Source organism: Heteronotia binoei, chromosome 17 (genome assembly GCF_032191835.1).
Source record: "Heteronotia binoei isolate CCM8104 ecotype False Entrance Well chromosome 17, APGP_CSIRO_Hbin_v1, whole genome shotgun sequence".
Taxonomy (NCBI): domain Eukaryota; kingdom Metazoa; phylum Chordata; class Lepidosauria; order Squamata; family Gekkonidae; genus Heteronotia; species Heteronotia binoei.
Window position 1 is genome coordinate 42,031,281 of NC_083239.1, and position 71,307 is coordinate 42,102,587.

A 71,307-nucleotide genomic window follows, 5' to 3' on the forward strand; every position below is an offset into this window, starting at 1 on the left:
GATCAGGACCGGCTCTGCCATTAGGCAAACTAGGTTATCTCCTAGGGCGCTGGCCTTCTGGGGTGCCATATTGTGACTTGGTGACATTGTCAGTGCATGGGTGGGGGTGGCAGAAATTAGCCGTGCCTAGGGTGCAAGAAAGTCTAGACGTGAATGATGGTCTATCTTTACCCAGCATGATTGGTTATGTGAAAACATAGTAATATAGAATTCATATCTTTGCTCTTTTGTATGTTTGCTGAGGCATCTGAATAATAACCCAAGGTAGTCATAGGTTGTCTAAGCCTGGAAGCTAAGCAGGGTCAGCTTGGTTAGTACTTGGATGGGAGACCACTCAGGGTTTCCAGGGTTGCTATGCCGAGGCAGGCAACGGCAAACCACCTCTGTTTGTCTCTTGCTCTGATGTGGACGGCCCAGGCTTGATCTTCTCTGATCTAGGAAGCTAAGAAGGGTCTCCCTGATTAGTACTTAGATGGGAGACCACCAAAGAAGTTCAGGGTTGCTAAAGAGAGGCAGGCAACAGCAAACCACCCATGAACATCTCTTGCTTTGAAAGCCCTATAGTCTTGGCTGGGGTTACTTACCATCATGAGTGGGTTGCAACGTGATGGTAGACAATTATCACGAGGGCATTGCTTACTGGGATACAAATCGATCCAGGTGGGCAGTTGTGTTGGTTTGAAGCAAGAGAACAAAGTAGGCATCACGAGCAAAAGAAATGCCCTCATTTTGGCCCAGGCTTACTAGCAATAGGATAATTAACAGACAATCTCACATTCTGACATGTTTTATTGGTTTCCCGTGCTAATGCTACCCGGGTCAAAGGTTTTCTCAGTTTGCTATTTTTGCTATTCTGCCATTGGGTTTTAACTTTGTACCACCTTGCATTCTAAACCCCACCAGCTATAAGTAGCTCTGCTCACTGTACCTCATTCCTCGTCTGAAGAAGTGCGCACACACACGAAAGTTTACATTCTGAATAAAACTTTGGGATACAAATGTCAGCTAAAAGCAAGGTGAATGTCTGGGGGTTTTCTTCTGGGCTGTTTTACGCACCTAGGATTATTTGAATCACTGCATCAGTTTAAGCTCCTAGAAGTCATCAATTTAGATACAGTTTTATTTTTCATTGACAAACAAACAAAAAGCAAAAGAGCAAAGATATAAATTCTATATTACTACAATTTCACATAAGAAATCATGTTGGGTCAAAACAGACCATCATTCATACTCATCTATATTGTCTATTCTGTTGTATCATAACTAACTGCATTTTTCTGTCAACGTTATCTTACTTTTTTACAGAGTATTACAAAGATATTACTTTATTACAAAGTTATCAATGAAGAATTTTTTTTTAGGAGGGGGCGGACATGCTGATCCAAAGCAATATCCAAAAACAAAAGTCATTAATATCAGCGCTTTTTTTGTAGAAAAAGCCCAGCAGGGACTTATTTGCATATTAGGCCACACCTCCTGAGGGCACCATTGTTTCACGCAGGGCTTTTTTTGTAGACAAGGCCTACAGGAACTCATTTGCATATTAGGCCACACACCTCGATGCCAAGCCAGCCAGAAGTGCGTTCCTGCTAAAAAAAAAAAAAGCCGTGTCGTATTTTTCATGAGGATTTGGGTTTATTATTGTAATATTAAGTAACGATCAGTGAAAAAGATATCAGCCCTAAAAATGGTATTCTGCAGATGTTAAGTTTGTTTCAGAACAGGTGGAACTTCTAGCAAAGAACAACTCAGTTATTTTGGACATCAGCTTGAAGTTTTTATTTTCCCATTCTGGTCTCCTCTTAGGGGCTTTTGCCTTGCAGTGCCATAACTACACCTCCATCCAACCTGTTTCCAGAGACCAGATCAGCAGTAAATTCTTTGTGGCCCCCAGCGTCTTCAGCACCTGCTCCGCCAGCCAAAATGCTTGTGTAGAGGCCCATCTGATGCTCAGCACAGGTAAGCAAGCAGGGCTCTGATCAGTGGGCTCAGGAAAGCTGCCAAATGAGTAAAGCTCAAATCCCAGGGTGCAAGAACTGCTTCGGAGGAAAATTCCCTGTCATCCCAGAGGCAACCTTGAGGAAAAATTGGGGTTAAGAAAACCCCTTTGAAAATAGCTGTCCCTAGTGAAGAAGAAGAAGGAGAAGGAGGAGGAAAAGAAGGAGGAGGAGGAGGAGAAGAAGGAGGAGGAGAAGGAGGAAGAGGAGGAGAAGAAGAATCCAACTGATCTAACTGATCTTGAATTTGACTGAACTGAGTGTGGGTGCATGTGGGAAAAGGGAGGCAAATATGGAGAAGGAGGAAGAAGAGAGTGGATTTATACTCTGCCCCTCACTACTCAAAGAAGTCTCAGGCTGTGATCACATACACTAAATAATGCACTTTCAATCCTCTTTCAATGCACTTTCCAACTGGATTTTGCCAATTCACACAGTGAAATCCAATTGCCAAGTGGATTGAAAGTGCATTGTTTCATGTGTGTGATCACAGCCTCAGAGTGGCTTACAATCTCTTTTCCCTTCCCTTCCCCACATCAGGCACCCTGTGAGGGAGGTGGGGCTGAGAGCTCTGAGAGAAAATAGCCTGATCTCATCAGATCTCAGAAGGTAAGAAGGGTCACCTGTGGTTAGTACTGGGATGGGAGACCACCAAGAAAGTCCAGTATCCCTAAGCAGAAGCCGGAAACAGCACTTTCCACCCCAGTAAGAGCTGGAAAAGAGGAAGAGCCAATACGGGATGGATTGACTCACTAAAGGAAGCAACAGCCCTCTGTTTGCAATACCTGAGTGAGGCAGTTAACTATAGGAGGTCATTAATTCATAGGGTCACCATAAGCTGGAAGCAACTTAAGGACACTTCAACACACACAAATAATAAGAGACCAAGATTCAAGTCCAGAAGCGCCTTCAAGACCAACAAGATTTTCAGAGTATAAAGTTTTGAGAGTCAAAGCTTCCTTTGTGAGATACAAAGCCCTTATATCCCAGTCAGAAGGCGGGAGTTGTGTTGTAGACAGGACCGGGGTGGAATTCTAGCAGGATCTCCTTTGCATATTAGGCCACACCTCCCTGATGTAGCCAATCCTCCGAGAGCTTACAAGGCTCTGTTTTGTAAGCTCCTGGAGGATTGGCTACATCAGGGGTGTGTGGCCTAATATGCAAAGGGGTTCCTGCTAGAATTCCACCCCTGGACAGGACTCAGGATGTGAAGGTATACCTCAAAATGTCATCAGCTTAGGGCAGGGGTGTCGAACTCATGAGGGCCAAATTTGACATAAATGAGACCTTGTCAGGCCAGGCCATGTGTGTGTGTACCTACTTAGGTCGCAAAAATATAAACTTTATAAAGGACACAGACAAACACAACTACAGATTTTTTAAAAAAAAAACAACAACCTTAAAACATGCTTAAAACATTAGCACTCAGTAAAGACACTTTCTTTGTATTTCTTCCATGGGATCCATGGCAGAGGAAGCTCTGGCTCTTTCCTACCTTGCCCAGGGGACCAGGAGGGGGAGGAGCCTCAGCCAATAGAAAGAAAGAGAGGCTTTGCTCTGTAGCTCTTGTGCGATCGAGGAAGCCTGACAAAGCAAGCTGTGATGCAGAAGGAAGCAAGTGAGAGGGAAAAGGAAGCAGATGACAGCCAGTTGCTCGGGGGCCTTATAGGAGCCTTCTGGGGGCCTGATTTGGCCCTCAGGCCACATGTTTGACACCCCTGGCTTAGGGAGAGGAAATCACCACCTGTAGTAAAATGTCACTAGTAAGATTGTCAGTGTAAGGTCTTTGGAACCCCTTGCTGCTGCTTTCCTTTATTCTCAATATAATTCCATTGACTTATTCCTGATTTTTTTTGCTTTAGAAAAAAAGCTCAATGTTAGTTACTCATAGAGGCTGTGCCAGCGAGGAACTTAAGAACGAGACACGATCCTCTACCTCTGGCAATCAACACCTCACCGTTCACTCCAGCGTGCACTATTGCCATGGCGACTTTTGCAACGGGGAGCCAAAGGACCTTAATGCCTTCAAAATGCCCGAACAGGAAAAAGGTGAGACAACCACCAAAGAAGGAAGTATAAAATACATTATTTTTTCCAGGGGTGGAATTCTAGCAGGAGCTCCTTAGCATATTAGGCCACACACCCCTGATGTAGCCAATCCTCCAAGAGCTTACAAGGCTCTTTTTTGTAAGCTCTTGGAGGATTGGCTACATTAGGGGGGTGCGGCCTAATATGTAAAGGAGCTCTTGCTAGATTTCCACCCCCTGATTTTTTTCTTGAGGAACAGATGGGCAGTTTTTTAGCCTGGAGAGGAAGCGGTTGAGAGGTGATATGATCACCATCTTCAAGTACTTGAAGGGCTGTCATATAGAGGATGGTGCAGAATTGTTTTCTGTGGCCCCAGAAGCTCGGACCAGAACCAATGAGTTGAAATTACATCAAAAAAGAGTTTGCAGTTCAAAATTAGGAAGAACTTCCTGACCGTTAGACTGGTTCCTCAGTGGAACAGGCTTCCTTGAAAGGTGGTGGGCTCTCCTTCCTTGGAGGTTTTTAAACAGAGGCTAGATCAGACAGCAATAAAGAGCCTGTGAATTTAGGGAGAGATATTTGTGAGTTTCTTGCATTGTGCAGGAGGTTGAACTAGATGACCCTGGAGGACCCTTCCAACTCTAAGATTCTATGAATGTACAGGAAACTTTTCCTCCCTTTCCCATAACACTAAAACTCAGGGATGCTCGTCAAAGTTAATTGGCAGTCGAAGTACTTCTTCACACAGTGCCTAATTAATCTGTGGAACTCACCACCACAGGATATAGTGACAGCTAATTTTTTGGATGGCTTTAAAAGGAGATTAGACAAATTCATGGAGGATGAATCTGTTAATGGGTAGTGATTATCACAGTGGCACCCTGACCTCGATGACTCCGGTTAGTCTGATGATCTCATCAGATCCCATCAGATCTTGGTTGGCCCTGGTCAGGGCCTTTTTTGTGGCAAGAACTCCTTTGCATATTAGGCCACACCCACCCCTGATATAGCCAATCCTCCAAGAGCTTACAGCAGGCCCTGTAAGAAGAGCCCTGTAAGCTCTTGGAGGATTAGCTACATCGGAGGGGGAGGGGGGTGTAGCTTAATATAAAAAGGAGTTCCTGCTACAAAAAAAGCCCTGGCCTGGTTAAGACTTGGATGAGAGACCACCAAGGAAGTCCAGAGTTGTTACGCAGAGGCAGGCAATGGTCAACCTCCTCTGTGCATCTCTTGCCTCCAGTGCCGGATTAAACCCTATGGAGGCCACTAGGCAGTCAACATTTCAGGGGCCCCCTCACAAGTTATCTCAGAGTCGAAGCGCCCAGCCAGCCACCTGTGGCCCCCACTGCAGCCTGCAGGCACCTTCTCAAAAGCCCCTTTGACAAAGTTGTGGGGGAGAGGCAGAGAGAGGCAAACTTGGTGACAATGCCAGCAGCAGCAAAGAGCGGCTCAGTTGCTGGCTGCACATGCAGGCTCTGAGGGCTGCAAGCAGGGAAAAAATTGGAGGGAAAGCTGGCCCGGGGCCCCTAAAGGTGTGGGGGCCCATAGGCCAGTGCCTACTTGGCATAGGGGCAGCACTTCAAGCCATGGAAGAGGAAATGTTGCAATCCCTGTTGAATTTCTGCCTACCCTGCAGCTGTTCAAAACAGAGGAGCGCTGCAAGGGGTGTGGGAAGGGAGACAGTTTTGTGAAGGAGAAGCACCCGCTGTAATTCAGCACCTACCTTGTGAAGCGAGAAACATTCATTTTTTAAAAATCTATATTTTAGCCTCTGAAGCAAGCAGCTCCAACCAGTGCTATTCTGGCTTCACACTGGACTCCGATCAAGACATCCTAGACAGAGTGATGTGCGGAAAGGACTACTCCCAGTGCTACCATGGCAACGGCACCATAACAGTAGGTGAGGCCTGATTCCACACTCAAATGACAGGGCCCCCAAACCAGCCTTTTACCTCAAGAAAACTTTTTCTCTGTCCCAAGACTATTGGGGATGCCAAATCCGCTGGTGAGGGCTGCGATCCTCCAGTTTTGGGTTCCACTCTCTGCCACTGGTCAACTGGCCAGTGTGGGGAAAATTACACCCCCCCCCAAAAAAAAAAACAGGCAAGAAGCTGGAAATAAATGTGCCACCTGGAAGTGACATATACATATCTGTGACATTCTGGTTTTGGAGGAAAACTCTATGGTTGAAGCTAATTCTACCATAGAGGTTTCGCCCACAAACCAGAGTGTTGCCCCCAACATCCCCAATGTGCCTACGTCACTTCCAGGTGGCGTAGGGACATCACACGTATTTCTGGCTTCTTCCCTCCCTGCCCTCAGTAAGTTCACACAATAAACAATGCACTTTCAATTCACTTTCAGTGCACTTTCCAAGTGGATTTTACTCGGTGGACTGACAAAATCTAGTCGGAAAATGCATTGAAAGTGGATTGAAAGTGCATTGTTTAGTGTATGCGATCACAGACTTATTCCACACAGGGTGGTCCAATGGACCTGGCAACCCTAAGATGTATGTGTCACCTGCTCTCCGTTGGGGGGTGAGGCAGTACTGAAGGAGGATGGAGTTTGGGGAGAGAACTCAGCAAGGATGCTAGGGTTGCCAACTCGAGCTGGGGAATTCCTGGAGATTTCAAGGTGGTAACTGGGGAGGGCCGAGTTTGAGAAGAGGAGGCAAGGCCTTTTTGTAGCAGAAACTCCTGTGCATATTAGGCCACACAACCCCTGATTAGGCTTCCCAATCCCCAGGTCCCAGAGGGGGATCCCCCGGTTTTACAGGCTTCCCCCCTCCCCCAGCCAGCTGGCCGGCGGGGGAAGCCCCACCCCCACAGCCATCATGCACCTCCATGAACGATTCCCATAGGGAATGATGGAGAATTGATCTGTGGGTATCAGGGGCTCTGAGGGGGCTGTTTTTTGAGCTAGAGGCGCCAAATTTTCAGAATAGCATCTAGTGCCTCTCCCCAAAATACCCCCTAACCTTCAAAAGGATTGGACCAGGGGGTCCAATTCTATGAGCCCCAAAAGAAGGTGCCCCTATCCTTCATTATTTTCTACGGAAGGAAGACATTTTAAAAGGTGTGCTGTCCCTTTAAATGTGATGGCCAGAACTCCCTTTGGAGTTCAATTATGCTTGCCACACCCTTGCTCCTGGCTCCGCCCCCAATATCTCCTGGCTCCGCCCCCAAAGTCTCCTGGCTCCACCCCCAAAGTCCCCAGATATTTCTTGAATTGGACTTGGCAACCCTACCCCTGATGTAGCCAATCCTCCGAGAGCTTACAGGGCTCTTTGTAAAGAGCCTCCTGTAAGCTCCAGGAGGATTGGCTACATCAGGGGTATGTGATCTAATAGGCAAAGGAGTTCCTGCTACAAGAAAAGCCCTGAGAAGAGGGAATTGAGCAGGAGTGTAATTGCAAAGAGTCCACCCTCTGAAGCTGCCATTTCTTCCAGGGGAACTGATCTCTGTTTTCTGGAGATCAGTTATAATTCCAGTACAACTCCAGGCCCCACCTATGTATCACCCACTCTCCAAAGCAGCCATTTGCTCCTGGGGAACCAGGCACTGTAGTCTGTAATCCTGGCCCAACGTGGAGGTTAGTATCAGTTTTGTCCCACTGATGCTATAAATTGCCTCGCCCGCTGTCATGTGGCGTCAGGGCCTCAGTCACCCAGAATGCCTTTCCCTTCATGTCACACACTCTTTGTGGTCTGTCCCTTGGTCAACCCAGCAGTGTTATTCCTTCTGGCGTTGCTCTCCATTTTGGGGAAACTGGGCCTGCCTCTCTGCTAGGGTTCCCATTCGCCCGCCAACCGCGGGTTTGCCCGATTCTGGGGCCTCCAACCACCGTCACAGAATTGGCCAGTGTTGCGGGGGGGGGGGGGGAGAGAACCTCACACCCTGAAGAGCACTGGCACGTCATGACATGCCCAACTTGATGACATCGCCTGGAAGTGGTGTCATTGCACCAGGTACATTGAGGGGAGGCTCGAGCATTTTGGGGAAAAACTCTATGATAACTAGGGTTGCCAATCCCCATGTGGGGGCAGGGGATCCCCTGGTTTGAAGGCCCTCCCCCCACTTTAGGGTCATCAGAAAGTGGGAGGGGAGGGAACTGTCTGCTGGTCGCTCTATTATTCCCTATGGAGTGCTGGGCACTCTGTTATTCCCTAAGGAGACCGATTCCCATTGGGTATAATGAAAAATTGACCTTCGGGTATCAGGGACATGGGGGAGAGCTGTTTTTTAAGGTAGAGGCCTCTCCTAAAAAAAAAAAAAATCCCATGTTTCAAAAAGATTGGACCAGGAGGTCCAATTCTATGAGCCTGCAAAGAAGATGCCCCTATCCTTCATCATTTCCAATGGAGGGAAGTCACGCAGTTCCTTTAAACGTGATGGCCAGTGCTCCCTTTGGAGTTCCATTATGCTTGTCACAACCTTGCTCCTGGCTCCACCCCCAATGTCTCCTGGCTCCACCCCAATGTCTTTTGTAGGGTTGCCAAGTCTCAACTATTCCCCAGCGGGGGAATTTGGGGGGCGTTCCGGGAGGGGGCAGGGCTACCCTCAACACAATGATGTCATGTAGAATGATGTCATCATGCTGAGAATGCAGCGCTGCACACTGCACACTGATTCCCCAAACATTTAAAGGAACCTTCCCTTTAAATGGTTGGGAGGGAAACAAGCGTTGGTGCTGCAGACCTTCCAAGCCCCGATCAAGGCTTGGAAAGGCAGAAGCAAGCGGTTTCTGCCTCTCTGAGAGAGTGGTCGCCAGGCTCGGCTACCCTTCCAAACCCTGATTGAGGCTTGGAAAGGCAGAAGATAGCGGCTCTCGTTGTCTCTCAGAGAGCGAGCGCTGGGCTCAGCTGCCCTTCCAAGCCCCAATCGAGGCTTGGAAAGGCAGGAGCAAGTGGCTCTGCTCCCTCCGTTCTGAGAGAGCGGATGCCTGGCGCTGTTGCCCTTCCAATCCCCCATCGAGGCGTGGAAAGGCAGAAGGTAGCAGCCCGGCTCTCCCTGAGGGGGTGGGCGCTGGGCTCGGCTGGCCTTCAAAGCCCCAATCGAGGCTTGGAAAGGCGGGAGCAAGCGGCTCCCGCACTCTGAGAGAGCAGGTGCCCGGCACTACTGCCCTTCCAAATCCTGATCGAGGTGTGGAAAGGCAGGAGGTCGCGCCCGGCTCAGGTGCCAATCGAGGCTTGGAAAGGCAGGAGCAAGTAGCTCCAGCTCTCTCCCAGAGAGCCCACGCTGAGTGCGCTTGCTTCTCAAGCGGCAAATTTTCGCCTCGGGGTAGGTGCAGTCTGTGCCCATGGGGCCACTGGGGGCGTGGCTTCCTCCGGCGGGCAGCTGGCTTGGGGCGGGAAGAAGCCCTCCAAACCGGGGAAACCCCCGCTCAGAACGGGAGGTTGGCAGCCCTAGTCTCCTGGCTCCACCCCCAAAGTCCCTAGATATTTCTTGAATTGGACTTGGCAACCCTAATGATAACCTCCACTGGCAGCTAGGTAAGGCCTGACAGCCCTAGTCTCTGCCCAGCCTGACCTTTGACTCCCCTTAGGACACCTCATGGTGGATTTCTTCATCAAGACCTGCCAAGAGCCATCCTGCGACGTTCCTGAGAGCCAGTCTTTTGGTCCCATAAAGCTGAAGCTGTGGGGCTCCTGCTGCCACGGCATCTTCTGCAACGGGGAAATGGTTGCCGCTCAGGAATCCGGCACAGCAGCTGCCCCTCGGGATCAGACTCAAAGCATAAGAGCATCCACCCAATACACAACCCAGCTGCAGGAGGAAGACGCCACCATTCAACCTACAGATTTCCCCAAACACGTGGTGAATGGCACTGAAGGCACTTTGGCGGTGTCGGAAGAGGTCAGTGTCACACTTGACCCCGAATGGGATATCGACACAAGAACGACGCCCCTCCAGGATCCGTATTACGATGAGAATGAGGAGGAATTTGAGGGCGATAGCCAACCGGCAGTTGGTGTGAATAACACACTAAATCCACGAGCGGCCAATCTGGGCCCCCCAAAGCCCGGCCTTTCATTTTACTCCTTGCTGGTAGCCCTGGGGATCACGATCCTCGGGATATTGTGATCCATAATGTGGTTGGGGGGCACCTTGAACTCCTTGAGCATTCAGAGCAGAAAGGCAGAAGAACCTGGTCTCCAAAGCTTTATCTGCGTCCTTGGTATTCCTTGGTAGCCCGGCTTTAAACAGATGCAGCGTTTAATAAAGAGGTTCCAGCTCTGCATAGAGTTACAGCAACAGCTGCATTTTCACTTGGCTTTCTTTTTTTCATCCTTCCAGTCTGCTGTACATTTAAGAATGGGTTGATATGTGGTTTGTCCAGCACAGTCTAGAAGACTGATCTGGATCAAAGCATGGTATTTACTGCAACAAAGGGTGTTTTGACATTCAGTTTGATACAGTTTTAGAGTCTTCAAATCGCCTGCCACCGTTCCGCTTTAATTATTTTCCTTTCACATTTGTGGATTTGCTCTGCTCATTTTGCATAGTCAGACTTCTATTTCCCGCTGAAAGCATTTCAATTTGGGGAGGGGGGTCTCTGATCAGAGGGCAGCCGGAATACCAGTGCTTAGTTAAATGTATGCGATTGCTTGGAAATTGTGTCAACACTGCAAAAACAATACAAATTTAAATTACAAGATGAGGCAAGCAATGATATGTAAAAATTTCAAGCGCTGTCAGTTCTCATGAAAATTACCATTGGCAAGGAGTCTTTTAAAACGCATGAAAACTTCTACAATACAAGTTTGAAACACTTGCCGAGAAATGACCGGATCAAAACTAGTTTGGAGAAAAACGTTGTAGCAGCAGCGCCGGAACCCATCTCACCTAAACAAATGTAGATGCTTCGGGCAGCAACGATGCAAAACAGTTGTGAGAACGTTAGGTAGTATAAAAGGTGAGTTTCCAATGCGGTGATAGGGAGTCACAAATTGTCTGTGTAAAAACACCCAAAATGTTGCAATTGTCACTCTTTCTATCCTCTGAACCAGGAGTGGCCAAACTGTGACTTGGGAGCCACATGTGGCTAATTAACACATGTTGTGTGGCTCTTGAAGCCCCCAGAACCCCATCGACCAGCTTGGAGAAGGAATTTTTCTCTTTAAATCACTTCTCCAAGCCAAGCAAGCCAGCAGCTTGGAAAATGCATTTTTCTTCCCACCTCTTTTTCCATCTTCCTTCCTTCCTTCCTTCCTTCCTTCCTTCCTTCCTTCCTTCCTTCCTTCCTTCCTTCCTTCCTTCCTTCCTTCCTTCCTTCCTTCCTTCCTTCCTCCCTCCCTCCCTCCCTCCCTCCCTCCCTCGCAGTTCTCGAAAACATCTGATGCTTATTCTGTGTGGCTCTTACATTAAGCAAGTTTGGCCACCCCTGCTCTAAATCTTTTGCTGTGCATTTTTTGGTCACCACAGCGTTCAGGTTTTTATGTGACTGTATCATTTCTTTGCCCCCAGCTTCTGATATGTACCAAGTGCAAACAAAAAACCAGGGGTCATTTCATAGAAAAAGAAGTGCCAGAGCTCATTAGCACATTTGCATAACTCATTTACATATGCCACCCACCCCTGACACCACCAGAAGGTGTACTAAATTATATCAGCTCAGTATCTACCTTAAAATGCTTCTTGAATTCTAATTGTCATAAGAAAACCTTACTCCCATCATAATTTTTAAATGACTTTCTCCTACGTGGCCACGACGGCATGATAAAGATTTCCATCTGTCTGCTTTATATGTTTTGGTTATTTCCCTATTTTTTTTGCGGGGGAAAATATTAGAAAGTTTGTCAAATCTTAGAGTTCTACAACCCAAAAGTCCCACAGAAACTAGGAAGATAGCAAAATATGAAACGTGGAATAATTGAACAATGGTGCCCAGAAGAAAGTTGTGGGTTTTTTTGCGGGGGGGGGGGGGTGTGGGGTGTTAAGACAGGAAGGACACAATAAAATGTAGAGATTCCAGAGCTCTGTTCCTGTGAGATCCTGCCCAAAATGAGGCCTGGTTTTAACTCAAAAGTTGCTTCATCCAGAGTCAAATCACGGGTCTATCTAGTTCATTCTTGCCCTCACAAACTGTAGACCTCCAGACTGCTTTAGGTAGATCAGAGCCTTTCATATATCACCAGCAGTAAATCTCCTTTCATATCACCTCCTATCCACACCTTTTAACTGGAGATGCCGGGGATCCATCTGCATGCAAAGCAGATACTCTTCCACAGAGCCACGGCCCCACCCAGTTATCCCGGCACTGGGCATTCGTGGTTCAGTGGGAGAACCTCTGATTTGTATGCAGAAAGTCTCCGGTTCAATCCCTAGGTGGATCTCCAGTTAATAGGACTTGGTAGGAAATGGTGAGAACTCAGCCTGAGATCCTGGTGAGCCACTACCAGTCAGAGATTGACCTTAATGGGCCAAAAACCTGATTCAGTAATAGGTGGCGATCACACCCACTAAATAATACAGTTTTGATCCCCTTCCAACGCACTGGATTTTGTCAGTTAACACAGTAAAAATCCAGTTGGGAAGTGCATTGGAAGTGGAATGAAAGTGCATGATTTAAGATGTGTGTTCGAAGCCTATAAGAAAGCTTCATGTATGTTAACTTGGATGGATAAGTAGGCGTTTTGCTAGGTATACCTTTTGCTTTTGTTGGCTACTAAAGTATCTATTCGATGCTACCTCCCTAGTTTTATCTGCAGCATGAGTTTTTTTAAAAAATTACTATTGATGCTTTTATTGTTTTAATGTTATTCCTGCTGCTTTCATTGATTGAGGGAGGGGGTAGATTTACTTTTAGTGATTGTGTGTTTTGTTCACCTTGTATATCACCCTGGGAGCCTTACGGCTGTGAAAAGGTGCGAGGATCATTTTAATAAATCAATACGTGGATAAATGCTCCTGTGTCTCGTAGGTTTGCATATCACATCCTCTCTCTTTATCCTAACGCTTCCTGCATTTCCCAACAACACAACTGCTTTCCCATACGGTTTTGGGTTGCGTATGACACATTGGTGATGCATCGTCCAAAAGAGCTGACTCCCCCAAGAGCTGACTTCCTTCTTAGATCGCCTTCAAACATCACACCTGGCAACCACAAAAACACAACACAAACACCCGCACGGGCTGAATACAAAGCAGCTGGGGATATTCAGGCCTCCCTGTTTATACAGTCAGTGCAGTCACAGATTCCCATCTTATCACTCAGTATAGTTCACTGAGCAAAGCATTACCTGAAGTTTGAACACTCAAAAAAGGTTAGGATTTTTTTGGGGGGGTTAAGCTGCAGTACTGCAGCCTGAGCTCTGCGTGTGACCTGTGTTTGATCCTGGCAGAAGCTGTGTTCGGGTAGCTGGCTCAAGGTTGACTCAGCCTTCCGTCCTTCTGAGGTCAGTAAAATGAGCCAGCTTGCTGGGGTGGTGGGGGGGGAGAGTGTCGATGACTGGAGAAGGCAACTGCAAACCACCCTGTAAAAAAGTCTGCCAAGAAAACATTATGAGGTGACGTCGCCCCGTGGGTCAGTAACGACGTCACCCCAGGTTTGCACACCTTTACCTTTAGAACAAGGCAGGAGTCCAGTAGCGCCTTTAAGACCAACAAAGTTTTATTCAGCATGTAAGCTTTCATGTGCCAGAACACAAAAGCTTACATTCTGAATAAAACTTTGTTGGTCTTAAGGATGCTACTGGACTCCTGCTTTGTTCTACTGCTTCAGACCAACACGGCTGCCGACCTCGACCTTTACCTTTAGATCAGTATCAGAATAGGATGTAATGACAAGATAGAACCACTAGGGGGCCAGGGTTACTGAAGGACAGTCTTCTCCAATGAATGCACTCCTAGACCAGATAAGGTTGCCAGCCTCCAGATGGGGCCTGGAGAGTTCCCACTTTTACATCTGCTCTCCAGCTGGCAGAGATCAGCTCCCCCTGGAGAAAATGGCTGCTTTGGAGGGTGGACTCTTTGGCACTGTACTATGCTGAGGCCCCTCTCCCACATCCAACCCCCAAAGTCTCCAGGTATTTTCCAACACAGACCTGACAACCCTAGACCAGGATCTGGCTGACTTGAGTTCAGATCCTCACTCCATAATAATAATAATAATAATAATATTTTATTTTTATATCCCGCCCTCCCCGCCAGGCGGGCTCAGGGCGGCTAACAGACATGGGAGACCCATGATTCACATAAAACAACATAATGGACATGGGAGTCCCAAGATTCGCATAAAACAACATAACAATTTAAATATCAATTACAAATAAGTTAGTTAAAATAGATAAAACATATAAAATAGGTGCTAAGTGCTGTAATCATGATGTACACAAGATGGCTGGGTGTCTGCTCATTAGTTAATCAGGTTCTATCGCGAAAGCCAACTGAAAGAGAAATGTTTTGCAAGCCCTGCGGAATTGGTTCAGGTCCCGCAGGGCTCGCACCATCATGAAACTTGTTGGGTGACCTTGGTCCAGTCAAGTGCTGTTTCGCCTTAGGCTACCTGGCAGGGTTGTTGTGAAGATGAAAGTCCTCAATGCCATTGCCAGCACTTTAAAAACACATCCCCTTCTCCATCCCACTATATTCTCCAATATATTTGTCTCCCATTGCCGAGTGCCTGTTTTAAGCACTCCACTAGGGTCGCCAACCTCCAGGTGAGGCCTGGAGACCTCCCAGAATTGCAGCTCAATATCATTCCAGACCAACAAGAGTTTAATGTCGAAGCTTTCAAGAGTCCAAGCGCCCTTCATCAGACACAAGTAGACATGGAGGTCTCTGTTCTAGTTGCAAGGTGGGAGGGACGTTGTGAATTCAAATGTTCAGCACAATGGACCCCCCAGGGTTGAACAGGGACGTAGGATTCCTTATCTTGTGACAGGTGCTAATTTTCTGCCCGCAAGCATTTCCTCTCTGCTCTTATCAAGCTGATTACCATACGCATGGTACCTTGGCATCCTTTACGTGCATTGTTTACAACATCCTTTCCACCTTCTGACTGGCATGAACAGACCCAGAGATCTCCGTTTCTACCTGTGTCCGATGAAGGGAGCTTTGATTCCGGAAAGCTTGCACGCAGGGCTTTTTTTGTAGCAGGAGCTCGTTTGCATATTAGGCCACACACCCCTGATATAGCCAATCCTCAAAGAGCTTACAGTAGGCGCTGTACTATGAGCCCTGTAAGCTCTTGGAGGATTGGCTACATCATGGGGTGTGGCCTAATATGCAAAGGAGTTCCTGCTACAAAAAGAAGCCCTGCTTGCAAGACAAACTCTTGTTGGTCACTAAGGTGCAATTGGGTTTGAATCTAATTGCTTTATTGTGGACCACCCCCTGAAACAGGATCACAACTGATCTCCAGATGGCAGAGTTTAGTTCCCTCGAAGCAAATGGCGGCTTTGGAGGGCAGACTGACTCACTGCGGTCCCTCTCCAAGCCCCATCCTCCATAGGTTCCACCCCCAAATCTCTAGGAATTTTCCAACCGTGGACCAGCTACCCTACAAGTCTCTACCCCCAGGAACAGAGGTCTTTGATGTCCTGAGACTCAGGGAGAGAGAAGACAGGTGTCGTTCTGCCCCATCATCTCCCTCTAGCCCCGGGGTGGCCAAACTATGACTTGGGAGCCACATGTGTCTCTTTCACAGATATTGTGTGGTTCTTGAAGCCCCCACCGCCCTGTCAGCTGGCCTGGAGAAGGCATTTCTCTCTTTAAATTACTTCTCCAAACCAAGCCCCCACTACCCCACTGGCCAACTTGGAGAAGGCATTTGTCCCTTTAAATCACTTAAGCCCCCACTACCCCACTGGCCAACTTGGAGAAGGCATTTGTCCCTTTAAATCACTTCTCCAAGCTAAGACAGCCCAGTGGCTTGGAGAATACATTTTAAGTTAATGTTGCTTTCTTTCCACTCTCTCTCTCCTTCCTTCCTTCCTTCTCAAATATCTGATGTTTATTCTATGTGGCTCTTACGTTAGGCAAGTTTGGCCACCCCTGATCTAGCCTTTTTAACAGCCAAACTACCACCACCATCACTACACCCATTCTTTCCTATTTGGTAAACCTTCTGTGTTTGATGTTTTTAAAACTAGTTTTTTCTGGGCACTGTCTGCTTCCCCTCCCTGATTTTTGGAGGGGTGTTCAGTCCTACCATGTTGGTATCTTTTCAAACGGCCCCTCCTGTTGTGCCTTTAACAACAGCCGGATGCCCAGACGTTTCTGAGGGAAGCTTTTTCATGGCACAGAAAACAATCTTCTTGCCTCCTGCCAGCCAAGCAGGAGGAAAATACCCAGCAGCTAAATCTGGCTGTGAAGCCAGCCAAGTTCCTCAAGGGGAAACAGGGTTGCCAATTTCCAAGTGGTGGCTACAGATAAGAAACAGAGATTAGGTGACAGAGACCAGGTGCCTTGGAGGAAACAACAGCTTAGGAAAGGGGATTCTATAGCATTATACCCCACTGAAGTTTCTTCCCTCGCCAAATCCCACCCTCCTCAGGCTCCGCCCCCAGGGTTTTTTTGTAGCAGGAACTCCTTTGAATATTAGGCCACACACCCCTGATGTAGCCAATCCTCCAAGAGTTTACAGGGCTCTTTGTACAGGGCCTACTGTAAGCTCGTAGAGGATTGGCTACATCAGGTGGGTGTGACCTAATATGCAAAGGAGTTCCTGCTACAAAAAAAGCCCTGGCCACCCCCAAAATTTCCAGGTAATTCCTAATCTGGAGATGACAACCCTAATGGTAGGCCAAGTAGGTAGCCTGCTCCTCCACAACCACCACCTCCTCTTGAGAACAGAAACAAGCTTTTGAGTTACATAAAACTCTTCCTCAGGAAGTGTGGTGGATGAACAGGAGTTATTCTCCTGGAACGCTGTGCTACTGTTTACCCGGATTTGGGAGACTGGTTTTGCCCAGCCTCATCCTCGCATCGTCCCAGCTCTAAAACAGAGCTGAAGCAGTGATTTTTGATTAGATGAAAACAGGCCCGGCCGGTTAAGGTTTCCACTTGCAGCGGTGACTCCCAGCGGCCCATTTCACTTGCAGTGGAGTTGATTTCCCACGCTGGCCATTTTGCTAAGCTTGGTTGGCAATAAGCGTTGTCCTAGGGCAGCTTGCCAAAACCCAGCACAAACCACCACACTACACACACACACCCCTCATCGTTCTGGGAGAAGAAGACACACTCAAGGTTTTTGCTGACAGAGCACACAGTTGTTCTAAGGATGATCATTCTTGATGTGAGCTCAAGAGAGTCCTCAGGTCTTCTTACCATGCTGGCATACTGAACTGGATTCAAAGTTCTTCCTTTATGGCAGGGGTGGCCAAACTTGCTTAACCTAAGAGCCACATAGAATAAAGTCAGATGTTTGAAAGCCACAAGACATGAATGTCAGATGTTTGAGAGCCACAAGACAAAGAAGGAAGGAAGGAAGGAAGGAAGGAAGGAAGGAAGGAAGGAAGGAAGGAAGGAAGGAAGGAAGGAAGGAAGGAAGGAAGGAAGGAAGGAAGGAAGGAAGGAAGGAAGGAAGGAAGGAAGTAGATGGGGAAGGAGTAGGGTTGCCAAGTCCAATTCAGGAAATATCTGGGGACTTTGGGGGTAGAGCCAGGAGACTTTGGGCATGGAGCCAGGAGACATTGGGGGCAGAGCCAGGAACAAGGGTGTGACAAGCATAATTGAACTCCAAGGGAGTTCTGGCTATCACATTTAAAGGGACCTCTGCTCCATATTTTTATCTAACCCCCTCTTGAAGGTGGCTATGCTTGTGGCTGCCACCACCTCCTGTGGCAGTGAATTCCACATGTTAATCACCCTTTGGGTGATGGTTTTGACCCTTTCCACCTAGAATGTCCACCCTACATGTTTAGACTGCACGAGTTAGTACAATAGAGCAGTTAAGAGTCTTTGGAGGAGAACAAGAAGTCTGAGGTACAAATTCCTACTCAGCCATTGGATATTCTTCAACATGTTACTTTCTCTCAGCCTAGCCTACCACAAATGGGTGTTGCGAGGATAAAATGGGGGAGGGGGGGACAATATAAAAATGAAGAAAGTGAATACTGCTCTCAGCTCCTTGAAAGAGGGGGAGAATAAACATTTATAGTGATAGTCTGAAAGGAGAGTTTACTTCAGCTCTGTTATTGTCCAAATGCTTTTTTTTTCTCCCCTCACCCCACATGATTCCTCCTAAACTAATTAGCTGATCTGGAAAAATAAGTAAATAATATTTTTATTTAGGCATTTATATCTCACTTTTCTGTCCAGTGGGAACCCCAAGTGGCATTCCATATCATTCCCTCCATCATTTTGTCTGCACAATTACAACTAGGGTTGCCAGTCTCCAGGTGGTGCCTGGAGATCTCCCTCTTTTACAACTGAACTCCAGCTGGCAGAGATCAGCTCCCCTGGAGAAAACGGAGCAAAAAAATCTGTGAAAAATAACTAATACACGTAATAGTCAAATTTAAATGAAATTAATATACAAAAGTTCATTAATTCACAACAGCATGTCTAAAAGACCACAACAATTTCTTATGTATCTTCACTGGGTGCACAAGCGTTAACAAGTAATTTAACAAAGTCAAGGTGCTGGTGTAATCATAAAGTTCTCAATAAATCCATGTGCAGAGGTCCTGTAAGGGTCTTAATTTCATTTAAATTTGACTATTACATGTATTCGTTATTTTTCACAGATTTTTTCGCTCCATTGTCTATTTTCCGTGATTCTCTTTCTATTTGGCCCCTGGAGAAAATGGCTGCTCTGAAGGGTGGACTGTACGGCATTGTAGCCTGCTGAGGCCCCTCCCCTCATCAAACCCCGCCCTCTCCCAGCTTCACCCTCCAGGTATTTTCCAACCCAGACCTGGCAACCCTAATTACAACCCCATGAGGTAGGCTGGCTTGAGACAATGAAAGCTGATGAGGCACAGTGAGGATTCTAACCTGGCTCCCTGCTGGATATGAATTAATACTTTTGACTGTTTTGTTTTTTAGTTCTTTTTAATTTTGAGAGCCACCTGAGACAGGTGCCTGGAGAGGAGCATAAAATTTTTCTAATTAAACAATAAATCCTGGCCTGACAACTCTAATCACGGCACCACCCTGTCTTTAACTCTACCTGTTTGGTAAGGTCTAAGCTACCAGCCTTCTGTTTATCTTTTTTTCTTCCCCTCTTCAAAAATTGGTTTCCGGGCAAGGAGGTGACTCAATTCATAACAGGTCTTGGTGGCAGGCTTCTAGAAGGCCTTGCCAGTTACGCAGCAGCTTCCCGAACCAAAACAACCCCTTGGGTTAGTCTGGGATAGAAGGAGTGCACAGAGCGAAGGCTGGCTCTATTGTTTTTCATGGCTGCGTAGATGAGGTTATTCCAGAAAATTCTGTCTCTTCTCAAAGGCATGTGTAGAAGGTTCTAGAGCAACGGTGCACAGGATGATGGGTAGGGTTGTCAGTTCTGGTTTTGGAAATATCTGGAGATTTTGGGAGTGGAGAAGGCTGGGTTTTGGGGAGGGGGTGGGATTTCAATGAGGTAGAATGGTATAGAGTCCACCTTCCAAAATGGCCATTTTCTCCAGGGGAACTGATCTCTGTCACCTGGAGATGAGGTGTAATCCCAGGATATCTCCAGCCACCTCTTGGAGGCCTTTAACAGCTGTGGAGAAAAAGAGTCACCTCAGTAAATGCAGATTTGTCTTACACCCCAAACCAAAAGGATTTGTTAGGCAAGCTTGCTTCAGCTCTTTGCAATGCTAATTGAGAGAAAATGGTTTTTCCATTGTTTTTGCTTTCAAGGAGGGCATTAAAGGAAGATACCTTTGAGGGGAACAGCTGTCTGAAACACATCAGAGCCAAAGAAATCTTCCAGAGTGCCTGAGGGTTTTGCCGCCTTCTTCTTCTTTTGGTAACCTGTCTTTCTTGAAATTATGGGACTGCCAACTGGAAATATTCTGGGACTAGGATTACCAGGTCTGACTCAGGAAATATCTGGGGACTTTGGGGCTGGAGTCAGGAGACTTTGGGGGTGGAGCCAGGATCAAGAGTGTCACAAGTACAAATGAACTCCAATCACATTTCAAGAGACCACACTCCTTTAAAATGCCTTTCCTCCATTGGAAATAATGGATGGGGTTATCTTCTTTTGGGGCTCACAGAATTGGACCCCCTGGGCCAATTTTTTAGAAACTTGGTTTCTCAATGCACAGCAGCCAAGAAGGTCTGAGCGCCTGCTCCGGCTGCAACGCCACTGAGGATGTTCTCCGCAGCTGAGAACGAAATGTCTGGAAGGAAAACTTTCTCCAGTAGAACACGGCACTTGATCCCGAAAGAGTCTACAAACCCTAATTGGTTGTTGTTGTTATTGAGGAGAGGCACCAGATGCTATGCTGAAAATTTGGTGCCTCTATCTCAAAAAACAGCCCTCTCGGAGCCCCAGATACAAACATATCAATTCTGTAGGAATGTCACACGACTCAGGGTCGATGTTCATCGCACCAGTCTGTCCAGCCTGCTCCCTTTGACAGTGGTGGTCATCTTACTTTATACATTCTGCTTTACATAATCATTTACTAGAGGCATACAGAGCAAGGAAACAGATGTTTACCTTAGCTGTCTACCCCAAATGTGTATTCCAGGGAGGAGGTGAAAGGGCAGAACATTCCAAGGCCCTCAGCATTCTTGCATAGGGCAAAGTACATAAAGGCTTACACCTGCCTTCTAAGTCTATAGATGAAGTCAGGACAAGGTTGGCCAGGCCATTGCCCTGCCTTCACAATTCTCCACTATACCCTATGGGGAATGGGGAACAGTCTCCAAAGGGTATAATAGAGTGCCCAGCTGACATTCAAACCCCACCTTGGGATTTGGGGAGGGACGGTGGCTCAGTGATAGAGCATCTGCTTGGGAAGCAGAAGGTCCCAGGTTCAATCCAGGCATCTCCACTAAAAAAGGGTCCAGGCAAACAGGTGTAAAAAACCTCAGCTTGAGACCCTGGAGAGCCGCTGCCAGTCTGAGAAGACAATACTGACTTTGATGGACCAAGGGTCTGATTCAGTATAAGGCAGCTTCATATGTTCATATGTTCACCTCCTCTCCCTAATGACCCTGAAGCAGGGGGAGGGCCTCCAAACTAGGGGATCCCCTGCTCCCACTGGGGATTGGCAACCCATCTGAGCCTGCTTCGGTGGGGAGGGCGGGATATAAATCAAATTAAATAAATAAACTAACTGGGACTACGGTTGATTTTCAGATGACAGACCTGTTTGGGAAAGCGGATTCTGTGTTAGTAGAACCTTCTGAGGCCCCTTCCCAAACCCCACCCTCTCCAAGGTCTGCTCCTAAAATCTCCAAGAACTTCCCACCCAAGAGAGGGCAACCCTAATCGCTGGTAGGTCAAGAAAACAGACTAGGAGGACCTCTGCCCATCTCATCACTGATCTGACCACCACATAAGCAGGTGGCGAACCTCATGCTTGCGCTAGAGTTACAACTCCCAGATGGGGCCTGGAGATCTCCCAGAATAACAACAGTTCTTCCAGGAACAGAGATCAGTTCCCTTGGAGGAAATGATCATTTCAGAAGGTGGATTGTACCCCATTGAAGTCCTTCCCCTCCCCCAAACCCTGCCCTCCTCAGGCTCCACTCCCAAAACTTCCAGTTATTTCCCAACCTAGAGCTGACAACCATACCCATCATCCTGTGCACCGCTGCTCTGGAACATTCCATGCATGCCTTTGGGAAGAGGTAGGATTTCCCCAGAGGAAATGGTCATTTCAGAAGGTGGACTTTCTTTTCCCTAACTCCACCATCTCCAGGTCTTGCCTAGATTTCCCCCAAGCCAAAGCAGGCAGCCTTGTGCCTGCCGCTCTGGTGTAGCCTAAAACACTGGCCATCTGTGGGGTTGCCAACTCTACTTTGGGATATTCCTGGAGATTATAGGGTGGCTCCTGGGAGGGGAGAAGGCTCATCAGGGTATAATAGTATAGAGTCCAAAGCTGCCATTTCATCCAGGGGAACTGATGTCTAGAAATCAGTTGTAATCCCAAGACATCTCCAGACGACACTTGGAGGTTGGCAACCTATCTGTTAATCTCAGTGTGGAATGGGATATCACTGCAGGTCCTCAACTGGCTTTGGTTCTCTGTCTCACAAAAGTGGGTTCAGGCTCAAGACTGGCTGGGCAACCAGTTCAGTTGCTTTGGCGTTGCCCAGAAAACTGGTGTGCAGCTGGGTATGGATTCACAAGCCCAGACATGACGACCAGCAGAGGTTTCTTCCTCCACTTACTCAGAATTCAGGCCTCTTCCCCAGACTCCGGCAACCTCTTCCCTGCCTGAGTGAAAGCAACTCAAGAGCCCTGTTCTAAACAAAGTGATAGAATCCCAGCATGTATTTGAGGTACAGGGACTGTGTGGGATTTATTTTGCCATGTTTCCTGGTATAAAAAATCTCCCGGTGTGCTTAAAAAACAACAACAAAGCCCTAATACATCAGGGAGAAAGTTTTAGTATGGACTTTTCTTTGTTATTGAGCACAGGGAGTAAGGGAATACTAAAAGAAATTACCCCATTTGCTTGCAGTCTGCTATAAAAACATAAGAGAAGCCATGTTGGATCGGACCAATGGCCCATCCAGTCCAACACTCTGTGGCACACAGTGACCAAAAAACCCAGGTGCCATCAGGAGGTCCATCAGTGGGGCCAGGACACTAGAAGCCCTCCCGCTGTTGTTCCCCCACACACCAAGAATACAGAGCATCACAGCCCCACACAGAGAGTTCCAACAATACGCTGTGGCTAATAGCGACTGATGCACCTCTGCTCCATGTTTATTCAATCCCTTCTTGAAGCTGGCTATGCTTGTAGCCACCACCACCTCCTGTGGCAGCGAATTCCACAAGTTAATCGCCCTTTGGGTGAAGGACTTCCTTTTATCCATTCTAGCCTGACTGCTTAGCAATTTCATTGAGTGCCCACGAGTTCTTGTATTGTGAGAAAGGGAGAAAAGTAGCTCATTCTCTACCTTCTCCATCCCATGCATAATCTTGGAAACCTCTATCATGTCACCATTCAGTTGACGTTTCTCCAAGCTAAAGAGCCCCAAACGTTTTAACCTTTCTTCATAGGAAAAGCGTTCCAACCCTTAAATCTTTCTAGTTGCCCTTTTCTGGACTTTTCCCAACGCTATTATATCTTTTTTGAGGTGCGGTGACCAGAATTTATAGTAGTAGGGTTCAAAACTCTACCACTGCAATCCACAATTTTATAATAGACAGAAAGCCTGGTGAGGGTTGGATTCATCTGGGGTCTGATTTCATGGGCTGTGGAATGACAAAAGCTTCAATCCATGGCACCTTCCATTAAAAAGACTCAACAATAGGTGATGTGAAAGAGTTCTGTCCAAGATCGTGGGCAATTGCTGCCAGTCTGGACAGACAATGTAGACTTCAATGGACCCAGGGTCTGATTCATTGTGGGTGATTACAGACCGGCAGTTTGGGTCGACTCAGAGACGCCTCTGAAATCAATCCAAAAAATCCTTCCACTCACAAACATCTGCCGCCCATCCTCATCCCGTCCTCACCCCGTCCTCCACAGTGCGACTGAAAAAGCTACCACTTCCAAAATGGTAGCAAATTTTTGAGCCGCACGCCAATCGCCTCTTTGGCGTCTGGAAGAGGATGGGTGCAAGCGAGGCACCTTGGCAGTGTGAAACCGCCAAGCTGGCCCAAAGTCGCATCCGTTTTTTAAAATTGAAACTGTTCAGTATGCATAAGTGCATGTGTGCATATGTGCACGCACATGCACACATATGCGCACACGTGCACACTTGTATGCATGTGCCTACTGAAAATGTATGGAGAGGGAATGGTGCAAAACGGCCATCTGAATATGCCCATGTTGCCCCATGGATGGGATGGGGATGGCTTGTGGGGGAGTGTATGGAGGCTTCAGGAAGGCTCTTTTTGAACCGTCCCAATTTGGGACGCATCCCAGCTGCCCCAAAATACCTTTCTGTTATCAGCCTATGTCGGGTTGTCAGGTCTTACCTGGCTTTTTTTTACCCGAATGCTAAAGTGCCCTGCGCACGACGTGTCCGGTGAAATGACATCACTTCCTGGTGATGTCATCACACCGGGCATGTCAGGTGTCAACAGAGCTTTTCAGGGATGTGGATCCCCCCCCACTGGCTGGCTCCATGCTGGTGAGTTGAAGGCCCCCAAACTGGGGGAAACCCGACCCCAGTGGGGGGCTGCAAATCCTAGCAATAAGGCAGCTTTTCAGTGGTTGTTGGCTTCTACTAGGGCACAAACAAAGAAACACTAGTGCTTTGGGCTGTCATGGTTTTTTTAACAACAAGAATGGGGCAGGGCTTTTTTTTATAGCAGGAACTTCTTTGCATATTAGGCCCCACCCCCCTGATGTAGCCAATCCTCCAAGAGCTTACAGTAGGCCCTGTAAGAAGAGCCCTGTAAGCTCTTGGAGGATTGGCCACATCAGGGGCGTGTGGACCAATATGCAAAGGAGTTCCTGCTACCAAAAAAGCCCTGGAATGGGGTATTTTCTTTTTGCTTTTTTAACAGATTCACAAAGTCAGCTAACAAACCCAAGAGCCCCATCCCTGCATTTCAGTGCACAAAAGGTCTGCCCACCTGTGCAATTTCTGCCTCTTGTATAATTGCTGAAGATACTGGAAGGGTGGCCCGATGCAAATGAGGATTAGCCTCGGGCTGAGGGAATGCTGCCTAGTGCAGTTTTGGCATGCCAGGGTGTGAGAAAAGAATGACACCGATTAAAATTCTTGTTGTGCCAGAGCCTCCCACTCCTTGAGTTTAAAATGGGCAAAATTAGGGGTGGGATTCTAGCAGGAGCTCCTTTGCATATTAGGCCACACATATGAACATATGAAGCTGCCTTATACTGAATCAGACCCTTGGTCCATCAAAGTCAGTATTGTCTTCTCAGACTGGCAGCGGCTCTCCAGGGTCTCAAGCTGAGGTTTTTTCACGCCTGTTTGCCTGGACTCTTTTTTGGAGATGCCGGGGATTGAACCTGGGACCTTCTGCTTCCCAAGCAGATGCTCTGCCACTGAGCCACCGTCCCACCCCTGATGCAGCCAATCCTCCAAGAGCTTACAAAAAAAGAGCCTTGTCAGCTCTTGGAGGATTGGCTACATCAGGGGGTGTGGCCTAATATGCAAAGGAGCTCCTGCTAGAATTCCACCCCTGGGCATAATGCACAGTAAGGCGAATAGACAGAAGATACCTAAGAACAGGTCTCATTTTGGGCAGGAGCTCACAAGAGCAGAGCTCTGGGACCTCTAAATTAGGGGTGTCAAACTCATTTGTTATGAGGGCCGGATCTGACATAAATGAGATCTTGTTGGGCCGGGCCATGTGTGCACCTATTTAAGATTAGGTAGTAGAGATGTAAACTTTTTAAAGGACACGGACAAACAGGACTAAAGATTTTTTTAAAAAAACTTAAAATACAAAATGCTTAAAACATTAGCATTTGTTGGTCTTAAAGGTGCTTTATTTGTATTTCTCCAGAGATCCAGGGAACTTGGCAAAGGAAGCTCTGGCTCTTTCCTTCCCCCCACAGGGGAGCCTCAACCAATGGAGAAAACTGAGGTTTTGCTCTTTAGCTCCTGTGCGATTGAGCAAGCCTTGCAAAGCAAGTTGAGATGCAGAAGGAAGGAAGAGAGAGAGAGGAAGGAAGCAGACAAGAGACAGTTGCTCAGGGGCCTGATAGGAGCCCTCCGGGGGCCTGATTCGTCACCCAGGCCACATGTTTGACACCCCTGCTCTAAATGTTATTGTGTTCTTTCTTTCTTATGCCCCCCCCCCCAATACTTGCTACTGGGCTCCATTGTTCAAACCCCCAGTGAGAATTTTGCTGAACTCTTGGATTTGACAAACTTTCTAATATTTCTCCCCACAAAAATGGGTAAATAACCAAAACATATCAAGCAGACAAATAAAAATCTTCCTCATGCCATTGTGGCCACACAGGCGAAAGTAATTTTAATAGGATGATGGGAGTAAGGTTTCGTTATGACAATTATAATTCATGAAGCATTTTAAAGGTAGATGCTGGGATGATATAATTTAGTACGCCTTCCAGTGATGTCAAGGGGTGTGTGGCACATGCAAATGAGTTGTGCTAATGAGCTCTGGCACCTCTCTTTCTACAAAATGAGCCCTAAGAACATGAGAAAAGCCTGAAGCAGGTGAAAGACCCATCAGTTTCTTACAGAGGCTAGCCTCTACGGAGCTCATAAATACAGCCCGCTCTTGGTGTTGGTGGTCAAAGGTACACTGCCTCTGAATATGGAGGATCTATTTCAGTATCACCAGGGCTATTTTTGAGCAGGAACGCACAGGAACTCAGTTCCGGCTGGCTTGGTGTCAGTGGGTGTGGCCTAATATGTAAATGAATTCCTGCTGGGCTTTTGCTACCAAAAAAAAGCCCTAAGCATCACAGATAATGGGGGAAAGGGAAGAACAATTTGTCTGAGGTCCTTGGATGAGCAGCGAAATAAAGAAAATGTGCTGCTGACTGCATTGTTTAGACTACGGATGCTTGAACATCCACCGAGTTTGCTCACAGCCTGTTTGCCAGCCGCAAACAGGAAGATGACTTTTCGACGGACTGTTTGTTCGCGGCTGTTTGGGTGGTTGCTTTGCATGTTCCTTTCCAGGGCTTTTTTTTTTTGGTAGAAAAAGCCCAGTAGGAACTCATTTGCATATTAGGCCACACCCCCTGGCACCAAGCCAGCCGGAACTGCATTCCTACTAAAAAAGAAAAAAAAAACCCTGTTCCTTTCTCAAGATGAATACAGTGCAGCTGACTTTGTTGTATGTGAATGTTTGCACACAGTTTGGTGGAATTTGACTTCCCCCTTTGTGGAGCTCTTGCTCAGCTTGACAAACGATTGTTGAATCAGACGGTTTAAATCTACTACATTTTTTTATTATTAAAAAAACCAGTATTTTTTTTTAAAATAATCCTGCTGTACAACATTTGTCTAAGTTGCAACGTTGACAGGCTGCCGTTCTGTTTGGATTGGTAGTGGTTTTTGCAAAAACAGCAAGCAGATCTTTTCAGCGAAAGATTCAGTCATTTGGTTCCGAACCGAACAGACCACAGCTCATCCCCAGTAGACTCTAAGAAGTTTTTGAATTCAGTAGAGGCACAGAACTGGTCTGCTTAAAATCTTACACTTAAGTGGCTTTTAGCTAATTTGCTGTCAAAAGAATGGCTCGCTCAACATTAAAATTAAACATAAAATAAGTATAGAGAGTAGAAGAGCAACTGACGGTCTAAAATAACAGCTTGCTTCATAAAAATATTGTAGAGAGCTATAAAGGCTAGAAACTCCAGAAAGCTTGTGCATCTGGTTAAAAGAATAAGTTTGGGCTGGTTTAAGCTCCAGATAGAAGTATATGCACTCAAGTGTACTTTGGTTTATTCCAGGATGAGAGAACTTGACGTAGAAGATGGTGCAGAAGCGCATTTATACTGGGTTGTTACAAAAGACTGGTAACCCTGGAAGAATTTTAGGAAGGATTACTCCTGAGGAAGTCCATTGACAAAATGAGCCTACATCCGGGTGCTCATAGGACTCTTCTTGTAATACTGAAAAGTTAGAATGGATCTCTGCTATAATATGAAGTATAAAAAGATCATTTACAAAGGTTTTAAAATGGTTTTATTAAATATTGTTAGCCAGCACATCACAGTAGTTTCTTTCATTACCCATCTCCAGTAACTGGCAGTGCATGTCTGATTGATGCAGTCAAACAAGTCGAACGAACTGTCGAACACATTTCCGGATAAAGCTGAACATTCTCTTCTATTTACCTTGAGACCGAGGCATGTGTAGAAATTCACCTGAATTGAATCCAAGCTGCAGGAACACACATTACATTGGAGACTTTCGTACATCCCCAGACAATCCCGGAGAACGAGCATGCAATTAATGCCCATAAATTAGCAGGCTTTTTGCCCTGCAAGGACATAATCCAGTCTACAGGGATTGATTTGGCTCCACAGGCAGAATAACTCTATGTATGTTTAATGAGGTTTACTCCCAGTTACGGGACACAAGACCGAGTCCTCCAACACACCCACAAACAATCCAAGGCACCTGTAGCTTCCCCCTGTAACAATAACTTATTGTTCTTATCAACTAAAAATCTTCCTCTCCCCCTGTAACAATAACTCCCCCTCCACATACAACCACATGTGCCCACACCTGCTCTTCTCTGCCGTTTGCAGAGTGTTGTATTCGAATTACATCAGCTCATGTTTAGGCAACAGGGATGCAAATTTCTCCCTGAGTTCCCACAACTGAGTTGCGTAGCTGTCAGGAATACAAATGCCTGAGGAGGAGCGGGTGAAACTGCCATGAACTTGCTTCCTGAATTTCGGCAACTGTCCAAAATCATAGGGGGGAAAACCCTCGATGCGTGGAGAGCAGTATCGCTTGCCACGACCCCCCCCCCCCCTTCTTGAGCTCAGAAAGAATTGCGGGAATTAGGTTGCCAAATTCCAGGTGGAGTCTAGATAGGGTTCTCAATCCCCCATGGCCACTGGCAGGGAATTAGGGATTAGGGTTGCCAGATCCAGGTTAGGAAACTCTAGGGAATTTGGGGGTGGAGCCTGGAGAGGACAGGGACCTCAGTGGGTTACAATCAGGGCTTTTTTTGTAGCAGGAACTCCTTTGCATATTAGGCCACACACTCCTGATGCAGCCAATCCTCCAAGAGCTTACAGGGCTCTTCGTACAGGGCCTTCTGTAAGCTCCAGGAGCATGCAATTAATGCCCATAAAGAAGCAGTCTTTTTGCCCTGCAAGGACAGAATCCAGTCTACAGGAATTGATTTGGCTCCAGAGGCAGAATAATCCCATGTATCTTTAATGAGGTTTACTCTCAGGTAAGAGAACACAGGACTGAGTCCTCCGACACACCCCTACAATACCGTACAATAACATCAGTCCACTGTCCAGAGCATCCATTTCTGCAGGGGAGCTGCTCTCTGAAGTCTGGAGATAAAATGTAATTCCATGGGATCCCCAGGCCCCACCTGGAGGCTGGCATCCCTAGGTCTGGAGTTCTTGCAGACAGAAAAGTCAGAACTGATCTCCATCGATTGGTTCCCCTGGAGAAAATGGCAGCTTTGGAGGTTGGACTCTATGGCATCACATCCCTGCTGAGTTTCCTCCGTTCCCCAGGCCCCGCCCCCAAAACTCCCGGAATGTCTCAACCTGGAGTTGGCAACCCAAGGAATCCTGCTTGTCATGAATGCCTCCAATCAGGGGTGGCCAAACTTGCTGAACATAAGAGCCATAAAAGTCAGATGCTCGAGAGCCACAAGACTTGAACAAATATTACACACGTCTTATTAAAACTCTTAATACTTTTATTTATTTATTTATTTATTTATTTATTTATTTATTTATTTATTTATTTATTTATCTGGGATTTATATCCCGCCCTTCCCACCGAGTGGCTCAGGGCGGCTTACAACATATATAAAACTAACATAAAAGTATAAAATTACACTTTAAATTAACATTTCACAATATATAATTAAAATCAAACATTTGTTATTTTAATACTTTATTTGCACAGAAAGATAAAATATGTTTGTATGCACCTTACAACACAACCTTATTTTTTAAAAAAGCTGGGAATAACAGTCTTCATAAAATCAGCATAGGGGAAGGTTAGAGAATTGTTTTTTGGCACCAGTGGGAGAAGAAAACACTGTATAAATCACTGACCACAGTTTGCATCATTATGCATCTCTCTGACTTGACATCAAAGTTAGCAAATAAAACTGCTACAAGAGCTATGAAACTAAGGGGAAACTCTGCACTACCCTCTTTAATTCCATCTCTCCATCCAGTGGCTCCCTCAGTTCTTGCATGCTCTTTCCCCACACTTGATCTCCAGGTGATCTCAAGAGCAGTTCTCTCAGAGCTCTCTCAGCCCCACCTACCTTGAGAGTTGTCTGCTGTGGGGAGGGGAAGGGAAAGGAGATCGTAAACTGCTCTGAGACTCTAAGTGAAGGGCAGGGTATGAATCCGATCTCCTCCTCCTCTTCTTCCTCTCTTCTTTTTTCTTCTTCTTCCTCTTCTTCCTTTCTTCTTCTTCCTTTCTTTTTCTTACTCTTCTTTTTTCTTCCTCTTCCTCCTTTCATCATCTTCTTCCTTTCTTCTTCCTCTTCTTTCTTTCATTATCTTCTCCCTTTCTTCTTCTTCCTCCTCTTCTTCCTTCTTTCTCTTCTTCCTTTCATTTTCTTCTTCCTCTTCCTCCTCCTTTTCCTCTTCTTTTCTCTCCTTTCTCTTCTTCCTTCCTTCCTCCTCCTCCTCTTCTTCTTCCCTGCCCACCATTCCCCCTTAGTTCTACTGTCCAGCTTGGCATGTGGCAGAAGCGTTTAGCCAGCTGTGCAAGTGGGTGTTTGGAGGCTCTCTGCCCTTGCATCCAGGACCATTCATGTTCCATCTTGCTGGGTCTACCTCTTGTGACCTTCCCAGCGCGTAGGTGGAAGCCAGTGAATCAGGATGATGGGTGCTGAAGCGGTGCGGATGAAGCTGTTGAGTCACAGACGGTCTCTTTCTCTTCTGAAGTGATATCATACCCTGTTTGGACAGCAACAGGGGTGGGAATCTATTGGCAACGAGGGACCCACTCCATCAGCTGAGTCACCTGCGGCAGAGGAAATGCAAACAATGCCCAGGCAGCGTTGCTGGCTTTTCGGTGGGTTTCCGTGATTATACTTTTAACACTAGCAAGCATTAGCAGGCAGTAATGCTTTGCCATTTAGACAAAAAAATTCTCCTCGCTGATTCCAGCCGACGAAGCACCAAGCTGCCTGCGATGAAATTAGAGCCATGAATAGATTTCCTCTTCCTTTGTTTGTTTGTTTTATTTTGGGTGGCAGCTGTGCAAGACTCTGGTTTGAATCAGGGCCATCCAAGGAGTCGATTCTTTTCTTTGTGTTGGTCTCATGATACAATTGTCTCCCAGGACTATTTACCCCGAGGGGAATCGGGTTGGATCCTTCAAATGTGTACTGCGAACAGTGGTACTCTTCTCTGGTTCTAGAACCTTCCTCTTCAAACAAGATGCTTTCTGGCAGCTGAATGAGGTTCTTCCTTCTCCAAAGGAAGCTCTGTACACCATGGCAAGACTTACCCAAGCAGGAAACAACCCCTGTACCTTGTAGCTGTATGTTTTCCGTCATGGGTCAAATCATAATTTCAAAGGGAAACATTTAGATAGGAAAAACTATGTTGGCAGGGACTTCAAACCCCTGCACCCAAATTGGGGCCCCTTGAAACAAACAAAAAAAATGGCAGGAGGAACCCATTCCTTTTGTCCTTATGTCTAGTCCACCTCTAAGCAACTTTTAATGTGTTGGTCAGGAGGTATTTTCTAGGTCAGTTGGCAATCCTAAGAGAAGAACTGCACACCAGTTGTACTTCTATGACTTCTTTCTAAGGGATCTGCTGTATCGGACAGAGCAGCTGTGCTATAGAGAGAGCCACATCTCTATCTATCTATCTATCTATCTATCTATCTATCTATCTATCTATCTATCTATCTATCTATCTATCTATCTATCTATCTATCTGTCTGTCTGTCTGTCTGTCTGTCTGTCTGTCTGTCTGTCTGTCTGTCCATTCACATAATAATAATAATAATAATAATAATAATAATAATAATAATAATAATAATAATAATAATAATAATAATAATAATAATAAAAATTTATTTATATCCCGCCCTCCCCGCCTAGGCAGGCTCAGGGCGGCTAACAACATAGCCATACAATAGTTATACAAAACTTTAAAATCAGCATTAGTCTTAAAAACCATTCTAATTTACGTTTAACAATAATTTAACAATAACAATAACAATGGTATTTCTGGTGCTATTCTGTCAGTTAACGTAATGGCAAAAATCACTTAGGCGGAAGTCACTTAGGCGAACCCATCAGTCCAGCAATCCTTCAATCAGCAGTCCACAAAGGTCATCCTGAAAAGGGTGGTCTTGCAGGCCCTGCGGAATTGGTCGAGGCTCCGCAGGGCCCGCACCTCTTCCAGGAGCTGGTTCCATAGGTGTGGAGCTGCAATAGAGAAGGCCCGTGTGCGGGTGTTCTGCAATTTCGCCTCTTTTGGCCCGGGGATAGTCAGCTTGTTCTTCCCTGCTGACCTCAGTGCTCTCTGGGGCTCGTATGGGGAAAGACCTATCATTTATCTATCATAATCTATCATCCATCCATCTAGTACAGAGGTGTCATTTGTTATGAAAGCTGGATCTGACATCAATGTCACTTTGTCAGGTCAGGCCACATGTGCCATGAAATGCTATTCCAGGTACCAGAAATATAAACTTTATAAAGGACACAAAAGGTCAGGGTATAGAGGAAACCTTTCCTATCTGGAAAGCAGGGCCGGATTAACAATTAGGCCAACTAGGTACTTGCCTATGGGCCCCCACACCTTAAGAGGCCCCGGGCTGACTCCCCCCCAGTTTCCCCCCTGCTTGCAGCCCTCCCAGCCTGCACACGCGGCCAGCAACTGAGCTGCTCTTTGCCCGACTTGCCTGGTGCGGCTGCTGCTGGCGTCATTGCCAAGTTTGCCCCTCTTTGCCTCTCCCCCTCAGTTTTGTCAAAGGGGCTTTTGAGAAGGGGCCTGCAGGCTGCAGTGGGGGCCACGGGTGGCAGGGCAGGCGCTCTGACTCAGAGATAATATGCCAGCCCCCCCCCCCCCCAAGATTTTGACTGTCTAGGGGCCAAAGGATTTAATCTGGCACTGTTGGGAAGGGAAGGGCTACTTTCAGAATCCACCCGTAGCTCCTCTTCACCACCCCCAGTGACTTTCTTAAATGGGTCAGTAAATAAAATGACAAATGATCTTTCATCCCCAGTCAGCACAATTCAGGAGGAAATGCACCCCCACCCCATGGATTATTCAGGGCTCTGGTCTCAGGCCTGTTTTCCAAGGCTGATCCCTGGGAGGTATAAAAAAAATGCCTGAGCCTTGCAAATTTATGATGCAAAGCAGCTCTCCCTAGAGTTTTACTACGGTTTAGGGGATGACAATGGAAATTTGGTCTCAGGAAGAAAGCCTTTCCTTTCAAGCCAAGTGGCACGAATCACCCTGCCAGGGTGGAGCTGAAACCACTTTGTGCCCGAATGGCAGAGCCACTCAGCGCCAACACATTGCGCAGTACTTCGTGCAACTTTTCCGCCCGCTTTGTTTTTCAAATTGAAAAGGGCCCAACTGGACATTACGATGCATGGATGGGAAGGACTCCATTATTCATTCCTTAATCCGTTCCCTGCTGCTTAATATCACTCTCCCTCTGACCTGGATAACCAGGCCTTGAATTCAGCAGGAGCTCACAGGAGCACAGAACCTTTCTGACGCCCCCCCTCCCCCCACCTTGTCCACTAAATAGTAGGTGCAGCTGCATAACAATCCCTGGATGAGCTCCACCACCTATTTTCCTACCAAACGACCCCTGTGGATAACACAGGCTAGCTCAAGCTCAAAGAATCTTGGAGGCTAAGCAAGATTGGCCCTGGTTCGTATTTGGGGGGGGGGGGGACCTCCAAGGAATACGAAGGGTGTGATGCGGAGGCAAGCAATGGCAAACCACCTCTGGACATCTCTTGCTTTGGAAATTCTATGCGGCCACCATAATTGCGCTGTGACTTGACAGCATTTTCTACAATCAGTTTCACTGTCAAAAATCTGTCCACCGGGTTCTTTTGTCTCCTTACAAAGGATACAAGCCATGGGGCTCTGTCAGGGCTGGATTAACAATTAGGCCAAGTAAGCACTGGCCTGTGGGACCCCATAGGGGGTCCCAGGCCAGCTTTCTCCTGGGTTTCCCCCCTGCTTGCAGCCCTCTCAGCCTGCACGCGCAGCCAGCAACTGAGCCGCTCTTTGCCCGACTTGCCTGGTGCGGCTGCTGCTGGCGTTGTTGCCAAGTTTGCCTCTCTCTGCCTCTCCCCCGCACCTTTGTCCAAGGGCCTTTTGAGATTTCAACTGCCTAGGGGGCCTCCACAGGGATGAATCTGTCACTGGGCCCTGTTCCATGTTCACTGCAGGGTGTAAAACGTCCTTGCGGGCAGATGAGTCCAGTGGTAAAAAGTGGCTCACAAAAAAAGATTTAAGCAGTCAGTCTCCCTCCCTTTCTGCTTCTGATGTTTTCATTTAGGGAAAAATTAAAAGGGGTTCAACTTGGAGAATTCTGGGGGAGAGGGAGGTTTGATTTTATTATTGTTCTTTGATTTTCCTTGAGGAGAAACTGCCTACTTGCTTTCACTGTTTATTTATGTAATTCATTTATACTTCCCCTCTATCACCCAAAGCAGCTTACATCGTTCTTTTCTCCTCCGTTTTATACTCACAGCAACCCTGTGAGGCCGGTAAGGCTGAGAGAATGTGAGTGGCCCAAGCTCACTCAGCAAACCCATGGCAGAAGTGAGGATTTGAACCCAGGTCCTCCAGAAACTAGGCCTGTTGCTGCTGTGCAATCTCAAACAAAACTGACAAGGCTTTGCAGTGGTCCAGCACAACACAGTAATTCCCAAATAAAAACTGAAGCAAGAGGGGGGGCCCGCAATCTCCGATCTATTGGCCTGCTTTGTGGGCACCACCTTATCGGGGCACCCCTATAGTAAACCTTTGAGAAATCTGCAGCTTCCAGGCCCCACTTGCTTCCCAGACTCGCCCGTAATTATCTTCCCCCACCCTTGAAGCTTTGATGAACGGCGTCGGTGTATGTGTGTGTGGGGAGGCATATCCCCAACTGGCTATTCTAGTTCCTGAGAGAGGTACCGCCCCAAATAACGAGCCTCGAATTGCTGAAGAAGGGAAGTGAGGGACTCAGTGAGGTAGAAGAAATATGGAGAAAAAAACTTCTTCTGGGCTGGCTTCCAAGTGCTGAGCTACAAAGCTTATGGAGGTGTGGCCCACAGAAGAGGCCGTGATACCCCGCCCCAGCTGCCTACTCATATTTAGTCTCTTAGCTTCATCTTCCAGACACTGACAGCAGCCGGACGCATCAAGGGACGGTGGAAAGGAGCCAAAGTACAACATGGGGTTCCACTTTCTGTTCCAAGCTTGTGTCCTTCTGGGGGCACTCATGTTCTCCTCAAAAGGTAAGAGGTGGGAGGGCCGCGCACTCTTGACGCCAGAGGGCAATCGTTGATGCATGAGAATAGTGATTCCTCAGTCACCTACAAGTACCTAACTGGGCTCTTAGAAGGGCCTATGGAATCTGGATCAGCTGTGATGCTGAATATGTTTTGGAGCAGAGCCCCTGTTGGTGACAAAGTCATCTTCAGTGGTTTTGGATTTCGGGAAAGAGACTCGTTATCCTCTATAGAAAAGGAAAATTGGGGCTGGCTTAAAAATAACCAGTCCATCCAGCTCGAAGAGCAGAATTACTGTAATTTCCATATTATGGAAAACTGAGTTGAAGTGTGGGGGTTGGAATGTATGTTGCCAGTGTATATATGTGTGTATTTAAATATGTGTAAATTATAGCCAGTGGACAAAGGAGCATGTGATCCTGTGCCTTTCAATATGGTATTCTCCCTTCTCCCCCCTCCCCTCCATCCCCCCTTTCTAATTAGAAGTGAGGGACCCCACCTTCCAAAATTAATGGTTGGCTGATCGAATTGGACCAGTAAAACCTGGTTCGAATCTCCACCCAAGATTGCGGCCTTGAGCAGTTCACGATTTTTCTGTTTAGCTTACCTCACAGAGTCATTGTGAAGATAAAATGGGGGTACACACATATTCATGACCTGGAGCTTCTTAAAAGAAGACTAAAAACTCAAGTGCGGTAATTAAAAAAAAAATTAAAAACACTGACTCAGGCTGCAATATGGAAGCTATTTATTGAGATTTCTTTCCCAACCTATGGTCAAGGGCTCAAGGCTGGTAACAAATAGATGTTAATTTCACTTTATCTTCACCAATGGTCTTGGGAAAGCGAACAGCTATAGTTGCATATAGACACTTAACATAGGGTTGCCAATCCCCAGGTGGGGGCAGGGGATCACCCGGTTCGGAAGCCCTCCCCCAGAAAGCGGTCATCAGAAAGCGGGGGGAGGGGAGGGAACTGTCTGCTGGGAACTCTATTGCTCCCTATAGAGATTTATTCCCATAGAAAATAATGGAAAATTGATCCGCGGGTATCTGGGGCTCTGGGAGGGGGGCTGTTTTTTGTGGTAGAGGCACCAAATTTTCAGTATAGCATCTAGTGCCTATCCCCAAAATACCCTCCAAGTTTCAAAAAGATTGGACCAGGGGGTCCAATTCTATGAGCCCCAAAAGAAGGTGCCCCTATCCTTCATTATTTCCTATGGAAGGAAGGCATTGAAAAGATGTGCCATCCCTTTAAATGTGACGGCGAGAACTCCCTTTGGAGTGCAATGATGCTTGTCACAGCCTTGATCTTGGCTCCACTCCTAATGTCTCCTGGCTCCACCCCCAAAGTCTCCTGGCTCCACCCCCAACGTCCCCAGATATTTCTTGAATTGGACTTGGCAACCCTAACTTAACATGGATTTAACATGGCGGACACGCAACTGTCTGGGGAGGTAAACCTCAGAAGCATCCGCCCATCTGTTCAAGAGAATTTTACCACAAAACCACACTTGAGAAAATGGGTGTGAGGCCAAGTTTTCCCAACTGAATGGGATATATAGATAACTGACTGCCAACAAAGGTACAGCATCCAAGTGTCAACCCTCTTGGTCAAAGCTTATCCAGTTGTTGTTGTTGTTTTCTTCTGGTCTACTCAACTGAGTGCCAAAATTGGGTCACCTCTGGCCCAACAGAAGAACAGGCTCCAGAATTCAAATCTTCACTATGGCCTCTCTAACTGAACCAGCTGCCCTTCTATCAAAAGCTTAGAGGCAAATTAAACTTCTAAGGGCATGCCATACATTACTCGTGAACTCGTCAAGAAGACTTAAGAGCTGTTTGTTTGGGTAACGAAAATTCGAGATATTTTTATATAGAGAAGAGTGGGTGTTTTCGCCTCTTCTCTCTGGCTGTTTCTATCACAACTCAACTTGCGTCGCTTGTGCAATTTCCCCCTGGATGGAGTGTGAGACAATGGAAAAATAGCAGGCAAGGAAGGCTTAGCATCACAACAAAACGATCCTATTTTTCTTCAAGAACTGACCAGCAGGGGTTTTCTGTGCTCACTGCCGCATGCTGTTTTACTCATAAGAACAGGGCTCTTTTTTGTAGCAGAAACTCCATTGCATATTAGGCCACACACCCTTAATGTAGCCAGTTCTCCTGGAGCTTACAGTAGGCCCTGTACTAAGAGCCCTGTAAGCTCTTGGAGGATTGGCTACATCAGAGGTGTATGGCCTAATAGGCAAAGGAGTTCCTGCTACAAAAAAGCCCTGCGTAAGAACAATACTTCAAAGAAAAGGATATTGTTTAGAATCCCTCCTATATCCATCTGAATGAGAATTTGAAATAGGATGACTTATTTATCAGACTTATATCCCGCCCTCCCCTGATGGGCTCAGGGCGGCTAACAACAGTTAAAAAACATTAACAATTAACAAACATAGAATATTAAAAAATAAAATATGTAATAAAACATTTTAATGAATATTAACAATCATCAGTCCATTCGTTAAAAGTCCAAGATGGCAAGTTTCTTAAGTCCTGTTCTAGGGTTCCCAACCCCCCCCCCCCCCCGCCCTGCTGGGGGACCCCTGGATTAGGAGCCTTTCCCCCCGATCTCCAAGAACGTGAAAGCGGGAAGGGTGTGGGGGGGAAACGACAAGGCTTCCCAACCCTCCCGCCCTGGCGGGGGACCCCAGGATTTCCACCCTCTTCCCCCACTTCCCAAAAAAACGGAAGCGGGGGGAGGGGTGGAAATGGCGCCGGGGAGCATGGCCGGCTGCTGCATCCCAGAGCCGGCGAGGCCGCCGCGTCGCTGCTGCCCCCTCTCCTCCCACCGCAGCTGCTCCTCCGAGATGAGCCCATGCTGAGCCCATCTCAGAGGAGCAGCCAAGAGGCGGCAGCAGCGCAGGGGAGGGCGAGGCAGGCCAGGAGCATGGCGAGCCGCGAATCCGGGCCCTTCTAGGACCCGGACTCGCGGCTCGCCACGTCCCTGGCCCGCCTCCACCCCCCCTCATCTGAGCCCATCTTGGAGGAGCAGCCACGGCGAGCGGAGAAGAGGCCGCCGTGCCACTGCCGCCTCGCCCGCTCCGCTTCTGGGGTGGAAGCGGAGGGGGGGTGGAGGCGGGCTGGGGACGTGGAGGCGGGCGAGCAGAGAAGAGGTGTCAGCTGCACGGCGGCCTCTTCTCCACTCGCCGTGGCTGCTTCTCCGAGATGGGCTCAGGCTGAGCCCATCTTGGAGGAGCAGCCACGGCAAGCAGAGAAGAGGCCGCCGCGCTGCTGCCGCCGCGCCCGCTCCGCTTCTGGGGTGGAAGCGGAGCGGGGGTGGAGGCGGGCCGAGGACATGGAGGCGGGCTGGGGCTTGTTGTTTCCCCCCCTCCCCCCTAGCTCCACCCCAGTGTCTCCTGGCTCCACCCCCAAAGTCCCCAGATATTTCTGGGGATGGACTTGGGAACCCTAGAAACGACGCGGCCTCCCTTCGCGAGGCACATGCTGGGACTCGTAGTCCTTGCATCCTCTCTGGCTGCTACAGGCATCTCCTCGGGGATTCTGGCCGGCGGAGGGGGGGGAGCTCCGCCCCCAGAGGACCATGTGCGTTTCTACCTCCGGAGGCTTCCGTCGCTGATTGAAAGGCTTCCTCTTGGGATGGGGTGTCTGTGTTACTTTGAAAAAGTTGGCAGCAACTCGTGAGTAGAGAGGCCGATCCCCCTTCAGTGTTGCCAGAAATGGGGGGGGGGGGGAGTCTGCTGAGTACTTCATTATTCTCTATGTGGAGATCGATTCTCATAGGGTATAATGGGGAATTGATCTGGAGGTTTTGAGGGCTCTGGGGGCGCTGTTTTTTGAGGTAGAGGCACCAAATTTTCAGTATAGTATCTAGTGACTCTCTCCAAAGTATCTGCCAAGTTTCAAAATGATGGGACCATGGGGTCCAATTCTATGAGCCCCAAAAGAAGGTGCCCCTATCCTTCATTATTTCCTATGGAAGGAAGACATTTAAAAAGGTGTGCTGTCCCTTTAAATGTGATGGCCAGAACTCCCTTGGAGTTCAATTATGCTTGTCACACCCTTGTTCCTGGCTCCGCCCCGATGTCTCCTGGCTCCACCCCCAAAGTCTCCTAGCTCCACCCCCAAAGTCCCCAGATATTTCTTGAATTGGACTTGGCAACCCTACCCTGTCCACATGTCTTCGTGAACATGCATACAACTTGAATGTGTGCACCTACACTTAGAAAAATTGAATCATAGAGTAGGAGGGTGCCTCTAGGGTCATCTAGTTCAATCCCCTGCACAATGCAGGAACTCACAAACACCTCCCCCTAAATTCACAGGATCCTCATTGCTGTCAGATGGCCATCCAGCCTCTGTTTAAAAACCTCCAAGGCAGGAGAGCCCACCACCTCCCGAGGAAGCCTGTTCCACTGAGGAACCGCTGTAACAGTCAGGAAGTTCTTCCTAACGTTGAGCCGGAAACTCTTATGATTTAATTCCAACGCATTGGTTCTGGTCCTACCTTCTGGGGCCACTTGTTTGTGACAACCACTTGTTTGTAAGAAGGAGGCAAGCGTTCATGTTCCAAATGAAACCAGGGACCAGTGTCTGAGGGTTTAATTCACATGTCTGGCTGTACAGGTATTAAATGTAACTTGAGAGTTAACTGACTCCTGTAAAAAAAGAATCAAGTGTGCAACGTACATGGGCTGGGCATGCATTCACTGTAACTTATGGAACAACCTTTCTCTAACACAACCATCTTGAGGCTTCTGCATCCCAAGTAATTCAAATAGATTATATATTGACCAGGTAGGGCTTTTTTTGTTTAGCAGGATTGCACAGGAACACAGTTCTGGGTGGCTTTGTGTCAGGAGGTGTGGCCTAATATGCAAATGAGTGCCTGCTGAATTCTTTTCTACAAAAAAGCCCTGTGTGAAACAATGGTGATGTGAGGGGGTGTGGCCTAATATGCAAATGAGTTCCTTCTGGTTTTTTTCTACAAAAAAAGCGCTCTGAAATGAGGAATTATCTGGTAGGTCAGGAGTGCAAATCCTAACAGAGTTTTGTGATCGTATAAGCCAATTTGAGATTGAAAGGTCTCAGATCTGTGGTGTGGAGGCACAGTAATCCACCTTTAGGAGGCACTAGCCAGACCACTGTAACAAAACCTGCTGGCTGTGCTTTGCTAACTGAACCATGAAGTTTATTTATTTATTAGATTTTTAAAGATTGTTTTTGGTCACCACTCACCCAGAGGGTCTGGTGGCGACTTACAACATTAAAACCAACGAGGTAAAAACAACATGGAAAATAACAAATAGAGCATATTATTAAAATAAAAAAGAAATTAAGACATTAAAATACATTCCTATCACCATACCACTATTAAAACAACCCAAACACATGGTTTACCTTCCAAAGACCAACCTAAATAATTCAGCTTTGCATGCCCTATGGAAACTAAACACCTTTGGCAAGGCACGGGTGTCAGGGGAGGGCGGGATATAAATCTGATTAAATAAAGAAATAAATCCAAGAGTGCATTCCACAGGGCAGGGATCTTTTTTTGTGGGAAAAAGCCAAGCAGGGACTCATTTGCATATTTGGCCGCACCCCCTGATATCACCATTGTTTTGCACAGGGCTTTTGTTTAGGAAGCGGCCCTGTGGTGCAGAGTGGTAAAGCACCAGTACTTCAGTACTGTGGTCTGAACTCTCTGCTCACGACTTGAGTTTGATTCCTGCAGAAGCTAGATTCAGGTAGCCGGCCCAAGCTTGACTCAGCCTTCCATCCTTCCGAGGTCGGTAAAATGAGTACCCAGCTTGCAGGGGGGAAAGTGTAAAAGACTGGGGGAGGCAATGGCAAACCACCCCGTAAAAAATCTGCCGTGAAAACGTTGTGAAAGCAACGTCACCCCAGAGTTGGAAACGACTGGTGCTTGCACAGGGGACCTTTCCGTTGTTTAGGAGAAGGAGCCCTGTGGTGCAGAGTGGTAAAGCTGCAGTATCTGCTCACGACCTGAGTTCCATCCCAGCGGAAGCTGGGTTCAGGTAGCCAGCTCCAGGTTGACTCAGCCTTCCATCCTTCCAAGGTCAGTCAACGGAGGACCCAGCTTGCTGGGAGGGAAGTGTAGATGACTGGGGAAGGGAATGGCAAACCACCCCATAAAAAGTCTGCCGTGAAAACGTTGTGAAAGCAACGTCACCCCAGAGTCAGAAACGACTGGTGCTTGCACAGGGGACTACCTTTTTTTTATTTGTTTAGGAAAAAAACAACAAGAACTCATTTCCTGACGCCAAGCCAGCCAGAACTGTGATCCTGTGCATTCCTGCCCCCCAAAAAAGCCCTGGTGATGGTCAAAAGGTTACGGTTGTCCAATCCCAATTGGAAATTTCTAAGAGCTTTGGAGGTGAATCCTACGGATGGCTGAGTTGGTGGAGGGCAGGGACCTCAGCAGGGTATAATACCACAGAGTCCATACCCCAAAGCTGCTATTCCACACACTCCCAGAGAAACTGATCTCTATTGCCTGGAGATCCGTTGTAATTCCACAAGACCTGCCATTTGGATCACGTCACTTCCGGTGAAGTCATTGCGCACGTGAATGTCCCCCGCCAGGGGATGAAGAGGACTTGGCAACCCTAGGGGAGAAGGGTGGATAGAATGAGGTTACAGGAGAGATCTGCAGGTTCATATGCCGGGTGGAAAGATACAGGTGATGGTTCTGTCAACAAAGGACCAAAAATGCAGGAAAGAGGAAGCACATTTAGATAATATTAGTTGGAGCTTTTTGTAAAATCAGATTTTTTGGGGCGGGGGCGAACTGTAGGCGAAGGTGGGGCTGTCTGGGAACTATGGGTTGAGTCTGCAGAAGGTTTTGTGGAAGGTATTGGCGAATCTTGCCCTGACGTTCCCTAAGCAGCCTACTAGCCTGACTGGTGGACCTCCTGATGACACCTGGGTTTTGGCCAATGTGTGACACAGAGTATTGGATAGATCCCAGTGGGCAGCCGTGTTGGTATGAAGCAGTAGAACAAAGTTGGAGTCAAGTTGCACCTTTAGGACCAACAAAGGTGCTACTTGACTCCTACTTTGTTCTACAGAGTGTTGGAGTGAGTGGGCCCCTGCCTAGATCTAGTTCAGTTTCTCTTATGTTCTTATGCCCCACTGTTTGTCCCAAAAGTCCTCTCTGAGAATCAGAAGAACCTCACGAGCATGACTACAAGACTGCGAAGATGAGGGTAAATCAACTTTAAGAGCTTATTTTCCCGTACTCTGCCGGTGCAAGCTGTACATAGAAGAGGGTGGGAGTGGTCAGTTTAGCTGATTCCCCTCCTTGTCCCTCCAGCCTCATGCCCTGTCCAAACGTTTTCTGTTTTATGGTCCCATAGAATACAATGGACTCTATACCCAATTTGGCTCCCCCCCTCCATCAGCACCTGGGGCAAACACCCCCCTCTGCCTGCCCCTAGATCCGGCCCTGCCTTGATGGCCTAGGCTGGTCTGATCACGTCAGAGCTCAGAAGCTAAGTATAGAATCATAGAAACATAGAATCATAGAGTTGGAAGAGACCTCTCAAATACCTCCCCCTAAATTCACAGGATCCTCATTGCTGAGATGGCCGCCTAGCCTCTGTTTAAAAACCTCCAAGGAAGGAGGTCTTGAGGAAGCCTGTTCCACTGAGGAACTGTTCTAATGGTCAGGAAGTTCTTCCTGATGTTGAGCCGGAAACTCTTTTGATTTAATTTCAACCCACTGGCTCTGGTCCTACCTTCTGGGGCCACAGAAAACAATTCCACACCCTCCTCTATATGACAGCCCTTCAAGTACTTGAAGATAGTGATCCTATCACCTCTCAGCTGCCTCCTCTCCAGGCTAAACATGCCCAGCTCCTTCAACCTTTCTTCACAGGACTTGGTCTCCAGACCCCTCACCATCTTCGTCACCCTCCTCTGGACCCATTCCAGCTTGTCTATATCCTTCTTAAAATGTGGTGCCGAAAACCGAACACAATTCTCCAGGTGAGAATTGTAGCCCTGATGTAGCCAATTCTCCAAGAGCTTAAAGGGCTCTTCTTACAGGACCTACTGTCAGCTCCAGGAGGATTGGCTACATCAGGCGTTTGTGGCCCATTATGCAAAGGAGTTCCTTGCTGACTACTTGGATAGGAGACCACCAAGGCAGTCTGGGGTTGCCATGCAAAGGCAGGCAATGGCAAACCACTTGCCTCGCAGACCCTACAGGGTAACCGCAAGCCAGCAGAGACTTTATAGCACCAGTAACACCCATGAGATGCCAATCTTGTACAGCTTTCTACAGTCTCGAGTGACAGAAAATCTGCCCAGCGAGGTCTGCAGGAATTACTTCCTATCGTGGCATGTTGGTGGGGCACTTTTGTAGATAAAATTAGGCAGGGCACTTTGGTATGGCATGTTGGTGTGGCACTTTTAGATAAAAACCCATTCTCATCATTCCCATGCAATCTTGAGTGATGAAAAATCTGCTCGGCGTGGCTCCAGGAAGCGCATTAGAGAGCTGTCACCACCATCCTGCTATGGGCATGGTGGCAAGGCACTTTGTGGCAGGGCATTTTGTAGATAAAACTGCTGGCAACCACTTCAATGGGACCAGCTGTTGATTACCAGATATTGTCCTAGCTTCTGATTGGTGTTTTGGCTTGGTGGAATTCCAGCTGCTGTGGCCAGAGTGTTCCGAAGTGTTGCTGTGACTGAATGTTCCGAAGCATTCGGTCTTCCTCTTAGAATCATAGAATCTTGAAGATGGTGATCCTATCACCTCTCAGCCACCTCCTCTCCAGGCTAAACATGCCCAGCTCCAACCTTTCTTCATAGGACTTGGTCTCCAGACCCCTCACCATCTTCGTCGCCCTCCTCTGGACCCATTCCAGCTTCTCTATATCCTTCTTAAAATGTGGTGCCCAGAATTCAACACAGTACTCCAGCTGAGGTCTTACCAGAGCAAAGTGATCACTTCACATGATCTGGACACTATACTTCTGTTCATACAGCCCAAAATTGCATTTGCCTTTTTAGCCACTGCATCACACTGTTGACTCATGTTCAGCGTATGGTCCACTAAGACCCCGAGATCCTTTTCGAACATACTACTGCTAAGACAAGACTCCCCCATCCTATAACCATGTGTTGGATTTTTCCTACCTAAATGCAGAACTTTACATTTATCCCTGTTAAAATTCATTTTATTGGTTTTAGCCCCGTTTTCCAGCCTGTCAAGGTCATCCTGACAGTTTCAAGGGGCAGTCTTCTCTCTTCAGTTTGTTCCTTTGCTGCCTAATTATATCCATGGCTTTTTTTTTGTAGCAGGAACTCCTCTGCATATTAGGCCACACACCCCTGATGTAGCCAATTCTCCAAGAGCTTAAAGGGCTCTTCTTACAGGACCTACTGTCAGCTCCAGGAGGATTAGCTACATCAGGGGTTTGTGGCCCATTATGCAAAGGAGTTCCTGCTACAGAAAAGGCCCTGATATATCAAACTAAGAGAGGGTGATCTGTTGGGTTGAAAGGCCTCTTCAAGAAAGGAAGCCACTATGACTGCCTTGGAGGATGCCATTTTGAGTCCACTCCCTAAAAAGAACTTGCTCTTGGGACTTAATACTTTGGTGGTACAAAGCAAGGAGGTAGCCAAGAAATGATGCCCATTATTAAGATTTATCTAGCTAGAGCTGATACAGAAGTCATAGTGGATACAGAAGTCATAGAGGCAATTCTAGTGGAGGATGGCCTGTACCAGGAAAAAGACCGAAAGTGCACCTCATGGTCTTTGTGGGAGAGCACAGGCCTCACTCAAAACTCTATTGTATACATGACCCAACACCATCCATCTAGACCAGGGGTGTCGAACTCATTTGTTATGAGGGCCAGATCTGACATAAATGAGACCTTGTTGGGCCAGGCCATGTTGGGTTGGGCCGGGCCATGTGTGTACCTATTTAAGATTAGGTAGGAGAGATATACATTTTATAAAGAACAAATACATTTTTTAAAAAACTTAAAACATGCATAAAACGTTAGCACTCATTGGTCTTAAAGATGCTTTCTTTGTATTTCTCCCATGGGATCCAGCGAACTGGGCAAAGGAAGTTCTGGCTCTTTCCTTCCTCCCCAGGGAACTGGGGGGGGAGCCTCAGCCAATAGAAGCTGTGATGCAGAAGGAAGCAAGAGAGAGGGAGAAGGAAGCAGATGACAGCCAGTTGCTCAGGGGCCTGATAGGAGCCTTCCGGGGGCCTAATTCAGCCCCTGAACTGCATGTTTGACACCCCTGATCTAGGGAATAGCTGACAATTTACCTCTCTATGTACATATGCAAAGGGTGTTAGTTAGGATCAAGGCTTTTTTTTTAGCCAGAACACACAGGAACGCAGTTCTGACTGGCTTGGTTTCAAGGGGCATGGCCTAATATGCAAATGAGTTTCTACTGTGCCTTTTCAGTTTTCAAAAGTTTTATTAGTTTCAGAAAAGTTTAGAAAATAGGGATCCGGGAAAAGAGGGATAAAAGCACAATACATTCTGGCCTTATGTTATATAAACTACTTTCCAAAAACAGAAGGATAATTCTACAATATTTTCTTTACATAAGTTGTCTCATATTATTTTATATAGGCTATATATGATCCATTTTAAAATTTTATAGTATAAATCTTTTGTTATTTTCTGATAATTTAACAATTCCCGTCAAAATAAATTTGATAATTTCAGTAAAGGTAAGTGTTATAATATAAAGTACAGGAAAAAAGAAAAAAAGACATCAGATCACACCAGAGAATCTATAAAGTCTTGAGTGTCCAACCAAGCATACAATTTCATCGAATTTTTTCTTGCTTCTTCTTTAGATTTCCCAGCCATCAACTGGGATAAAAAGTCCAGTTCTGCTGTCTCTAAAACTTTCCCCACCAAGTCCATTTTTGTGCCTTTTCTACAAATAAGCCTTATGTGAAACAATGGCGATGTCAGGGTGTGGCCTAATATGCAAATGAGTTCCTGCTGGCCTTTTTCTAAAAAAAAAACCCTGGTTAGTCCAAAAACATTTCTGTCTCAGGAAAGCAAAATGGTTAAAGGACTAGAGCCAGCAGCACCAATGTCAAATCTCAATGCAACCATTAAAGCTCACTGGGTGACCTTAGAACCAGGTGGGTAATCACATTGGTCTGAAGCAGTAGAACAAGCTTTGAGTTCAGTGGCACTGAGGAAACGTGCGTGCACACAAAAGCTCCCACCTTGAATCAAACTTTTGCTGGTCTTAAAGGTGCCACTGGACTCAAACTTTGTTCTTTGTTTGGAGAGCCAGTTTGGTGTAGTGGTGAAGTGTGCGGACTCTTATCTGGGAGAACCGGGTTTGATTCCCCACTCCTCTACTTGCAGCTGCTGGAATGGCCTTGGGTCAGCCATAGCTCTGGCAGAGGTTGTCCTTGAAAGGGCAGACTCTTATCTGGGAGAACCGGGTTTGATTCCCCACTCCTCCACTTGCAGCTGCTGGAATGGCCTTGGGTCAGCCATAGCTCTGGCAGAGGTTGTCCTTGAAAGGGCAGACTCTTATATGGGAGAACCGGGTTTGATTCCCCACTCCTCCACTTGCAGCTGCTGGAATGGCCTTGGGTCAGCCATAGCTCTGGCAGAGGTTGTCCTTGAAAGGGCAGACTCTTATCTGGGAGAACCGGGTTTGATTCCCCATTCCTCCACTTGCACCTGCGGGAATGGCCTTGGGTTAGCCATAGCTCTGGCAGAGGTTGTCCTTGAAAGGGCAGCTGCTGTGAGAGCCCTCTCAGCCCCACTCATGTCACAGGGTGTTTGTTGTGGAGGGAGAAGATATGGGTGATTGTAAGCCACTCTGAGTCTCTGATTCAGAGAGAAGGGTGGGGTATGAATCTGCAATTATTCTTCTTCTACTACTGGGTGACCTCACGTTAGACTGAGAGATGAGACTGACCACCCTCGTAAGGTTGTTGTGACAGTAAACTGTAGGATGGGAGAAGCATATACACTGCCCTGAGCTCCTGGAAAGAACTTTTTCTCCTTTTCCCGTAATACTGTGGCTTGGGGGCACCTGATGAAGCTGATGGGAAATCCGTATAGGACAGATAGAAATACTGCTTTGCTCAACAAATAATTAAATTGTGTGACTCATTGCTGGAGGAAGTAGGGAGCATAAATGGCTTTTAAAGGGGTTGGTCTGATTTATGCAGGACTTTTTTTTGAGCAGGAATGCAGTTCTAGCTGTCTGGGCATCGAGGTGTGGCCTAATATGCAAATGAGTTCCTGCTGAGCTTTTTCCACCAAAAAAGCCTTGGATTTATGGAAGAGAGTTCCATCCATGGCTACTAGCCATAGGGAGTAATGGGAACTTCCATATTCAGAGGCAGTAGCTCCCTGATTGCCAGGATGACAAGGCAATAGCTACTGGGCAGTCTTGACTTGTATGACCTCTAAGGGAATTGGTTGGTCACTGTGAGAAACAGGATGCTGAACTAGATGGTCCCCCTGATCTGATCTAGCAGAGTTCTTCTGCTCCTTGGAGGAAGGGTGAGCTATACATGTAATAATAACTTTAAAAAAGTAGTCCCCTGTGCAAGCACCAGTCGTTTCTGACTGTGGGGTGACGTTGCTTTCACAACGTTTTCACGGCAGACTTTTGATGGGGTGGTTTGCATTGCCTTCCCCAGTCATCTACACTTTCCCCCCAGCAAACTGGGTACTTATTTTACCGACCTCAGGAGGATGGAAGGCTGAGTCAACCTCAAGCCGGCTACCTGAAACCCAGCTTCCACCGGGATCGAACTCAGGTCATGAGCAGAGCTTAGGACTGCAGTACTGCAGCTTTACCACTCTGCGCCACGGGGCTCTTCCGCAGATGTAATAGGATGGTGCATTTCATTGATGAGCAAGAAATTAATTCTTTCCCACTGTCCTGTTGTGTAGGTGCCTTGGCCTTGGAGTGCCACAGCTGCGTGGACATCGGTGATGGCGGCTGCAGCCCAGAGAATATGAAGAAAATGAAATGCTTAGAGACCACCAAGGTGTGCGTGGAAACAGTGGCTGCCGTGCAGTGGAGTGAGTAGGCGTTTAACCTTCTTTAATTTCTCCAGAAGGATGTCTTGGAGTTTGAGAACATCTGAAACAGGTTTGGCAAGCTCCAGGCCCCACTGCTTTCGAATAGTATGCGGGGAAAATAAAAAGGGGAGAAAGCAGCTTCATGTACTCACTGGACCTTTTATGAGAAGTGACTTAGGGTAGCTCTAGGAGTCTCCAGAAACGCTATGGTTCACCATAGCTTTAGTCTATGGTTTTACCATAGAGTTTTCAGTGATTCCTAGAGCTACCCTTGTTGCTTCCTGTAGCGACTTCTGATGAATATGTGAAGCTGTATTATTATTATTATTTTTTACTTCTTCTGTGATGTTGCATACTTCCCAACAGTTGCTAGGCTCTGTTTGGCCACTCTAGTTCTGTCTTTTGGTCCCTCACCTTTTCTCCCTGGTGCCTTTTAGAATTATTCATTGGTGAGGGCAGGACTCTAAACCAGTTCCTTCCGGTTTTCCCAGGTGCCTACATTTGGTTATCATGGTGCATCAGAGTTTGAGTCAAATCTACCAAACCCAGAAAACCTTCAGATATGCTCTGTGAAGTGGCAAGAGTATCATAGAATCATAGAGTTGGAAGGGACCTCCAGGGTCATCTAGTCTAACCCCTGCATAATGCAGGACATTCACAAGTAACCTCCCCCCACCACCACCAGTGATCCCTGCTCCGTGCCCAGACGGTGGCAAAAAAACCTGGACAAATTGGCATGGAGAAAATTGCTTCCTGACCCCAAAGTGGCGACTGGCATTTCCCTGGGTGTGTAAGAAAGGGCCGCAAGAACGAAACACGGATGCAGCCCTTCCTGTCTTCCCTCATCTTGATCTGCCTAAGCTCACAAAATCAGCATTGCTGTCAGGTGGCGATCTGATAGAAGCATGTGAGCATGACCACAACTTGAGTTCCTGTCTGTTACCGGTGTTCTGTGGCATCTTAAGGCAGCCATAAACACACTGGCTTGGCAAGAAGATTCTAGAACTTCCTGTGAGAGCTGAGGAAAACCACTGAAGTCCTCCCCTCTTCATTTGTTTCTCTGAAGTTCTCTCAGAAAATATAGCTGCATCCCCTAGTGAGAAAAGATGGCTATAGTCCTGGTTGAAGGAAAGATCCTTGGTAAAATGTTCAAAGGAAGTCTTGTTATTTGGCATATTTTCAGGGACTGGAAACAGGTTCTTTTTGCTTCAGTGTTGGTTTAAACGAAGTCATGCTGAGAAGCTGGGCTTGGTTATCTTGGTAGGTTCTGCCAGCAGCTTAGGGAGAGCATCAAAATGGAATGTGTTAATGAAGGAAGGCGAGGATTAAGAGCTTCTACTCACTGCCTTGGCAAGCTATGCGGCTAAGCTCCTTGCTCGGTGTGTAATTAACTTATGGAACTCCCTGCCACAAGATGTGAGGGCGAGCAATAGCTCTTCAAAATAGGATTAGATGCAATCGTGGAGGATTATTATTAGCCATTATATTATTGACCGTGATAGCTGAATGCAACCTCCTTGTACAGTAAAATCCCTCCAGTGCCATGTTGCTGCTGGGGAACACGCCATAAAGGAACGCCTTCCCTTCTTGACCTACTTGCCAGTTTCCAAGAAGCAGCTGGCCAGCTGTTGTGGGCACACAGACTTGATGAACCTTGGTTGGATCCAACAATGCAATTCTTGTGTGCTGAGGGAAAACACTCAGGTGTTCTGCCTCCGAAACATCTCTTCAGAAAGTTTGTCAGATGTTGCAGCAGTGGAGAACACTGAACCCACAGACATCCTTTCTCCTCCGCCACCTGTGTATGATAGTGTCAAACATGCGGTTTCAATGACGAGTCGAGCTTGATACAATACTACGTTTATTGATAGACTGATACTTTCAGTGTAACAGATTCTTGAGAGTGATGCCACAAATACATTGATACAATACTTTTAAGGCTTACTTCAAAAGGATTCCAAAAGGTGGGGATGAGGGATAGCTCTCACACATAAACTATCATAAATGTCTACATTCTCATGGCGTTATCAGGACTCTGTCCTTGCTTTCCCTCGATGTGTCGCACTCCCTAACAGGAATGTATGGGAAGGTGCTGATTACTTCTTCTCAAGTTAGTTTCGTTTCTCTCTACTTCTACTTTGCAAGCAATAAAGCAAGAAGGGGGAGGGGAAAGAATAACAGAGCTAACAGACCTTGGTCCTCCAAGATATTTCACAGACCAGTATTATGGAGGACCCTAAAACAATCAGTTACCAATGGAATTTTACCATGCTTGACAGATAGAAGGGCTGAACTTCCAGTCCAGAGCAAAAAGATCTACCTATTTTGTACATGGTGTTTTCCTATTGGGAGTTTTCCTATTCAGGTTTTCCTGTTCATGTCCAGAGCTACATCCACATGAAGATATTTCTTTGCATTTGTATCCAAACTGGAGCACTGTTTTTGGGGAGCATGCACACGTCCTCATCCTCTAATTGACCACTTTCCAAGTTTTCTCAGTCCTTGGTAAACTATTTCTCAAACCTGCTTTGACATGATCTTTTTTCAGAACAATTACATGTCCAAGTGTATTAGCGTTCCATTTGGATGGGATGATGCACATTTTTGAAGGACTTGCTTGCAAAAAAATTGTTTTTATGTTTTTATTGTTGTTTATCTTATCAGTCACACTAATGTGCTTGTGGCGACCCTTGGTTTGTGAGCTGCCCTGAGCCTGCCTTTGGCGGGGAGGGCGGGATAGAAATTAAATCAATCAATCAAAGTAATCAACACTGTTTTCCTCCCATCAGCCCCCTGTGGCTGCTGTTTTCTTTACTGTGCCAGTGGAATGCTTTTGGAGGGTTTCTTAAAAAAACTGGCAATTGCTACAGCACTATAATGCTATAGCTGTAATGCTATAGTGCTATAGCATCTACAAATAAAAAGCATTCCAGTGGTGAAGTTGAGAGAATGATGCAGAGAAAATAGCAGTCAAGTAAGGAGAGGGTTTGGAAAACTCCTGTGTGCGTGCTCCCTGGCTACTGTGAGTGCCTTTGCATTTGCAGCAGCAATAAATGCAAAACAGCAAATCTGCACTATATCCATTCAGCCCAGGTAAATATCATGCTTGATGGTGACATCAGCACACTGTGCCTCCTCACTTGGCATAGCATGATAATGTCATGCATAACATGGTAATGTCATGAGTTAACTAGAAATGGGGGAAGAGGCATGAGCGGTTTTGCCCTCTTCAGTATCAGGTTACACCCTCTGAGTTAGATCTGTGTTTCTGACTTCTTTGTATATCTTCTGTTCCCATCTGCAGGTCATGGGAATTTCTTGATTGGCGAGAAGGGCTGCGGTCTGGGCATTCCTGGGCAAAACGACAAAGCGGTGGATCTCCACGGCATCGTTGCCTTCTCCCAGCTCTATCAGTGCAACAGCAGCCGCTGCAACAATAAACTGGACCTCACAGCTCTGCAGCTGCAAGGCATTGGTGAGGAATGTTTCCCTTCCATAATCCACACTGCAGTTTGTTGCAGGGCTGCCGGGTCTGTGTCGGAAAATACCAGGAGGCTTTGGGAGTGGAGCCAGGGCTCTTATTCTAGCAGGCGCTCATCTACATATTAGGCCACGCCTCCCTGATGTAGCCAATCCTCCAAGAGCTTAGAGGGCTCTTAGTACAGGGCCTACTGTAAGCTCCAGGAGGATTGGCTACATCAGGGGGAAATGGCCTAATATGCAGAGGAGCTCTTGCTAGAAAAAGAGCCCTGCAGGCGAGGGTGGGCTTTGGGGAGGGGAGGGGCCTCAGCAGGGTCATTTCATAGAAAAAGAGGTGCCGGAGCTCATTATCACAACTCATTTGCGTAACTCATCTGCATATATCACACACCCTTGATGACACCGGAAGGTGTACTAAATTGTATCAGCTCAGCATCTACCTTGAAAGGCTCCTTGAATTATAATTGTCATAATAAAATCTTACTCCCATCATAATTTTAAATTTTTCCCTACTCCTCCACTTGCAGCTGCTGGAATGGCCTTGGGTCTGTCATAGTTCTGGCAGAGGTTGTCCTACTGGCTCCTAACACTCCAGGAATTTTGCACGTTAGATAAAGTATCAGACTCAAACCTGTGCTCAAACTCCCATGATCGTTCTTCTCATTTTGAAACCATTTGGTTTCCCTTTTTAGAAAGCTCGGCATCTTACGAGGAATATAAAAATTATTTGGGTGTAAAAGATGCAATTTATTGAAATATACTTATAGGCTGAAAATATCGTCAAGGTCAGTTGCGTGGACAGAATTGTAATGTTATTTGCAACATTGTATTGCAGGTTTATTTAATAAAAAGGTTTTGAAAAGGGGGAAAAAAAGCAAATAGAGCTGCCAGGTCCGATGGGGGAATGAGAAGCTGGGGTTGCCAGATCCAGGTTGGGAAATTCCTGGAGATTTGGGGATGGATCCTGGGGAGGGTCAGTGCCACAGAGTCCACCCTCCAAAGCATCCATTTTCTACAAAGGAACTCATGTCTGTAGTCTGAAGGTGGCCTGTAATTCCAGGGGACCCCCAGGTCCCACCTGGAAGATGGCATCCCTACAAAGTGAAACAGGAAGCTACAGTTTTGAGAAGCTAGGCACAGTTTTCAGGTTGCCCCCTTCACAGACCAGTGTGCCCAGCACAGTTTGGGAGAAGGAAGCCAGGGTGATTAAACCAGGGGTGGAATTCCAGCAGGAGCTCCTTTGCATATTAAGCCACACACCCCTGACGTAGCCGATCCTCCAAGAGCTTACAAAAAAAAGCCTTGTAAGCTCTTGGAGGATTGCCTCCATCAGGGGTGTGTGGCCTAATATGCAAAGGAGCTCCTGCTAGAATTCCACCCCCGCATGAAAGCATTTACAGTGTGCATCGATGCCCTTTGTCCACACTCATTCTGGGTTTTTGCTTCCCAGGGAACGAGAGCGCCATGGTTCCGAATGGGGTGGAATGTTACAGCTGCAACGGCGACGAGTGTTCAACGGACAATGCTACCATCGTCAAGTGCTACAATTCTTTCCGGGGCTGTTTCCATGGCAACATCACTATGAGAGCCGGTAAGATGACCACCAATCCTTTAGGCAAGCTTGGGTTCAGATCCTCCTTGAGGCTTGATAAAGTTTGGCAGGAAAAAGAATGCCGGAGTTTGCAGTTGGTATGAACCATGTAAGGGACCTACTGGAAACAGAGTCCCCCTAGGGCTGCTAAACTCCCACTTGGGATGGGGAATTCCCCAGTCTGGGGGCCCCTAATCCACCAGCGGGGCACCAGGAGATTCCCTCCCCTAAAGATCTCCATGTGACATGCCCAACGTGATGACGTCAACCAGAAGTGACATTATCACACCAGGCACGTCGTGTGGGGGACATTCTAGCATTCAGGGTAAAAACTCTATGGCACCATAGAGGACTCCCCTGCCACAACCAAGGTAGGACTTGGCAACCCTAAGTTCTCCCCTATATTCTCTTAGAAGCTCCTTGATTAACAAATCTTGAGCAGCAGAAATATTTCATTCCTCATCTTTTGGACACAAAGGCTAACAGAACTGGAACAAATTTTGCGACTGCCAGAGTGATCTGAGGAGAGTTTTCACGGTGTAAAGGGAAGACTGAACAATTCATAGCTTAATATAATGATCCCTTATATTCTCAACAGCCCCGTGGCGCAGAGTGGTAAAAGCTGCAGTCCTGCAGTCCTAAGCTCTGCTCAGGACCTGAGTTCGATTCCGGCGGAAGCTGGATTCAGGTTGCCAGCTCAAGGTTGACTCAGGCTTCCATCCTTCTGAAGTTGGTCAAATGAGTCCCCAGTTTGCTGGGAGGAAAGTGTAGATGACTGAGGAAAGGCAATGGCAAACCACCCCATAAAAAAGTCTGCCGTGAAAACATCGTGATGCAACGTCACCCCTGAGTAAGAAACGACCGGTGCTTGCCCAGGGGACCTTTCCTTTCCTTATATTCTAAAAAACCTGCATCCAAGCAAAACATTAAAAGATGCAGCAATCCTATTAAGACCCCAAGGACAAATTCTATTAGAATAAGGCCTATTCAGGAATATCTCCTGTAGAACCACTGAGGTTATAGTAGTCAATTTGCAAATAAGAAAGCTCTGCAGGAACATGGGATAGTAAAATAGTACATGTAGGGGGAGTAAAGATTTTATTTGGGGAGGGGGGAGATCAAAAGACAGGTGTAAGCAAACATAGCAGGGCTCTGAAGATCAAGCTGCTGTAATCAGTTCCTAGGACTCACTTTTTGATCAAAGAAAATGTTTTGGATTTGCCCATATCAGAGATATGAATAGCTGACATTCGAACTGAGTTGTCGTCCAGGGCTTTCGTCCATTTGTGGGAACAGAGAAACCGATTTCCCTCTAGCCTCATGCCGCCCTCACTCTCCTCCTCATTCCACTTCTTTTGTGAAGCAAACGAGATCCTCTAAAAACCAGTTTCTGTTTGCCGCATGAAAAAGGCGAAGCTAGGTGCAGCCTCGGGGCAGATAGTTCGAAATCAGACAGAAGCTCCGCAGAGAAGAGGAGTGTGAGAGCAGCATAAGAGTAGTGGGAAATCAGTCAGTCAGAGGATAGCTGTAATTAGGGATGCCAGCCTCCAGGTGGTACTTGAGTGTCCCCTGGAATTGCAGCTCATCTCCAGACTACAGAGATCAGTTCCCTTGGAGAAAATGGATGCTTTGGAGAGTGGATTATTCTCTCTAGGCTTGCCAATCCCCAGGTCCCAGCGGGGGTTCTTCCGCTTTCCCAGGCTCCTCCCCACCCCCAGTCAGCTGGCCGACAGGGGGGAAGCCCCGCCCCCATGTGCCTTTCCACCTCCGAAGGCTTCAGTCTCCAATTGAAAGGCTTCCTCTTGGGATGGGGTGTCTGTGTTACTTGGAAGAAGTTGGCAGCAACTCATGAGTAGAGAGGCCAATCCCTCGCTTCAGAGTCGCCAGAAACAGGGTGGGGGAGGGAAATGTCTGCTGAGCACTTCATTATTCCCTATGTGGAGATCGATTCTCATAGGGTATAATAGGGGATCTGGAGGTTTCGGGGCCTCTGGGGGAGCTGTTTTTTTGTGGTAGAGGCACCAAATTTTCAGTATAGTATCTAGTGCCTCTCCCCAAAGTACCCCCAAAGTTTCAAAATGATTGGACCAGGGGGTCTAATTCTATGAGCCCCCAAAAGAAGGTGTCCCTATCCTTCATTATTTCCTGTGGAAGGAAGGCATTTTAAAAGGTGTGCTGTTCCTTTAAATGTGATGGCCAGGACTCCCTTGGAGTTCAATTATGCTTGTCAAACCCTTGTTCCTGGCTCCGCCCCCAATGTCTCCTGGCTCCACCCCCAAAGTCTCCTGACTCCACCCCAAAGTCCCAAGATATTACTTGAATTGGACTTGGCAACCATAATTCTCTCCCCTGTCCTCCCCGGGCTCCATTCCCAAATCTCCAGAAGTTTCCCAACATGGATCTGGCAACCCTAGCTGTTTGGTTTGCAGTAGAACAGTGAGATTCGTGTCCAGTAGACCCCCCCATGATGTCTGTAAAAAAGAGCCTTGTAAGCTCTAGGACAGGGGTGTAAATCGCATTTGTTATGAGTAGGGTTGCCAAGTCCAATTCAAGAAATATCTGGGGACTTTGGGGGTGGAGCCCGGAGACTTTGGGGGTGGAGCCAGGAGACATTGGGGCAGAGCCAAAAGCAAGGGTGTGACAAGCATAATTGAACTTCAAGGGAGTTCTGGCCATCACATTTAAAGGGACTGCACATCTTTTTAAATGCCTTCCTTCCATAGGAAATAATGAAGGATAGGGGCACCTTCTTTTGGGGCTCGTAGAATTGGACCCCCTGGTCCAATCTTTTTGAAACTTGGGAGGTATTTTGGGGAGAGGCACTAGATGCTATACTGGAAATCTGGTGCCTTTATCTAAAAAAACAGCCCCTCCCAGAGCCCCTGATACCCGCGGATCAATTCCCCATCATTCCCTATGGGAATCGTTCATGGAGGTGCATGATGGTTGTGGGGGCGGGGCTTCCCCCGCAGACCAGCTAGCTGGGGGAGGGAGGAAGCCTGTAAAACTGGGGGATCCCCCTTTGGGACCTGGGGATTGGGAAGCCTAGTTATGAGGACCGAATCTGACCAAAATTAGACCATGTTGGGCCGGGCCATGTGTGTCATAAAATGTAATGCCAGGAGCAGAGATATAAACTTTATAAGGCACACTGACAGACACAAAGGTTTTTTAAAACTTAAAGCATGCTTAAAACATTGGCATTCATAGGTCTTAAAGGTGCTTTCTTTGTATTTCATCCCTGGGATCCAGGGAGCTGGGCAAAGGAAGCTGTGGCTTCTTCCTTCCCCAGGGGACAAGGAGGGAGAGGAGCCTCAGCCAACAGAAGGAAGAGAGGCTTGGCTGAGTCGCTCTGCTTTGGGGCTGAGAGAGCCTGGCAAAGCAAGCTCTCCCTCCCCCCCTTCCTCCCCAGGGGAGGAGCCTCAGACAACAGGAGAATATAGAGGCTTTGCTCTGTAGCTCCTGTGCAACTGAGCAAGCCTGTCAAAGCAAGCTGTGATGCAGAAGGATGCAAGAGAGAGGGAGAAGGAAGCAGATGACAGCGAGGTGCTCGGGGGCCTGATAGAAGCCCTCTGGGGGCCTGATTCGGTCCCCGGGCTGCATGTTTGACACCGCTGCTCTAGGAGGATTGGCTACATCAGAAGTGTGTGGCCTAATATGCAAAGGAGCTCCTGCTAGAGTTCCACCCCTGGTCTTGGGGAACGAGACTATCCAGTCTCAGAATCAAATCAACGCAGGATAATGCTTGGAAGAACTGAGGTGATTTTGGGCATTCACAAAGGCAGTCATGTGATTGGTTAGGGGAGAGGCTGTGGCCAAGCGGTAGAGCACCTGCTTGGCACACAGGCTATCTAAGGCTCAATCCCCGGCATCTCCAGTTAAAAGGGATTAGGTGGTAGGTGACAAGAAAGGATTTTAGCTGAGCCCCTGTTGAGCAGCTGCCAGTCTGAGTAGCCAATACTGTTCTTGATGGACCAATGGCCTGATTCAGTTTAAGGAAGCTTCATGTTAATACTCATGTATGGTTGTCCATTGTATACACACTAAGAGGCTGGATACTATGAGTCCATTCTGCTAATGGCAGCACTTTTGCTGATGCACTGGGGAAACATCATTAGTGGGTCTATAGGACCTGGTCCATAATACGTCACTCAATTCTTCAAACCCTTGTCTCAAGCTGGTCAATCTGCATTTCTTCATTTTTTTAAAAGTAATTTATCAATTGTGCATGTATCCTGCTCTTCCCCAAAGAATTCAGGAAGGTTAGTATCAAGGTTGTCCTGTTTTATCCTTGAAGCAACCTTAATTTGAGAGTCAGTGGTAGCTTTATACAAGGTGGGGCACCCCTTCATCCCAAACGAAGCCAGGGATTTTGGTCTATCAATGATTCAATAATCTAGACTTGAGGAATGAGCCTATGCTGTCTTTCGGGTCTGCCTGAAGTCTGCTTTATTATATGGGTTGGGAAGGAGATGTAGCAATTGGAGATGAATATCATTTGTGTAGGGACTTCTCTTGAAAGTCCCAAAATAGCCACTGCATAAGTGTGTGGGACAGGGTGAGAATATCTTCGTGACATCCAGGGCTATTTTTAAAAAAGCAGGAATGCACAGGAACTCAGTTCCGGCTGGCTTGGTGTCAAGGGGTGTGGCCTAGTATGTAAATGAGTTCCTGCTGGGCTTTTTCTATAGACAATCCCTGTGTGGAATGATGGTGACATCAGGGGGTGTGGCCTAATATGCAAATGAGTTCCTGCTGGGCTGTTTCTACCAAAAAAGCCCTGGTGACATCATAGATGCTAGCATGTTGGCACTGCCTTCCACTAGCTTTGGCTAACATCTTGAAGAACCATCTCCCCCACCTTCCATCCCGAATCAAGAGGTCAAGCAGTGTGAAGAGGAAAGGCACAAATGGAGCAAATTAAGTTAAAACACTTCCAAATAACCCCCTCCGTTCTCCAGTTTTTCAATCCCTCTTTTTAAATATTTTCCAGGCAAGTTTTCATTGACCAGGCCCATCAAGGGTTGTGTTCAGGATGAAGAGTGCACCAAGGTCACAAGAGGAAGTCCAGCCATCACGCTCATGGGTTCCTGTTGCTCTGGCAACCTCTGCAACGTCGACCTTTCCAACAAAACTCACTTTGCTCCCAAGATTCCACGCCTTGCGGTCCTGCCCGATCAAAGCAGCAACGTCACCACTGAAGAAGCTACCCCAGGATACACTCTGGACAGTTTGCCAGCTCCTAGTGATGCCAACAAAGGAACCCTCTCCGTCACTGGGACCTCAACACCGGTCAATCCCAACAACCATAACCACGACCACGACCATGACCACGAGCATGACCACGACCACGACCATGACGTCAATGATGAAGCAGACTTCTCAGGCAGAAATGGGTATTTTATCAATGCTGTAAAAGTCGAGGAGCGTAAGCACCAAGATCAGGTGCCATATAGTGGAACTGGTGTGAATGGCTTAGGGGCATCGCTTTTGCTGATCTTGCTACTAACTGGGTTGTTTATGTAAGGGGAACACCAAGGAAATCATTCCTAGTGAGAATTACAGCTAAACCAATATATAGATGCTAGTTCCTTTTTTTTTTAACCCACTATATTTTATCTGTGCTGGTACTTGAGGATCAAAGGAACTGATAGCCCCACATGATACGGCAGAACTTATCAAACAGAACAATGAACTAAAAATCCATTGTTGCAAAATAGTAAAGTCCTAACAACTTTACCTTGTGAAGAACTTTTGGAAAATTACTTGCAAACATTTGCCTACAATCAGATCTGTTTTAGAACTGAAACAAAATGTTCTGACCATCTGGTGAACTTTCAAAGCTTTTGATACTTGGTTTGTGATCCTGAAATTTAACATTAGAATTTTGGAATCAAAATAGGAAACGGAACTATTTTGTTTTTTAGTGTCTTCTAAAGGCGAATGTTTCCTGGTTAAGTGAATGGATAAAGTGAATTGAAAATTCGCTAATTCGGTCATGAGTTTTCTTTCGAATGTTTTCAAATATCATTTGTAACTGAATGTCACCTCTTAAATGCCATCAAATATGGACTTGTTTCCCAAGGGAATTGAAAATGCAGTTGCTTTTCAACTGTTTTTGTAAATAGTTTCAGATTCTACTGTTGCCAAGATCAGAAATATCGGGGAGAATAAAATAAAAGTTATTTATCTTGGCTAAAAAAAGTAGTCTGTCTATTTCTTTCCATTATTATTTCTTGTTGCAGTGAGGTATTTGACTCTCTCTCTCTCTCTCTTGGCTTGACTTCGCGAACGAAGATTTAGGAAGGGTGCAAGTAGTCCACGTCTGCTGCAGGCTCGCTGGTGGCTGACAAGACCAATTCGGGACAGGCAGATCTGGCCACAGTGGCTGCAGGGAAAAGTCTGATTTGGGGTTGATGCTGTAGCAGTGCGATTCTTCCTCAATCTCCTTTTGTCCTCAAGACCAGCTATGCGTGCGTTCTCAAAGGAAGAGACAGCATGGTGGATGGTGTGCCTCCATGCTTTGCGATCTGAGGCTAGGTCAGACCACTGGTGATGGTTGATGCGACAGGTGCCAAGGGATTTCTTCAAGGAGTCCTTGTACCTCTTCTTTGGTGCCCCTCTATTTCGATGGCCAGTGGAAAGTTCGCCATACAGAGCAATCTTGGGAAGGCGGTGGTTTTCCATCCTAGAAATATGCCCTGCCCAGCGCAGCTGCGTCTTCAACAGCAGTGCTTCGATGCTTGTAACCTCCGCCCTCTTGAGGACTTCAGTGTTGGTCACAAAGTCACTCCAGTGGATGTTGAGGATGGTGCGAAGGCAGCGCTGATGAAAGTGCTCAAGGAGTCGCAGGGGATGACTGTATAAAACCCACGATTCGGAGCCGTAGATGAGGGTTGTCATCACAACCGCTTTGTAAACATTGATCTTTGTGCCTTTTTTCAGATGCTTGTTGCTCCACACTCTTTTGTGCAGTCGGCCAAATGCACGATTTGCCTTTGCCAGTCTGTTGTCAATCTCCTTGTCGATCTTGGCATCTGAGGAGATGATGCACCCCAGGTAGCTGAACTGCTGGACTGTCAAATATCTCAGCTCCAAGAGATATTTGACTAGTAGATGGTATTCTGCAATTCAAGATCTAGCCAAGTTCTTGGGCATTGCAGATGAATCTTTGCAGGGTTCTTGTTTTTCCAAGCAACACTGTCTGCTGGAGCTGAGGTGGTGGTATTTGTTCAGTACTCAGAATGTCCAGGTGTGTCTTGAACTTCCAGACACTGCTTGAAAGGCTCCAATGACAACTGACACAATGGTAACTTTCTTCTCTCAGAGGTGCTCTAATTCTATTTGTAGGTCTTGGTATTTTGTGATCTCCTGTTTTTTTCTTTTCTATTCTGCTGTCTCCTGAGATTGAAGTGTCAATAATCCAAACCTATCCCCCCCACACACACACTGCAATTGTGATATCAGGGGTATTATGCTCCAGATATTTATCTGTTTGTAAAGTCCCGAGGAATTTTTGTGTAATCATTCTCCACTCTCTTATCTAGTTTGTGCTCCCAGGAATTTCTAGCTGGTGGTAAGTCATATTTCTTGCAAAGATTCCAGTGCAACATGGCAACATAGCTGCAACTCTATTATGACGTTCTTTAAGGACAGTTTGGGCTTTTTTTTTCTGGGGGAACACAGCAGAACAGAGTTTCAGGACCTCTTAGTGGAAACAAAATTATCAAAAAAGTTTAAAAGTTTGTGAGGTGCACCCTTGTGTTTCTCCTTCATTTCCCTCTTGAGAGTTCTGGCACCCCTTTTTCTAGAAAGAACAACCCTGAGTTTGAGCAAGTTTATTCCAGGCACTGGCCATGGACTCAACTGTTTCATCCTGTCTTGCAAAGTCAACATTTGCTGTTACCGCTGACCTTCTGAATAGGGTTGCCAAGTCCAATTCAAGAAATATCTGGGGACTTTGGGGGTGGAGCCAGGAGACATTGGGGGCAGAGCCAGGAACAAGGGTGTGACAAGCATAATTGAACTCCAAGGGAGTTCAGGCCATCACATTTAAAGGGACAGCACACCTTTTTAAATGTCTTCCTTCCATAGGAAATAATGAAGGATAGGGGCACCTTCTTTTGGGGGCTCATAGAATTGGACCCCCTGGTCCAAGCGTTTTGAAACTTAGGGGGATACTTTGGGGGGAGGCACTAGATACTTTACTGAAAATTTGGTGCCTCTACCTCAAAAAACAGCTCCCCCAGAGCCCCCGAAACTTCCAGATCAATTCCCCATTATACCCTATGAGAATCGATCTCCACATAGGGAATAATGAAGTGCCCAGCAGACGTTTCCCTCCCCCCCCCATCCCGTTTCTGGCGACTCTGAAGTGGTGGATTGGCATCTCTACTCACGAGTTGCTGCCAATTTCTTCAAAGTAACACAGACACACCATCCTAAGAGGAAGCCTTTCCAATCAGAGACTGGAGCCTCTGGAGGTGCAAAGGCACATGGTCCTCTGGGGGCGGGGCTTCCCCCTGCCAGCCAGCTGACTGGGGGCGGGAAGGAGTCTGGGAAAGCGGAAGAACCCCCGCTGGGACCTGGGGATTGGCAAGCCTACTTCTGAACTTCGGCTTTCACGCTATTCATTTTAAGTGCCTTCTCTTGTGTGGCTGGAATGAGTCCTTGCATTTCTTTCTTCAAATGTTCATTTTGGAGCTACTTCCACCATCCGTTTTGTTTTCTGTCTTTTGCTTTCTATGTCTTTCAAATATTGTCCATGCAAGTGCTTTTCCTTTCAACTGTCAAAGTAAGTTTTAATTGCAATCAGGGGTTGCTTTGTAGAAAAATAGGTGGCGGAGCTTATTAGCATAGCTCATTAGCATATGACCCCTGACACCAGCCAAAAACAACCCAACACAAGAAAGGAGAGCCCCGGGCAAGCAAGGCCTGCTTGGGCTGACTAGAGATCCAGCCAGCCCAAGCAGGCCTCACTCCCCTGGGGCTCTCCTTGGCCACCTCCCTCCCCAAGTCAAAAGGCAAGCAAGCCACCCGCCACTCAGAATCACATAAAAAGTGGAGAAAGGGTTGTGCAGGCTTCTCCATGGGTTAATGAGGGCTGCTGGGGGTGTGGCAAAGCCCTTGGTGGCTGGCTGGCTGGCTGCCCGCTCTCCTAATTTAGGGATTGTTATGCAGCTGCACCTACTATTCAATGGACAAGGTAGGTGGAGAAGAAGAGGGGGGAAGATTTAGGAACTGCGCTCCTGTGAACTCCTGCTGAATTCAAGGCCTGATCGCAATCTTTTTTTTCTAATCTCCTTTGGTTTCTGTTATCTTAAATGTCCAGGGCTTTTTTTTTTGTAGAAAAAGCCCAGCAAGAAGTCATTTGCATATTAGGCCACACCCCCTGACAACAAGCCAGCCGGAACTGCATTCCTGTGCATCCCTGCTCAAAAAAAGCCCTGGATAAGTCTGCCTCATATAACTCAACTAGAAGCTTCTTTTTGCTTTTCTTGGAGTCATTCAATGCTTATTTTTCTTCTTTAATTTACAATGATGATGATGATTAATTGATTGATCAGGATTATTATCCATCATTGAACGTAACACTTTATAAACAGCACAAAATGTTTCTGCACCCCAATTCTCATTTCATAGATTACTGACTGAGACCCTCCTCATTATGTATACTGAGTAAAGACTGAGGTGTGGCATTCCAGAAGTCCCAGATTCAATACCTGCTGTCTTCTGTTAAAAGGATCAGGTAGATCCAGGTGGGCAGTCGTGTTGGTCTGAAGCAACAGAACAAAGTTAGAGTCCAGTAGCACCTTGAAGACCAACAAAGTGTTGTTGAGAATGTAAGCTTTCGTGCGCTAAAACCACACTTCATCAGACAATAACTATGGGATGGAATTAGCAGTGGAGTGGTAAAGCTGCAGTACAGCCCTCTGTTCATGACCTGAGTTTGATCCTGGTGGAAGTTGAGTTCAGGTAGCCGGCCCAAGGTTGACTTAGCCTTCCATCCTTCCAAAGTCGGTAAAATGAGTACCCAGCTTGCTGAGGGAAAAGTGTAGTTGACTGGGGAAGGCAAGGGCAAACAACCCTGTAAAAAGTCTGCTGTGAAAATGTTCTGATGCGACGTCACTCCAGAGTCAGAAACGAGTGGTGCTTGCACAGGGGACTACCTTACCTTACAAAGAGAGTGGGCAATGAATTAATATGCAAAATAGTGGAAATGTTTTTAGCAGATTAAAAGAATGACAAGTTGGGGTCTGGTCATTGTCGGTTGGAGTTGACTGGGCAACCCAGGAAAGGCACAAACAGGTATAAGAAAAGGCCTGCATGGTTAACAAACAAAGTAATGGAAGCTGTAAAAGGTTAGAAGGACTCCTTTAAGCGGTGGAAAGCTAGACCGAGTGAGATTAATAAAAGGGAACATAGGCTGTGGCAAATCAAATGCAAGGCTGTGATCAGGCAGGCAAAAAGGGACTATAAGGAGCATATTGCAAAAAACATAAAGACTAACAATAAAAATTTCTTCAAATATATTAGAAGCAGGAAACCAGCCAGGGAGGCAGTTGGGCCCTCGGACGACCAAGGGGTAAAAGAATTACTGAAGGAGGATAGGGAAATGGCTGAGAAGCTGAATGCATTTTTTTTGCCTCCGTCTTCACTGTGGAAGACGAGAAGTGTTTGCCCGCTCCAGAACCACTAATTTTGGAAGGGGTGTTGAAAGACCTGAGTCAGATTGAGGTGACAAGAGAGGAGGCCCTACAACTGATAGCCGAATTAAAAACTAATAAGTCACCGGGTCCGGATGGCATGCATCCAAGAGTTCTGAAAGAACTCAAAGTTGAACTTGTGGATCTTCTGACAAAAATCTGCAATCTTTCATTGAAATCTGCCTCCGTTCCTGAGGACTGGAAGGTAGCAAATGTCACCCCATCTTTAAAAAGGGTTCCAGAGGAGATCCAGGAAATTACAGGCCAGTCAGTCTGACTTCAATACTGGGAAAGTTGGTAGAAATCGTTATCAAGGACAGAATGAGTAGGCACATTGATGAACACGGGTTATTGAGGAAGACTCAGCATGGGTTCTGTAAGGGAAGATCTTGCCTCAATAACCTGTTACAATTCTTTGATGGGGTGAACAAGCATGTGGACAAAGGAGAAACAATAGATGTTGTTTACCTTGACTTCCAGAAAGCTTTTGATAAAGTTCCTCATCAAAGGCTCCTTAGAAAGCTCGAGAGTCATAAAGTAAAAGGATAGGTCCTCTTGTGGATCAAAAACTGGCTAATTGATAGGAAACAGAGAGTGAGTATAAATGGGAAGTCGCAGTGGAGGACGGTAAGCAGTGGGGTGCCGCAGGGCTCAGTACTGGGTCCCATGCTCTTTAACTTGTTCATAAATGATTTGGAGTTGGGAGTGAGCAGTGAAGTGGCCAAGTTTGCAGATGACACTAAATTGTTCAGGGTGGTGAGAACCAGAGAGGATTGTGAGGCACTCCAAAGGGATCTGCTGAGGCTGGGTGAGTGGGCGTCAACATGGCAGATGAGGTTCAATATGGCCAAGTGCAAAGTAATGCACATTGGGGCCAAGAATCCTAGCTACAAATACAAGTTGATGGGGGTGTGAACTGGCAGAGACTGAACAAGAGAGAGATCTTGGGGTCATGGTAGATAACTCACTGAAAATGTCAAGACAGTGTGCAATTGCAATAAAAAAGGCCAATGCCATGCTGGGAATTATTAGGAAGGGAACTGAAAACAAATCAGCCAGTATCATAATGCCCCTGTATAAATCGATGGTGCGGTCTCATTTGGAATAGTGTGTGCAATTCTGGTCACCACACCTCAAAAAGGAAATTATAGCATTGGAAAAACTGCAGAAAAGGGCAACTAGAATGATTAAAGGGTTGGAACACTTTCTCTATGAAGAAAGGTTAAAACGCTTGGGGCTCTTTAGCTTGGAGAAACGTCGAATGCGGGGTGACATGATAGAGGTTTACAAGATAATGCATGGGATGGAGAAAGTAGAGAAAGAAGTACTTTTCTCCCTTTCTCAAAATACAAGAACTCGTGGGCATTCAATGAAATTGCTGAGCAGTCAGGTTAAAACGGATAAAAGGCAGTACTTCTTCACCCAAAGGGTGATTAACGTGTGGAATTCACTGCCACAGGAGGTGGTGGCAGCATAGACAGCTTCAAGAGGGGGTTAGATAAAAATATGGAGCAGAGGTCCATCAGTGGCTATTAGCCACAGTGTGTATATGTGTGTGTGTGTATAATTTTTTTGGCCACTATGTGACACAGCGTGTTGGACTGGATGGGCCATTGGCCTGATCCAACATGGCTTCTCTTATGTTCTTTAAAAAAACAGCAAAGGCAATAAATGTCAGAATTGGAGACTGATGTCAAATGTCAAGCATTAGATCTCAAAGTAACCAGTCCTTGAATTGTGAAACAAAGTTTGGTTTATTGATAATCCATGTGGCTCAGCGGAGCTAGGTATTGGAACTGATACAGTGTAACAGTAAAATGCATACTTAAAGATGGCACATCAAAGGGTCTATAAACAATCCTACATTCTCTAAACAATTCTATATTCACGTGTGAAATTTCTCACTGAGACTTCCTTATCTCTACTGCGGTCGGCGCATCCTGGGTCCCAGCCTTGCTGGCATGGGAATTAGTCCCAGGAGGTTTTATCTTCAGAGTGCAGTCCTGCATTTGTAAGTAAAAGCAAAAGGAGCAGGAGGGGGGTTTGCAACTATAATCAAGAAAGAATAGACAATGCTTGACATCAATGTCATTAGAATCAGGTAGTAGGTCATGTGAAAACCCTCTGTCGGAAGTAAGGTTTGAAAATTCCAGGAGATTTTAGGGATGGAGCTGGGCAGGGCAGGGTGTGTGAAGGGGAAGGGCTTCAGCAAGCTATAATATTGTAGAACCCACCCTCCAAAGCAGCCATTTTCTCCAGGAGAATTGATCTCTGTAGTCTGGATAGCAGTTGGAATTGCAAGAAATTTCCAGGTCCTTACTGGAGGTTGGCTAGCCTAGCCAGAGACCCTAAAGAGTGGTTGACATAGTAGATGATATCTGGTTGAGGGTAGCGACAGTTTCCATCTTGGCTTGCCCCCTCCTCTGTTTTTCATGCTTACTTCACCATCTGTTTTTATAAAGTGTCTTCAGAGTCTATTGTTTTTATCTGTCAGATGTTTTTAAAGTTACTGTACATCACCCAGTGCCCTGCAATAGAAGAAGAAGATATTGGATTTCTATCCCGCCCTCCACTCCGAAGAGTCTCAGAGCGGCTCACAATCTCCTTTCCCTTTCCTTCCCCACAACAAACACGGAGCCGCCATCTACTATACGACTATGGAACCATCTAAACTGGCAGAACCAGCGCCAAACAAGTTCATTGCTGCCAGATTTATTCTATGTAATGAATCATGTATTTTAATTATTTTAACTTAATTAACTGGTTTTTATGTTTAATTTCTTTAATTGTTAAATTTTAAAGTTTTATCTTTGTTAAATATGTGAAATGTTGTTAGCCGCCCTGAGCCGCCTAGGCGGGGAGGGCGGGATATAAATGTAAATATAAATAAATAAAATAAACACCCTGTGAGGTAGGTGGGGCTGAGAGAGCTCTGACAGAAACGGCTGTTGAGAGAACCCAAGATCACATCAGCAGGTGTATGTGGAGGAGTGGGGAATTGCTATGTATGTAGAATTATTTGTGTCTAGGTATTCCTGTTTAGCTCATTTGAGCCGAAAGAACGGAGCTTGGGGATTTTTTTTCTCCCCAAAAGCCCACCAGAGTTGCAGATCAAACAACTTCGCAAAATTTCTGCAGACACATGGAAATTTAGGTCTCGCACCAGAGCTGCAAAACCAGGCTTCCTGTCACTCTTAAAAATGCCAAGTGTTCAGTTTTCACTTGGAGGAAGAGATAAATTTTAAAACGATCTGCTGTAAACCAGCGAAGGCAATGAATGGAAGGCAAAGTTGAAACAAGTCATGAGAACATCCTGGATTAGACAGAAGCCTGCCACTAAAGCCACAAAACTAGTTTGGGCCGGTTTAGATTGTCGAAATTATAGGAATGAAGAGTGTGGGAGGATGCCCACATTGTTAGAATGTTATGCTATCTATGATTTCAATACTTCTGCAGGGATCCAAACCAGTAGGGATACATGCGGCAGCTATTTTCATTTTTAAACTATTCTTAATCATGTAATAGGAGTGTCTTATTGTCTTTCTTTTGTAATAAGCCTAGGGTTGGAAAATATCTGGGGACTTTGGGGGTGGGTCTGGGAGAGGGCGGGGTTTAGGGAGAGGAGGGGCCTCAGCATGGTACGATGCCATAGAGCCCACCCTCCAAAGCAGCCATTTTCTCCAGGGGAGCTGATCTCTGCCGGCTGGAGATCAGTTGTAAAAGAGGGAGATCTCCAGGCTCCACCTGGAGGCTGGCAACTAGAGTTGCCAGGTCTGTGTTGGAAAATACCTGGAGACTTTGGGGGTGGAGCCAGGAGAGGGTGGGGTTTGGGGAGGGGAGGGGCCTCAGCATGATACAATGTCACAGAGATAGGCTTGCCAATCCCCAGGTCCCAGCGGGAGTTCTTCCGCTTTCCCAGGCTCCTTCCTGCCCCCAGTCAGCTGGCCGGCGTGGGAAGCCCCAACCCCGGAGGACCATGTGACTTTCCCCCTCCGGAGGCTCCAGTCTCTGATTGAAAGGCTTCCTCTTGGGATGGAGTGTCTTTATTACTTTGAACAAGTTGGCAGCAACTCGTGAGTAGAGAGGCTACTCCCTCACTTCAGAGTTGCCAGAAAGGGGGGGGGAGGCGAGGAGGGAAATGTCTGCTGGAAACTCTGTTATTCCCTATGGAAATTTATTCCCATAAAAATCATGGAGAATTGATCCGCGGGTATATGGTGCTCTGGGGGGGCTGTGTTTTGGGGTAGAGGCACCAAATTTTCAGTATAGTATCTAGTGCCTCTCCCCAAAGTACCCCCCAAGTTTCAAAACGATTGGACCAGGGGGTCCAATTCTATGAGCCCCAAAAGAATGTGCCCCTATCCTTCATTATTTCCTATGGAAGGAAGACATTTAAAAAGGTGTGCGGTCCCTTTAAATGTGATGGCCAGAACTCCCTTGGAGTTCAATTATGCTTGTCACACCCTTGTTCCTTGCTCCGCCCCCAATGTCTCCTGGCTCCCCCCCCCCCAAAGTCTCCTGGCTCCACCCCCAAAAGTCCCCAGATAGTTCATGAATTGGACTTGGCAACCCTGCATAGAGACCACCCTTCCAAGCAGCCAGTTTCTCCAGGGGTATACAGAATCAAACAGCGACCGGTGTACAAATAGTACTGTAAACGCACAATAATCACTGGAATAAGACAACACTTTAGAAAGATCACAAAGTATCTATGTTACAAGAAGTCAAAGTTAAACAAATAATATACAGGCAGCTACAAAAAGTCTGTCCACAAACCATAGCTTCCATTGTTCCGTGGGTTTCTGGCTCTTAAAGGGCCAACAGTCCCACTTTAAATTCCAAGCCGCAGCTTCTGTCGAGAAGAAAGTTTGTCTTGTTTTGAGTCATAAAGGCTTCAATGGCATTGAAACGTTTGATAGAAAATCCAATAAACTTTTTTTTTTGAAGGAGAAAAGAGACAGAATGCTCATGGCAAAATAAAGCCAAAAGAGAAGGAGAGAACTCGCCACATCTAGAACTTGCTGGCAGTTTCGAAGCCTTCCTTTGCTCTCTGTCTCTCTCTCTGTCTCTGTCTCTCTCTCTCTCTCTCTCTCCCTCTCCAGGGGAGCAGATCAGTTGTAAAGGCAGGAGACCTCCAGGCCCCACCTGGAGGCTGGCAACCCTTGAATATTCTTGCAGCAGAATTTAGAAATCTCCTAAATCGAGCAATTATTATTTTTTTTTAAAGAAAATCCAACAATCTCACAATAGCGTTATGATTAGGCAATCAAATATTGCTGTTCTTTCCCCTGGTCTACTTGATGCTTCGTGATCATTTTGTTGGCCCCCATTTTTAATCCGTGAGCTGTGCCCCGCCCACCTGTTCTCCCAGACTCAGAAATGTCCGCCCCGTCTAGAGTTAGCAGCTCTAGGTTGGGAAATGCCTACAGATTTTGTGGGTGGAGCCAGAGGAGGGCGGGATTTAGGGAGGGGCGGGGCCTCAGCAGAGTATCACCGCACAGAATCAATCCACCCTCCAAAGCAGCCATTTTCTCTAGGGAAACTGATCTCTATCGTCCGGAGATCGATTGTAATAGCAGATCTCCAGGTGCAATCTAGACGCTGGCAACCCACCCTAGGTCCCTTCCTTTCATTTGCCGTCGTTCGAGAGGATGTTGGCGGGACCAGGGTGGGGACAGAAGTATAGGCCGGTATAATATAGTGGGTTCCATGCAATGATGAGGCAAAGTGGTAGTGAACTATAGCTCTTTTATTGAATTGTATATAAAAAAAGGTCAAGGTAGTCCCCTGTGCAAGCACCAGTCGTTTCCGACTCTGGGGTGACGTTGCTTTCACAATGTTTTCACAGCAGACTTTTTACGGGGTGGTTTGCCATTGCCTTCCCCCGTCATCTTCACTTTCCCCCCAGCAAGCTGGGGACTCATTTTACCGACCTCGGAAGGATGGAAGGCTGAGTCAACCTCTAGCCAGCTACCTAAACCCAGCTTCCGCCGGGGATCAAACTCACATCATGAGCAGAGGGCTCCGACTGCAGTACTGCAGCTTTACCACTCTGGGCCACGGGGCTCTTACAGCGTAGTATAGTGCTGCCTTAAAAGACTGAAGACTGGGCCAACAGGGCCAACTATGTATACACACAAAATCCCCGTGCTAGCCTGCTATTGGACCATTCAAACCAGCAGGGGGCTCGTGATTGGAGCAGGGCAGCAGGAATTTGGATCCTACTGCCTGTTGTTCCTGAGTCCCCAAATTCAATCCTCAGGGCTCTAATGAGCCAGGCAAGAACTCCTTATCATTGATACATTATTCCAACCACATATACAACAGCTGGAGCAGGCTGTTTCTTGGCCTCTGGAATCACCTGAAATCACCCAGACTCCATCCAAGCCTAGGAAAAGGAAACCTTTGTTCCTCCTATTCCCCAACTCCCACATCAAGGGCCGGTTTTGTTATTCCAGCTCGTGTTCTGTAATCTGATTTTGAGGCCCTGCCTCCGCTGTGTACCCTAAGCTGCCTTCCTCACTCACACACATTGTGTGGCTGCTTCCTGTTGAGTTTTTCCTGGATGTTTTGCTAGATTGGAGCTCTTTGGAGCTTACCTGGGTTTTCTTGCTTGGGTCCCCAGCACCCCACATGGAAGCCCAAACCTCCTAGATGCTTGGAAACTGCTTCGCGTGGCTTCCCCATGCAGAATAATTCAAGGATAGGTAAGATAACCCCCTCTGCTTTTCTTGCTGGCTTTACTCTCTTTCTCTGTCTTTTCCCCAGCCTCTCCCAGAAGTCAACCCCACCAGGATGCACATCCATGGGAGTGTCTAGCACAGGAGTGGCTAAACTGTGGCTCACATGAGGCTCTTTCACGCATATGGTGCGGCTCTCAAAGCCCCTACTGTTGCATTGACCAGCAGCTTGGAGAATGCATTGACCAGCAGCTTGGAGAATGCATTTAAATGCAGCTTGGAGAATGTATTTCCTTCCTTCCGTCTTGCAGCTCTCAAACATCTGATGCGTATTCTGCGTGGCTCCTACGTTAAGCAAGTTTGGCCACCCCTGGTCTTAGCATCTCCAGTATTTTAGTATTTGGTGGTCCATGTGTGCTCGGGCCTCACTTTGACAAAATATGTGTATTTTGATATTTCATTCTCTGAAAGTTTCCCTGATTAAATTCCAGTCTCTGGGTTGGGCCCATGGAGAATTTCAGTAGGATCCAAGCCCCTGCTTAAAGGTTCTCAGATTAGGG

The 71,307-nt window shown here is 46.8% G+C and overlaps 1 protein-coding gene and 1 long non-coding RNA gene across 2 annotated transcripts; both read left to right on the forward strand.

Annotated features, from left to right (window-relative positions):
• The first annotated feature begins 3,955 nt into the window (after window positions 1-3,955).
• Window positions 3,956-9,641, forward strand: LOC132586523 (uncharacterized). The gene is made up of 3 exons (XR_009556364.1): window positions 3,956-4,046; window positions 5,794-5,925; window positions 9,573-9,641. It is a non-coding gene; the product is annotated as an uncharacterized LOC132586523 (long non-coding RNA).
• Window positions 9,642-34,961: 25,320 nt separating this feature from the next.
• On the forward strand, window positions 34,962-58,887 carry LYPD3 (LY6/PLAUR domain containing 3). Its single transcript, XM_060258077.1, has 5 exons — window positions 34,962-35,210; window positions 48,159-48,290; window positions 51,595-51,765; window positions 53,221-53,361; window positions 58,355-58,887. The coding sequence occupies exons 1-5, from the start codon at window positions 35,147-35,149 to the stop codon at window positions 58,885-58,887; spliced, it is 1,041 nt and encodes a 346-aa protein (XP_060114060.1). The 5' UTR covers window positions 34,962-35,146.
• The last annotated feature ends 12,420 nt before the right edge of the window (window positions 58,888-71,307 follow it).

What these genes read in the sequence shown, in the direction of transcription:
- LYPD3 (XM_060258077.1), top strand. Translation starts at nt 35,147, where the DNA reads ATGGGGTTCCACTTTCTGTTCCAAGCTTGTGTCCTTCTGGGGGCACTC. An exon ending in AGTGGCTGCCGTGCAGTGGA is followed by an intron (nt 48,291 to 51,594) that starts GTGAGTAGGCGT and finishes TCCCATCTGCAG; the next exon opens with GTCATGGGAATTTCTTGATT. An exon ending in TCTGCAGCTGCAAGGCATTG is followed by an intron (nt 51,766 to 53,220) that starts GTGAGGAATGTT and finishes TTTGCTTCCCAG; the next exon opens with GGAACGAGAGCGCCATGGTT.